The following is a 72,089-nucleotide window of genomic DNA, read 5'->3' on the forward strand; positions in this document are numbered from 1 at the left end:
GATTTTCCAGATAGTAAAATTTCTAACCAACCACTTCTTTGCTCAGACCATTCTGCAATCGTTTTCAATAGCGATGTTGTTTCTTTTAAAAAATCGAGACCCTATCAAATTGAAAATTGGTGTCTTCAATTTGCGGAAGTTTGTAAGCTAGTTGATGAGGTTTGGAGAATCAATATTCTAGGTTCACCCATGTTTTTGCTATCTCGGAAATTAGTTAGCCTTCGTCTAAAAATTAAATCTTGGTGTCTTAGAAATAAAAAATCTTGGGGTGTTAACTGGAGGGAGATGAATGACAAACTTTCAACTAGTGGCACAAATGTGGGAAATTTACATCAAGGGGAAGAGTACATTGGCAAAGTTGACAAAGCGTTCTCAGAAGCTTCTATCAAAGTACTTTTTTGGAAGCAAAGAATGAAGGAACGATGGATGACTGAAGGGGATTTACCAACCTCACTGCTTTATTCCAGAGTCAAGGTCAGACAGAAAAAGAATGAAATTTTAACTCTTAAAGATAAAAATGGGGTATGGGTCGAGGGTCAACAGCAAGTTCAGGGTTTAGTTGTTGATTCCCTTAAGGATGTTTTCAAAAGTGATCATGTTCTCCTGCAAAATGATGATATTGAAATGGTTATTAGGGAGTTAGATTTACCTCGGCTTTCAGCTTCACATGTTTCTATGCTGGAACATGCCTTTACTGATAAGGAAATCAAGGATGTCATGTTTGCTATGAATGATTCGAAATCTCCAGGTCCGGATGGGTTTACTGCTGGGTTCTTCAAAAAACACTGGGTCACGGTAGGGTTTTCGGTGTGTGATGCGGTTCGTAGTTTCTTGACCACAGGTTTCCTCCTTAAAGAGTGGAATCATTCCTTGTTGGTTATGATTCCAAAGCGGGATATTCCAGAGGATACTGGGCATCTAAGACCGATAAGCCTTTGTAATACGGTGTATAAGTGTGCTTCAAAATGTTTAGTTGCAAGGTTGAAATTGGTTCTGCCAAGCATCATTTCTCCTTCTCAGCATGCTTTTATTTCTGGTAGATTTATGACGGACAACATTATTCTGAGTCATGAGGTTATCGAAAAAATTAATGGTCACCGCAGAGGTGGAAGCTACCTTGCCTCATTAAAAATTGATATGAGCAAGGCCTATGATAGGGTGTATTGGGATTTTCTTCTTCGTATCCTTAGCGCGTATGGTTTTCCGCAGCATTGGATCAACCTGATCTACCAGTGTATTTCAACAGTTTCTTACAAAGTCTTAATCAATGGTCATACGTCAGAGCAGTTCAAGCCTAAGTGCGGAATTCGTCAAGGTGATCCCTTATCACCCTTTTTGTTTCTCTTCTGCATGGACATCTTGTCTCGAATGCTTCAATTAGGGAATGATTTAAAGCAATTTAAAGGTATCAGCCTTACTAGGGGAACTCCACAAATGACTCATCTTTTCTTTGCGGATGACGCCCTATTGTTCTTCTTGGCTACTAAGGATAGTTGTTCAGCAGTTTCCAAAATTCTCCATCGTTTTTGCGGGATTTCGGGGCAACAGCTTAATTTACAGAAATCCTTTTTCAAAGTTAGTCCCAATACCCCGTCAGCTGAACGACAACAATTTAAAGATATTCTGAGAATGGATCTGGTCCAAAGTTTTGGTACACATCTTGGGGTTCCAATAGACCTAACGGGGAAAAAACATTCTAATTTCCAATTTTTAGTGGACAAGGTTGCGGGGAAAATCTCAGCTTGGAATTCTTGTCCCCTGTCTCAATGCCAAAAATTAATCTTGATTAATTATGTTCTTATAGCCATGGCCTCTCATGTTTTTAGCTGTATGGAGGTTCCTGCGCCCATTTCTTCGAAATTGGATTCAATTATTACAAGATTTTTCTGGGCAGGTAAAGCAGGTAAGGGTATGCATTGGGTTAACAGAGGTATTCTGCATTTACCTAGGGGGCTTGGGGGCTTAGGAATTCGGAGTACGTCATGCTTAAACAAAGCTTTACTTATGAAATTAGTTTGGAGGTTAAATAGTAAACCCAATTCCATGTTGGCCGAATTTGTTGGAAAAAAGTTTATAAATCCACTAAGGACTGGAGTTCAGGCTTCTCTGGTAGGGCATAGGTTTTCTTGGGGTATGCGAGGAATAGGAAGATCTATCAACCTCATTCTCCGAGGATGCAACTGGAAAGTTGGTAATGGGAGAACAATTGTGGCAGGTAGAGATAGATGGTTGGATGGTGATACGCCTGTTTTTAGCTCTACAGTAACTTTGAGGCACGCTAAAGATTGGAAGGTTCATCATTTCATCCTTCTGTCGGGTACAGAGTGGAATCATGGGGAGATTAGGTCCTGTTTTGAATTCTCTGATGCTAGAAGAATAGTGGCTATGGAACTTCCTTTTAATGGGGCTGAGGATTTCCTTTATTGGAAGTATCATAAATCTGGTGTTTTGACAGTTAAAACCGCCTACGCCATGCTTGCAGCAGAAGATGCTAATGATCGGTGCATTGATTCAGGAAATGAATTTTTCAAAACTTTATGGTCTATGAACATTCTTCCTAAATGGAAATTGTTCCTATGGAGACTTCTTCATAACGGCATCGCTACTAAGGTTAATCTCGGGCAAAGAGGAATTCACCTCTCTATGATTTGTGATCTTTGTGATGCAGGGGATGAAGATATTCAACATCTTTTTCGTTTTTGTGACATTGCTCAGCGAGTTTGGAGGAATGGAGCTTTAGGCATCCATTCAGAAATCAATGAAACCATGTCCTTCAAAGAATGGTTTCTTTTTTATATCCGACTATTCCAACGTCTGGATGGTAAGAATAGCCCAAGATGTATTTACTTTATTAGTACTCTTTGGGGTTTGTGGCTTGCTAGGAACAATCGCATTTTTAGAAGTGAAGCTACTTCTACTTCCGTTGTTCTTGCTTTCATTAAGATTGGCTTGGATCAGCATGATATCTTGCAACATCAGCATATGCCTTTCCTAAGATTTCTGCACCCACCAGAGGTTTGTTCTGTGTTCCCGCCAGGTTTCTTTAGGGTCATTTTATCTGGTTTTGAAGATCAAGGACCTATTACCACAATTGTGATTGATGGCTCATGGCACAAGAGTACTAGGAATGCAGGTATGGGTTGGTTCCTTGAGGGTCAACATCTTCCGAGTAATAGAATTTTAGGAGGGGCCCAAGCGGGTGCTGCGGATTCTGCTTTTCATACCGAGGTTATGGCTTGTCTTCTTAGTTTACGTTGGGCGTCTCAGGCGGGTTTCGGTAGAGTTACAATTTTGTCAGATTCTCAACGACTGGTCCAACTGCTTAGATCGGATCTTGAGACAGACATTCAACTCATCTGGACCTTTGCTGAAATGAGGAGGATCGGTAAAACTTTTAATTGGTGTTGCATCAATAAGGTAGATCGAGACCGTATTCGACATGCTCATGACCTGGCAACAGCGGCTTCTACTTCTCTTTTGTCTTTTATTAATTTTCCTTCTTCTTCTTGTTGTATTTAGTTTGCTTCCTTAAGCTCATGTCAAAAAAAAAAAAGATAAGATAGAGGATTTCTACACAATTTGGTCAATCAAAAGTGATACACTGATAATGGATTAAGTTTTTATAAAAACATAGCAATATTAAACAGTTAGATAAAAAGGAGTAATCCCTACTACTGAGAATAGATCAAATCCGGCCTCCTAACACTAATCACTACTTAATTTACTATCAACATTTACAATTAAAATTATCAAGAAAACACAATTTGCAATATTCTAACATTAACTAGAAAAATAAAAACACTACCCAATATTCTAAAATCTTGGACGGTGGTCGTCCGTCTCCGGTTTACCGGCCGTACTATCTTCATCCATGACTCCATTCTACTCAGTAATTAATCTACAGAAAGATGAAACACTCCAAAGAAACAAGTGGGTTTTCAAGCGACTCCTGCGGGCCTTGCCACTCTTCATTCTCTCTCTTCAACCCAACCTCCTCCTCTTCATCCTCCACCTTCTTCCCATTCTCCGGCCCATGTACCATCCTGACCCGACCCGGAGACGGCCCTGTCCTCCTAGCAGACGGACTCCGACCCACATTGCCCCTCATTCCAGGGGACTGGGACCTCCGGGTCGAATTATCCCCAACAAATTCCCTCCTATGCCCACCAGCCGGGCTTGGATTCCTCTTCCGCGGCGGGGATGGTTCGGGCCGTCTCCTTGCCGGCGATCTCCCTTGATTCTTATATTGTTGCTGCTGGGATTGTTGTTGATACTGCTGATTGTAATTACTATTATGTGAATTATTATTATTGTTATTATTATGATTATAACCCTGAGATCTGTAAACCCTTTGCCGCACCTCGCCGCTGCTCGTAGGAGTAGCAACGGTCTCTTTGGGGGAGTACACTGTCTGCTGCTGATGATGGTGATGGAGGTGTTGATCGACTTCTTCCTTGACGGTAGTGGTGGAAATACTCTCGCTGATACTGCACATTTCCGACGCTTCCGAGATCTCGTCCGGCGTACATGGATCTGGATACTTCGGAGCCGCCACTTTCCGCTCCGGATACGCCTTCTTCGGCGTCAGAAGCATCACCTTTGACTTCATGAGTTCCTCTTCATCTTCACTGACAACAACCCGTCTCGGGCTTTCGGGCCTGAGCTTGGGTTTTGGGTTGGGGGTTTCGGAAAGGACTTCCTTGACCGCCTCCTCCTCCGCTATCGGCGGAGATTTGGAGACGCAAGGGAAATGATGGGTGGTGTTGGGTTGGAGGGAGGAGTGCTTTGGAAGTGTTTTGTTGTCGTGGGTACTCAGACAACAACCCATTTTCGCCGTCGTCTACGGCGGTGAGATCGGTTGTGAAGAATTTATATTTCAAGTATTGGGTTTAGGAAAATGAGGGAGTGAGATTGTGGGATTTCATTGTTGTTGAATCAATGGAAGTTGGGATTTGAGTGGAGAGTGTAATATAGAGAGGAAGGGGACAGAGAGGTGAGGGATGAACTGATGAAGTGGTTGAAAGGGAAGAGAAGAGTCAATGTAAGAAAAAGAGAGTTTTATTTATTTGGGAAATCTGTTAAGCAAATGGTATTTTTAGGCTTTTAAGAAAGTGTGGGAGAATGGCCAATATTTATCCCCCAAGGCCCACATTGTTTTTTGCCTAGTAAGTCGTAACCCAAATGTTAAAAATTATTTTCGGCAACGGAATCTGATTTTAGGATACCTCCATGTAAGTATGGTTGTTGGTCGGGCTGGCATGACGGCCCGACCCGCAAAAAAGCACGACTTGTTATAAGCATGATAAAAGCAAATCATGGGCGTTTGGGTCACATTTTTTGTGAAGTGTGACAAGATACGCCCGATTCGATCCATCACGACAAATCACATTAAAGTTAGTAAAATTAGTCTTATATACGACGGATCGACCCGTTACAAGAAGATTTGGCGTTGACCAGACTCGTAATGGCCCGAAGTCGGATCCGACCTGACCCACAACCATCTTTACCTATGCCTGAGAAGAACTGTCCTTTTACCGTAGTTATGTCAAAATCATTTTCCATAACCAACAACACGTGTAGTTGTAGGAGTAATTTTTTTCTTTTTTGAAAAAAAAAACGATTTTCAGTTTTACAAGATATGCTAAAATTGATATGGTAAATTGAACTGAAATCAGATGATCTGAACAAAGTTGAGTTGAAATTTATCTTGATTCAAACATAAATTAAAGAGCATAATCTATTTCAATAGCAAACTAGTAATTTAATAAAAGACTCAAAATTTGCCTCTTTGAGTTGGTTCGAGTAAGATAAAAAGATTACTCACTCGAAAGTGTTTCTCTGGACCATTCACGAATGAAAATCCCTTTCCTCAACTTCGCATACAAAACAATGACTTTTGCTAAAGTATCAAATTAAAGCTGGCAAGTTATAAAGAATATTATGAATAAATATTGCCAAATGTCAGACAAATCAGCATTCCAACGCACTAAAAACGTACCCCACAACAATATAGAGAAGTTTAAGGTAATTCTCCAAATGGAAAATTCGAGCTCCCTTAGTAACTATCTTGGATGCTCGATTATTGATAGTAGAGTGACAAATGAAAACTTTACTGGCATTCTCATCTACACTCAAAACCAATTAAACAAGTGGAAAGCTAATTATCTTCCCCAAGCCGGAAGGTAAATCTTAACCCAATCAAATTTAGCGTATAAAGAAAACTACAAAATGCCAAACTTCGCTCCCTCACATTCACTAAGTATGAAGCTAGACAAAGTTTCTAGACAATTCTTTTGAAATATGGATCCAACCTCAAAATCATCGAATTTGGTAAGTTGAGAAAGAATTTGAAAACCAAAGTGCTAAGGAGATTTAGGTTTTAGAAATGTGAAAGCCAACAATAAAGCCATGAACCTAAAGCTCCTATGAAATATTCTTTCTCTGGGTACAAATTGTTAAAAAGAAATATATTAAAAGTTCTTTATTGTTAGATTACATCTCATGCATCCTCAAATATTTCTTGTTTGTGGCGTACTCTAATGAAGCTAAGAGCCATCCTTAAAAAAGAATTCGGTGGAAAGTAGGAAATGAATCAAACATGGTCTTCCCAGAAGACCAGAAGATATATAATTGGGTTTTCCCCTCCCCATTAGAAATTTTTCTACTAGCCATCAATCCCACGAAAAATAAAAAGTTCAAGAACTCATAACCTTAGAGAACCAGTGGGATGAGCATATTAACACAAGTGGTTTCGCCCATTATAATATATGTCTAAAATAATGGCAACCCCTATTCTTAGGAATGACATTGAGGACAAAAAGTGATGGGGACCTGACCTAAGTGGTAACTTTTCGACCGAGACAGTTGTTTGCCTAGAAAAAGGTCTTTCTCTAGCACTAGAAAATAGAGTTCCGTTCAACTAGATTCGGAAACTAAATATAGCCTTGGAAATTAAAAAATTTCTTTGGAAATTAGGTAGTGATTCTCTCACCTTAAAAGAAGGACTCTTTAGAATCCATGTTTCGGTTCCTCTCCAATGCCAATTTTGTTCCCACCATACGAAAACTAGTGAGCATGTGTTCTTCTCTTGGCCATTTGGACAGGACATTGTCATGCATCTCAACCATTCACATGGTTAGTGTCTCATTTTCCCTTGATCCCACTGTCTCCTTCCTCAATAACTCAATTCAAAGTAAGGACTCCATGGAATGAGATTCCATAGCAAAAATACTACAATTTCGGGGTATATTTGGTATACTATAAATTACATAGTATTTATAAATGAAACAAGGCCTGCCACGGAAATTAGCTGCTTAATCATTAGTACAAAATGACGTGGCCTAGTGTCAAAGAGCAAGACTCACCTTCCTCTCTACCTAAAAAAAGTGTGGGTCATGCAAAAAAGTAAGTGGAGTGGATTCAGCCTCCTTTTGGTTTTTTCAAATTAAATTTTGATGGTGCCAATAGAGGAAGCTCCACTGCAATTTTTGGGCTTGTTATTCCTGATGACGAAGGAGCGTTGTTAGTGGCGGGACCAATACTCTTCACCCGGAGGATTCCATCCTGTTTGTCGAAATTTCGGCACTCCGAGAAAGAATCATGAGTGTTGCGGCGATGGGGTGCAAAAACCTTATCATCGAAGGGGATAACTTGGTGATGATCAATTCGATGAACCAAATTTGGCAGGTGCTGTAGGAAATTAATGGGCTCGTTTAGGATGCTAGTCCAGATTTATCGAATTTGAAAATATTTTCGTTCGTTCATTGTTATCGAGAAGCCAATCAAGCGACGAATTTCTTGGAGGGGAAAATAAAGCTTTTGTCCTAATATGTGGTTATGGTTTTCTTCTTTTGATAATTACCTCCCCTCATCATCCGAAAGGATGAGTTAGGTTTTCCCTCTCAAAGGGGTTAACCTTGTTTATTTTCCTTATATATCAAACAACACTAGTAATATTATTTAGCCCACTGAATTAATCTCTCTAGTGTTGAAATTTGAGGCTGTGGGTTATGAGTCTTGTTTAAACCATATCTTACTATAACCTTCTAACGGGGTGTTTGGTTGGGCATATTGGAATGGAGTTAGAACCCATTCCATCCACTTTATTGTTTGGTTGAAGCTTTTTGGTATGAGATCTCATACTTGAGAGGTTCTAACTCCTCCCCGTCCCCATGGAATCTCATTTCCACCTCTCTCCCCAAGTTTTTTAATCCATTCCACTCAAGTTACAAACCTTAACTCACAAAAGAGAGATGAGAGAGCTTCCGAAATTGACGGCTCCCGACTGCCGACTGACCACCACATTTGAATCCGACGACACACACCTCCGATTCCGGCGATTTATCACCTATAACCATCATTTATCACCTATAATTTATTTTGGAGAGCAGAGATGTCGGGAGCTTGACTGAAATTGGAGTCTTTTTTTCATACTCCCGACAACACTACTTAGATCTGGTGCATAACAACGATATATAGTGTTGTTTGCCAAATAATCCAACGGTTGCTATAATGATGTTTGGCAAATGAATCATATTTGTCGGCTACTCCGTATCTGTTTGGAAAACAAGGATTACTTCTTTTTTTCATTTTTATTAAATAAATTGTTTTAAATTTGATTTTTAGTTTTTTTTATATAGGAAAATTTATGTTAATTGTTAATGAGGAGCAAAAAAATGAAATTATAGTACACAAGTATTACTTTTGAAAAAAGTTCTTTTAATAAAAAACTAAAATAGATACATAAAATAAAATTCATTCCAAGAGTGAACCAAATACTAGAAATAGGATATAGAACTCATTCCCATGTTGAACCAAACAAATCCATATTAGTAAGGGGTTTCTTATCCATATCATCATGATATGAGAACCCATTCCAATCCATTCTAATTTGTTGAACCAGACGACCCCTAAATGTACGCGGAGGAAATGTAATTAAGAAGAACACCATATGTCACTATATTATTAACATCATATGTTTCTAAATTTTCAACACATTATTTTTTTTACCTGGCCTCAAATGTATATTTTATACCATTTGAATCTCAAATTATGAAATGGTGAAAATTATAAAAAATTTATATGATTTAAAAATACACATTGTGACAAATTTAACACATCCCACATGATAATGTATTTTTTCTTACATCAAGTCACAAAATCGGTCGAATTTGCCCCATGAATAGTAAGTGAGTAAAACTTCACAAACAGTGGTTGTTTGTTATCACTGCTTTGCCGAACTCTAGTATTTACTGTTAAAAATAATGCAAAGAGTTAGTTTTTAAACTCCACCATTTTGTGAAAATGAGTTTGTCCCACATTGGTAGAAATGCAAAAGGGTGGCTTTGAAGCCTACTTGTTAGTTTCACGGAGTTCCACAAGAGGGAGGGGGGGGGGTGAATTGATCTTTTACAATTTTATTAATTATAAGAAATAAGAAACACAAAATTGTAAATAGTGCAAGCAAGGTTTAGCGTGGAAAACTCTCTAGGCCCAATAGAGAGGAAAAAACCACGGCCCTGTAGGGACTTAAACACTTTCACTAATTAGGAAAAAACAACTCAGTTTTACAATCCTAATCTACTCGGGTCACAATCTGTAAATCTACTCTGATTTCAGATGACTAGGAACAACCCCTTATTGTTCCCTTTCCCAAAGAAACAGTCCCTCAACTGCTTTAACTCACAAATCTCTCACGAGATCTTCACTCTTGCTTTAGTAAGCCTGACTCAGGCTTATCATACATCAATTCATTCAACTCTTTCAATAAACTGAAGTAAATAACAACTACAATAAACGCAGAATATAAGACCAACCAACCAATACTGCTCAATATGGGAACAAGAACAAACTCTAAGTATAAAGACTTTAAAGGCGATACTTGAAAGCTTCCGATTTAATGCTAATGAGTCTGATGAAACTTTATGAGATGAACTTGAGGTTTATTTATAGTGATTCTAAGATTTTAACCTAGAAACCCTAGAATCTAATTCTACGCAAAAGATAGAATTTTCCTGAGATATGATTAACACGCGTTTTAAGAAAAATATCTTCTACAATCATAAGAGTTGTAGAGCGACTTAAATTCATAAGAATATAACCTCAAGTATGACTGTTTATTCAGATTAATACGAACTACTTATTTAAAAGAAAACTGAATAACTTTTAGCTCAAGACACTGATTATACTTAGTGGCTAATTTCTGACTTGACTTTACGAAGACTCTATTCCCAAACTAAGCAGTATATTAGTGTACATTAGTCTTATACCTTTTACGTTTACCATTTACTTCCTAAGCCTTCTTATATACTTGATCATTGATTCAAACCCCACGAGCTCCTTGACTTGCTTTCTTCGAGTCTGCTTCTCTTAATCTTTCAATCTGCTTTTCGTTATGTGAATAATGTTGGTTCATAGTAACATGTTCCCAGTGGCGGACCCAGGATCCCGAGTCAGGGGTGGCACAAAAGCTATACGAATAATTGTTATTCCGTATATAAAATACATTATAATAAATTTTTGTATAAAATAAAACAAGTGGGTAACTCACAGGATTTTTTTTATGGTGTTAAATTCGTATAGTTGATTCTAGACATCACAAAGTTCAAATAGATTGAGAACCTTTTTGTAAATAATGTATTACTAAAAATGAAACTTTTTCAAAAATAATGTAAAAAAATGAAGTAACTATTGTGATAGAATATCCCGTAGTAGTTAAAGGAAAGTATTTATTCTTATCGAAGTGGATTTTTTGAAGAAAAAAAATATAGTCCAAAAAATATAGTTGCTACTCCGTAGTATATAAAAAGACAATATAATAATTTTTTGTATAAAACTAAAATAGTGTTAGGTTATGATACATATGACATTACATAGATCATGCGGAAACAACCATTAACCTAGGACAACATATTATTTACACATAATCATATAGCATAATTTAGATGCATACTCTTTGTTGCGTGCCCTCCCTAGCTGCGCCCGAACCGAACAAGAACAAGTCTTTAGGACTCCAAGTGTCGTCCCTCCGTAGATAGTCCACAGCACGTCCGGATCCGCCTTAAGATTGACCAACTAGAATCGCCCTTAAGGTACTAGAAAATTTCGGCACTTTATGAGCAAGATGTCTATTTTAATTTTCTCTCAAAAAACTCACTTTTGAATACTTTGAAACTTGTTATAAATTGTGAGCCCTAGCCTCATATTTATAGGGGTATGGAAAGGGAATCGAAATCCTATTCAGATACAAATTAATTAAACCTAGAATCCTACAAGAACTCTAATTTAATTAATTTATCAAATAGAATTAGGAATTTAATCATTAACCGAACTCTGCATGTTTTAGGAAACGTGCACGAACACAAACACTTGCACACACACGCACGGCAGCCACGATGGGCCCCCATGCGTGCGCGCGAGCAGTAGCCCACGCAGCGCCCGCGCGCGCTGCGCGCTGCGCGTGCTGTGCGCGCTGTGCGCGCTGCGCAGCCTGCTGGGCCTGGCCTTGCGCTGGGCCTGGCGTGGCTGTTTGTGCGGCGCGCTTGGCTTGCTGGGCGATGGCCTGGCTTCGTGCTGGGCCTCGTCCGGCAGGCCTCGTCCGATGCTTATTCGTACGATGCGCTTCCGATTAAATTTTCCGATTCCGGAATTCATTTCCGATACGAACAATATTTAATATTTCCGATTCCGGAATTAATTTCCGTTTCGAACAAATATTTAATATTTCCGTTTCCGGAATTATTTTCCGATTCCGGTAATATTTCCGATTCTGACAATATTTCCGTTTCCGGCAATATTTCCGATTCTGGCAATATTTCCATTTCCGATAATATTTTCCGATACGTACCATGTTTCCGTTTCCGGCAACATCTACGACTTGGATAATATTTATTTTTCCGATACGATCCATATTTCCGTTTCCGGCAATATCATCGTTTCCGGAGTATTCATTTCTTGCCTGTGACGATCTTAGCTCCCACTGAAACCAAGATCCGTCGGTTCCGAATATTCATAGATGGAGTATTTAATGCCATTAAATACTTGATCCGTTTACGTACTATTTGTGTGATCCTACGGGTTCAGTCAAGAGTAAGCTGTGGATTAATATCATTAATTCCACTTGAACTGAAGCGGCCTCTAGCTAGGCATTCAGCTCACTTGATCTCACTGAATTATTAACTTGTTAATTAATACTGAACCGCATTTATTAGACTTAACATAGAATGCATACTTGGACCAAGGGCATTATTTCCTTCAGTCTCCCACTTGTCCTTAGGGACAAGTGTGCATTTCCTAATTCCTTTGTCGCTCGATGCTTGCTCTTGAACATAAGGTAAGAGTTGTCATCCTTATTATGTCCAGAGGTGTTCCTCGGTTTCAGAGTTCAACTGATCAAATAAACAGATAATCATAGCCTATGATTCATCCGAGCACGGCCATGCATTTCACAGTTTCTAGCTCTCCGAGTGGCCTTGTACAACTTTTAAGCATCTCATCCCGATTTATGGGAGGACAATCCCAATCTTGCGATCTTGAGATTAGACTTCGTTTGATAGGTGATTACCTGAGCGTTGCCTTTATAGCCTCCTTTTACGGTGCGACGGTTGGTCAACGTCAAAGCAACCAGTTCTCAAACAAGTAATCTCAAATCACTCAGGTATTGAGGATTTAGTGTCTAATAATTTAATGAAATTTACTTATGACAGACTTTCATCTCTTACAGTAAAGTTTCATAGGTCTTGTCCGATACTAGTCTTCCCAAAGTAAGTATCTATGCAAATGATTATGACATTTCCATGTCCACATAGTTCAAGAAACAGAACTACTAGTCATCTTGCATTCTAATCGTCTAACGTTTTCTATGCGTCCAATTTTATAGAAAACTCCGATTAGGGACCATTTTCAACTTTTGACATTCAAGTTCACTTGATAGACATTTCTTAGTCACAGGACTGGTCCTGACAGTCTATCTTGAATATATCGTCAAATTGAAGGGACTCATCATTTAATAAACCACAAATTAAATGGAAAAATGAATTCATTTCATTTATTGTGAATGATTAACCAATAATGTTTTACAAAGATTTAAACTCTAAAACTTTAAAACATTAAATAGAGACATCAAAGCCATTCTCCAATATGCTTGATTCCCATAGCTGCAGTGTGCGAGTTGTGCTTCGCCTGCGGCAGAGGTTTAATTAATGGATCTGATATGTTGTCATCAGTTCCAATTTTGCTTATCTCGACTTCTTTTCTTTCAACGAACTCCCGTAGAAGGTGAAATCTACGAAGTACACGCTTGACTCTCTGGTGGTGTCTAGGCTCTTTTGCCTGTGCAATAGCTCCGTTATTATCACAATACAGGGCTATTGGTCCTTTAATGGAGGGGACTACACCAAGTTCTCCTATGAACTTCCTTAGCCATATAGCTTCCTTTGCTGCTTCATGTGCAGCAATGTACTCCGCTTCAGTTGTAGAATCCGCAATGGTGCTTAGCTTAGCACTTTTCCAGCTTACTGCTCCTCCGTTGAGGCAGAAGACAAACCCAGACTGTGATCTAAAATCATCTTTGTCGGTTTGGAAACTTGCGTCCGTATAGCCTTTAACAATTAATTCATCATCTCCACCATAGACCAGGAAGTCATCTTTGTGCCTTTTCAGGTACTTCAGAATATTCTTGGCAGCAGTCCAATGCGCCTCTCCTGGGTCTGACTGGTATCTGCTCGTAGCACTGAGTGCGTACGCAACATCCGGGCGTGTACATATCATAGCATACATTATTGAACCAATTAATGATGCATATGGAATCCCATTCATTCGTCTACGCTCATCAAGTGTTTTTGGGCACTGAGTCTTGCTTAGAGTCATTCCATGAGACATGGGTAGTTAGCCTCGCTTGGAGTCCGCCATCTTGAACCTATCAAGCACCTTATTGATATAAGTTCTTTGACTAAGTCCAATCATCTTTTTAGATCTATCTCTGTAAATCTTGATGCCCAATATGTACTGTGCTTCTCCTAGATCCTTCATCGAAAAACATTTCCCAAGCCAAATCTTGACAGAGTTCAACATAGGAATGTCATTTCCGATAAGCAATATGTCGTCGACATATAATACTAGGAAAGCAATTTTGCTCCCACTGACCTTCTTGTATACACAAGATTCGTCTGCGTTCTTGATGAAACCAAAGTCACTGATTGCTTCATCAAAACGTATATTCCAGCTCCTGGATGCCTGCTTCAATCCGTAGATTGACTTCTTTAGCTTGCATACCTTTTTAGCATTCTTTGGATCCTCAAAACCTTCAGGCTGTGTCATAAACACAGTTTCTGTTAAAACGCCGTTTAAGAAAGCAGTTTTGACATCCATCTGCCATATTTCGTAATCGTAATATGCAGCGATTGCTAACATTATTCGAATAGACTTTAGCATTGCAACTGGTGAAAAGGTTTCATCGTAATCCACACCGTGGACTTGCCTGTAACCTTTTGCGACCAATCTAGCTTTGAAAACTTCAAGTTTCCCATCCTTGTCCTTTTTCAGTTTGAAAACCCATTTGCTTCCAATGGCTTGGTAGCCATCTGGCAAATCGACCAAATCCCATACTTGGTTTTCAGACATGGAGTCTAATTCAGATTGCATGGCTTCTTGCCACTGCTTGGAGCTAGGGCTCGTCATAGCTTGCTTGTAAGTCGCAGGTTCATCACTTTCAAGTAATAGAACGTCATAGCTCTCGTTCGTCAAAATACCTAAGTACCTTTCCGGTTGAGATCTATATCTTTGCGATCTACGCGGGGTAACATTTCTAGATCGACCATGATTCTCACCAGATTCTTCTAAAGATCTCTGAGTTTCATCCTGAATGTCATCTTGAGCATTCTCTAGAGTTTGTTGTTCGACTCGAATTTCTTCGAGGTCTACTTTTCTCCCACTTGTCATTTTGGAAATGTGATCCTTCTACAAAAAGACACCATCTCGAGCAACAAACACTTTGTTATCAGATGTATTGTAGAAGTAATACCCCTTTGTTTCCTTTGGATAGCCCACAAGGATACATTTGTCAGATTTTGGATGAAGTTTGTCTGAAATTAATCGTTTGACGTATACTTCACATCCCCAAATCTTAAGAAAAGACACATTTGGAGGCTTTCCAAACCATAATTCGTATGGAGTCTTTTCGACAGCTTTAGACGGAGCTCTATTTATAGTGAGTGCAGCTGTATTTAGTGCATGTCCCCAAAATTCTAATGGAAGTTCGGCCTGACCCATCATTGACCTGACCATGTCTAGCAAGGTTCTGTTCCTCCGTTCTGACACACCGTTCCATTGTGGTGTTCCAGGAGGAGTCAATTATGATAGAATTCCACATTCTTTCAGATGGTCATCAAATTCATAGCTCAGATATTCACTGCCTCTATCAGACCGCAGTGCCTTAATCTTCTTGCCTAATTGATTCTCTACTTCACTCTGAAATTCCTTGAATTTGTCAAAGGATTCAGACTTATGCTTCATTAGGTAGACATAACCATACCTACTGAAGTCATCAGTGAAAGTGATAAAGTAGCTGAAACCACCTCTAGCATTTGTACTCATTGGTCCACATACATCTGTATGGATTAAACCCAATAGTTCATTTGCTCTTTCTCCAACTTTAGAGAAAGGTTGCTTTGTCATTTTGCCAAGTAAACATGATTCGCATTTACCATAATCCTCTAAGTCAAATGGTTCTAGAATTCCTTCCCTTTGAAGTCTTTCTAAGCGTTTCAAGTTTATATGGCCTAATCGACAATGCCACAGATAGGTGAGATCTGAATCATCCTTTTTGGCCTTTTTGGTATTTATGTTATATACTTGTTTGTCGTGATCTAATAAATAAAGTCCATTGACTAATCTAGCAGATCCATAAAACATCTCTTTAAAATAAAACGAACAACTATTGTCTTTTATTAAAAAGGAAAATCCCTTAGCATCTAAGCAAGAAACTGAAATGATGTTTTTAGTAAGACTTGGAACATGGAAACATTCTTCCAGTTCCAAAACTAGCCCGGAGGGCAACGACAAATAGTAAGTTCCTACGGCTAATGCAGCAATCCGTGCTCCATTTCCCACTCGTAGGTCGACTTCACCCTTGCTTAACTTTCTATTTCTTCTTAGTCCCTGTGGATTGGAACATAAGTGTGAGCCACAACCTGTATCTAATACCCAAGAAGTTGAATTAGCAAGTATACAGTCTATAACGAAAATACCTGAAGATGGAACGACTGTTCCGTTCTTCTGATCTTCCTTTAGCTTCAAGCAATCTCTCTTCCAATGCCCCTTCTTCTTGCAGTAGAAGCATTCGGATTCAGAAGTGGGTTGACTGACCTTCCTCTTTGCAGAATTGGCGCCAGTTTGCTTAGTTGGGCTGGCCTTGTTGCCATCTTTCTTAGCATTCCTCTTCTTTCCAGATTTCTTGAACTTGCCCCCACGCACCATAAGCACATCCTGCTTATCACTTTTGAGCGTCTTTTCAGCGGTCTTCAGCATACCGTGAAGCTCAGTGAGCGTTTTGTCCAGACTATTCATACTGTAGTTCAGTTTGAACTGATCATACCCGCTATGAAGAGAATGGAGGATGGTGTCTATAGCCATTTCCTAAGAAAATTGCTGATCCAGCCGACTCATATTCTCAATGAGTCCAATCATTTTGAGAACATGTGGACTTACGGGCTCGCCTTTCTTAAGCTTGGTCTCAAGAATTTGCCTATGAGTCTCGAATCTTTCGACTCGAGCCAGATCTTGGAACATGTTCTTCAACTCACTGATGATTGTGAAAGCATCTGAGTTGATGAACGTTTTCTGCAGATCCGCACTCATGGTGGCGAGCATTAGACATTTCACATCCTTGTTGGCATCAATCCAACGATTGAGGGCTGCCTGAGTGACCCCGTCGCCTGCAGCTTCGGGCATCGCCTCATCCAGGACATACTCCTTTTCTTCCTGCATTAGAACTATTTGCAAGTTCCTTTGCCAGTCAAGGAAGTTTTTCCCGTTCAACTTCTCCTTTTCGAGAATTGATCGAATGTTGAATGAATTGTTGTTTGCCATATTAAAAACTACAATTGAAAAGAATAAACAAATAAATAACCATTCACAGTTTCTCTTAATAAACTTAAACTCTAGCATACATGCATAATTCAATGTTTATTAAGCATTTTATTCAAGTTATGTGTTCCGGCAGGTGTGAATAAAATGATTCCAAGATCCTAAAATCATTGAAGAACTAAGCACAGTTTGTCGACTTAATCCTAGAACATCTTAGGTAAGCAAAAGCCTTTTGCTAATAGTCTAGAAACTATTCTTGGTTGATAGGTACGTCTAAGAACTTTATTAGGTAAACCTATCGATTTTGCCACGACATAAAAGGACTCCTTACTTATATCGTTGAGTTTCACCAAAACTAACATGTACTCACAATTATTTGTGTACCTTGCCCCTTTAGGACCAATAAGTAACACCTCGCTGAGCGAAAACTATTACTAGATTGATGTAAAGGATATCCAAGCAAGTGTATATTTTGGCATGGCACCTTTTAACTCAATTTTTAAGTTTGGAACTTAAGGCTCTTACTATGTTGGTTAGATTTTAAGTGAACTAAAATCCTTAATCATGCAACATAATCAAGCTTTTGATCTCATGCATTTTAAGACATATTTAAAAGCAATAAATAACTTAAAACATGCATAAGATATTTGTGATCTAGTATGGCCCGACTTCATCTTGAAGCTTTAACTTCAAAGTCCGTCTTGAAAATCTCCGTGGGAGGCACCATTTTCTTCCAATAGGATAAGCTATAACTAATTACAACTATTTGATGGTACGCAGACCATATTTGAATTGAAAAATAACTTTGGTACTTCAGACCAATTACATTCAAATTAATGGTACGCAGACCATATTTTCTATCCTATTTGGGCCATACTAGTCACTTCATAACCTGCAAAACAGTACATATACAATATATACCATTCACCCATTCATTATCATGAATGGCCCACATAGCTGGTTAGTAAAACACATTATGCATCACGTAAACATTTGCAGCAATTAATCAAGGGCACCAATAATCTACCAATTATTCAGTCCTTATTAATTCTAATCAAGTTGTTTTAACCTTAAGGATTTGTAGACCTAATCAAGAGTTTATGACTAAAATACGCTCCCACTTAAACCAATAAATACATATGATTTACTAATTTTAAACATAAAAATGTATTTCTAGTCTAACCGGAAACATACAAATTTAATTAAAATTTAAAGCTCATATAAATTTATAATTGAATCCAAAAAGTTTAATTTAATTTCAGTCGTATTTAAATTAATTCATGATTTTAATTTTAGTAAAATAATTAGAATAAATAAAATTTATTATAATTACAATATTCAAAATTAAAATCCAAGAAAATAATTTAAATTATTATTTTTAAAATTAATTAAAATTACGTGAACTGGAATTTTCAAATTAAACATTCAAAACGATCTTTAATCGTAACGCAAAGACCCTACGCGTTGCACGCCTATGGGCCGCACGCACACAGCCATTGCTGGCCATGTGCGCGCAGCCCATGCGCTCGTCGCATAGCTGCTGCATCCCCATCGCAAGCCTCCGCACGCATTGGTGCTCGCTGCGCGCGCCAGCGCTCATCGCACGCGAGCTATCGCTCGCAGTGCGCGCGCGCCAGCGCTCATCGCACGCGAGCTATCGCTCGCAGTGCGCGCGCGACATCGCTCGCTGGGCGCGCGAGCCATCGCTCGCTGGGCGCGCGACATCGCTCGCTGTGCGCGCGAGCAATGCTGGCTGTGCGCGCGAGTCCTCGCTCGTTGTGCGCGCGAGCAATGCTGGGCGCAGCGCTCGTGGCACGCGAGCTTGCGCTCGCTGCGCGCGAGGCTGCGCACTCTTGTGCGAGGCAGCGCGCGTTGTGGCGCAGCTCGCTTGCTGCCCACACGCGACTGCCTTGGCTCGCCCTTCGCCCATGCCCATTCGTCCATTGCTCGTGGCACACGACACAAGGCAGGGCTGCTGCCTTTTGCTCGTGTACTACGCCCTTGCTCATTGCATTCGTGCCGCACGGGCGACGAGCTCCCTTGCTCGTCGTCGCATGCCCGCATTATACAACACCCCTTAAGGGTAACACGAAGCGTCCATTGCTTCGTGCGTGCAAGTTTTATGAACGAATCGCATAAAAATTTAAAATTTATATTTAAAATTAATGACAAATTAATAAATAATATTAATTTCATAATTTTAGGGCGAAAAATCGAAAATTTATTATCCAATTGATTTCCGATTGTTATGGATTCAAGTCTAGGTCATAAAAATTTAAAATTTATCATAAATTTACAATTTTTATGGTGGTTTTTAATCATAGGTTTCTAATTAAATTACAATTAATTATGAAAATCAAATTAATTCTAAATTATTCTAATTTTCAACAAATTAATCATAATTACAAATTAGATTGCATAATTAACAAGACTAGGCATTCAAACTTGTTAAACATATGCAGTAGGTCAATCAAAAATTCAAGATTTATCAACAAGAATCGCAAATATTTAATTTAACATCTTAAATTTACGAAATTTTGCATTCGAAAAACTAAAACCTTCGAAAAGTCATAGTTAGGCTTCGAATTTGAGAATTCTGGGTTCGGCAGAAAAATACTAATTTTGTCAAAATTTTAGAATGCCTTTTACATGAGGAATTGACACAAAAATCACTCAATTCGGATGAGTAACGAAGAAACTGCCGAAAAACTGCGTACGTATAATTAAATAAACGCAATTTGCAATTAATTAACAATTACGAAAATTAATCACCCCTTTTAATTCTTGCAAATTTGTAATATTTAACCATGTTCATGCAATTTAGATTATGAAAATAATAAGGGGCTCGTGATACCACTGTTAGGTTATGATACATATGACATTACATAGATCATGCGGAAACAACCATTAACCCAGGACAACATATTATTTACACATAATCATATAGCATAGTTTAGATGCATACTCTTTGTTGCGTGCCCTCCCTAGCTGCGCCCGAACCGAACAAGAACAAGTCTTTAGGACTCCAAGTGTCGTCCCTCCGTAGATAGTCCACAGCACGTCCGGATCCGCCTTAAGATTGACCAACTAGAATCGCCCTTAAGGTACTAGAAAATTTCGGCACTTTATGACCAAGATGTGTGTTTTAATTTTCTCTCAAAAAACTCACTTTTGAATACTTTAAAACTTGTTATAAATTGTGAGCCCTAGCCTCATATTTATAGGGGTATGGAAAGGGAATCGAAATCCTATTCAGATACAAATTAATTAAACCTAGAATCCTACAAGAACTCTAATTTAATTAATTTATCAAATAGAATTAGGAATTTAATCATTAACCGAACTCTGCATGTTTTAGGAAACGTGCACGAACACAAACACTTGCACACACACGCACGGCAGCCACGATGGGCCCCCATGCGTGCGCGCGAGCAGTAGCCCACGCAGCGCCCGCGCGCGCTGCGCGCTGCGCGTGCTGTGCGCGCTGTGCGCGCTGCGCAGCCTGGCCTTGCGCTGGGCCTGGCGTGGCTGTTTGTGCGGCGCGCTTGGCTTGCTGGGCGATGGCCTGGCTTCGTGCTGGGCCTCGTCCGGCAGGCCTCGTCCGATGCTTATTCGTACGATGCGCTTCCGATTAAATTTTCCGATTCCGGAATTCATTTCCGATACGAACAATATTTAATATTTCCGATTCCGGAATTAATTTCCGTTTCGAACAAATATTTAATATTTCCGTTTCCGGAATTATTTTCCGATTCCGGTAATATTTCCGATTCTGACAATATTTCCGTTTCCGGCAATATTTCTGATTCTGGCAATATTTCCATTTCCGATAATATTTTCCGATACGTACCATGTTTCCGTTTCCGGCAACATCTACGACTTGGATAATATTTATTTTTCCGATACGATCCATATTTCCGTTTCCGGCAATATCATCGTTTCCGGAGTATTCATTTCTTGCCTGTGACGATCTTAGCTCCCACTGAAACCAAGATCCGTCGGTTCCGAATATTCATAGATGGAGTATTTAATGCCATTAAATACTTGATCCGTTTACGTACTATTTGTGTGACCCTACGGGTTCAGTCAAGAGTAAGCTGTGGATTAATATCATTAATTCCACTTGAACTGAAGCGGCCTCTAGCTAGGCATTCAGCTCACTTGATCTCACTGAATTATTAACTTGTTAATTAATACTGAACCGCATTTATTAGACTTAACATAGAATGCATACTTGGACCAAGGGCATTATTTCCTTCAAAAAGTGGGTACACTTAGATTGTTTTATGATGTTAAATTCGTATAAGTTGGTTCTAGATAACACAAAGTTCAAATTGATTGAGAACTTTTTTTTTTTTTTTTTGTAAATGTATCACTAAAAACCTATAAAATTATGTACAAAAAAGAAGATGATTAATGTGATAGAATACTCCGTAGTAGGTAAAGGAAATTATTTATTGTTATTGAAGTAGACTTTTTGTAGAAGAAAAAAAATATAGCCTAATTAAAGAGGTGAAAGAAAGAAAAAGTGCTTTAATGTTAAAAAAATTACAATTGATGTTTATTGATAGTAGAAAATCATTGACCAATAGGAAAAAAGAAAACTAGTTGAAAAGAACCCAAAAAATGACAAATAAGTTAAGAAGGAAAAAATATGCAAAGATGGCCCAACATGGGTATCGAACCCGGCACATAGGGGCACTGAAGCATAATTCAACATTCTTTGCTGACCACTTTGACAAATTACGATATTGATCTTTTTTAGGCAAATTTAATATATATGCGGTATTCAAGGTTGTCACATATCAATTTTCATTTTTTTTTTCTCGGGGGTGGCACGTGCCCCCCTGGCCCTTAGCTGGGTCCGCCAATGCATGTTCCTGACATCACTTAGACAACATTTGTGAGTATAGATAAGCTTGTCATCATCAAAACTCTGGGACTAACACTACTATTTAATGTTAAGGTGGTTGTCCCACATTGAGGAAAAAAGTATGTTTTCTTTAGTTTAAATAAAGTAGTAAGCTTTATTATGTTTGAAGTGGACTAGAAGGAGGCATTCCCACGCGCGCCGCCGCCAGCCGGTTCGGTTCGTGGCACGTGCGCGGTGTGGTGGGGCCACCTTTTTGGGCCAAGTTGTAACGGATAGTCCAACATTTATGAGACATATCAGTTACAAAGTCCACTTCGTAACTGTCGCTTGATTTACGAAAACGGCTCTTTGATTCTCGTTTCCGTTTTGATTGCAAAATTAAACTTCAGATTTTCAGTTACAAACGTTTTGAATTATGGAATTGATTTCTGATTTCGGTTACAAATGATGCTGCCTTTATAAACCGATTTTGGTAGCTCATTTGAATATACTGAAAATATTCTCATTCTTATTCTCCTCTCTGTTTTCCAAACCTTGTTATTTTGAGCAAATTATGAGTTCCAAAGTTCGTTTTATTTGAGTGCACATTAAAACGAATTGTTGTGATACATCTTGGGGGGCAACGCCTATTTCGATTGCACCGTTGTCGGGGCGAATTTTGCTTCTAAGAGTGTTCTATAATACGTCACATCTTTATATACATCAAATATTCGGCCCACATTTTCTTATCATTTTCGGATTTTACAGTCTTATTTCTTACATTTACTTCGTAGAAGATTACTTCATCCATTCTCTTTTAGTTTCAATTTTTCTATTAGGATGTTTTCTTACTTGTAATCTTTCTATTTTTGACAAATTTACCTATTTGACTTTACAAAACTAACATTTTCCCCTAAATATATTCGAAGTACGAACAATATTTTTGAAGTACGAACTATGTAATTAAGAACAATGAGTACTACTACGTACGTAAATGTAATGTGCTAATATCTGAATCTGATTCCATCTTAAACAGATACAAATTGGATAAATACAAATAAATATGAATAAATCCGTATATAAAATGCAGATTTCTACATTGGGTCTTGGATTCAATTTGGTCAGATAACAGAAACAAGACTATGAGATTGTTTTGTATAATGTCTGTTTTTAATTTGGTCAGATAATAGAAACAAGGCTATGAAACTGTTTTAGGAGTATTATTAATTTATTATAAATAGTTTTATAATGTCTGATAGATCTGCAATTATGTTTCCTTATCATGATTTTTGGAGGAACATCAGAATTCATCACAAACAATGGTCATCATCCCATGTTCTTCCGAATCTATCAACTTATGTAATGCAAATGTTTTAATTTTATGCATATGCATGTGGTATTGTGGACCATTTAATTAAAAAGTATGGAGGGCAACTAATTATTTACCAACAAAAGACAAAGTTCATGTAGTTTGATTCTCTGCTCTAGCTAAGGGTCATATACAACTTATCATGCTAGAAAATGACTCGTCCGTAAGCTTTGGATGGAGTAACTTTGATGCAAGATTCTTCTTCTTCTAGGACAAAATGTGTAAACTCCTTGAAACTTCTAATTTTAACTTTACCTTTTTGACACAACCAAAGTTACAACTCCATCGATAATCATGGTATATACTAGCTATATAGTGACAAGTAGACCTAGTAAACGGTTCGTTTGGATCGATTTAGGATCTGATCAATTCGGATCGGGTCCTTTCGGGCCGCTCCTCCTTTGGGTCGGGTCCATTCGGGTATCAGGTATAGTTCGGTTTATGCATGATCGGATCGGATTTTGTTCGGATAAATTTTGTTTCAGGTCATATCGGGTTAGTTAGGTTTTTTTTTCTGGATAAGATAGTGTTTTTTGGGTTAGATCAGGTCACGGTGTAGTAAATTGACATATATTTGGAGGCGGGTAATTCATATCAATTCGGTTCAGGTCGATTCGGTTCAGTTACTTGGTCAGGGTCAATCCGGCTATCAGATTATACCGGGTAAATTCAATTTCAGGTAAGTTTCGGTTTCGGTTAGGATAATTTCGGTTTATTTTCGAATCGTCGTTTCGTGTAAAAACCAGGTATCAGATTCGATTAATCATAGGTTGAAGTAATCGAATCCGCGTAAGTTTTTCCGGGTCTACTCACAAGGTATAACTCGTACAAGAAATAGTCAAAGAGACGATAATGCACAAGGTACGTACAACCGGTATGCTCTCGATCTTGGTTCGTTTACTGACCTCTATTTCGGCTACCCCAATGGGCCGGGGGCCCGGGAGAGGTGAAAATGAATGGAAGAAAATCTTCATGCTAAACTTATTAAAATGATTGGCTAATTGACAGAGAGGAAGACTAGTCAAACAATAATACTCCGTATTAATCACAGAAAGAGATCATTCTTCTTCTTCTTCAACCAACCACTTTAATGGTGGTTGATGCTGTCCTCTTATCATTCTTCGTTTCGTTTTGTTCATGCCTTGATGAGTTCATGGTCCTGCATTTTATATCCTTTTCAGTATAACTTATTGCTACTCCACTTATTACTTATTAGCATTTGGAGTACATATTATGCATGCCTACTGTTAAACTAAGGAGGATAATATTGATGGATGATAATATAATTTAATGGCTTAATCATAACTTGGTTACATCTGGTTTCTATAGGAAACTATAACATAACTCTATTAGGTTTAGGACTCTATTAGATTTCTAAACTAACACAACTCTAGTTTCCTAAACATACTAGAACCCTAGATATACCATAACTCTATAACACCTACCTACGAGTCAAGGTTCTTGGTCTAGTGACAAAAACTAAGTTCCTGCGTATTATGTTACATGTACGAATCTAACATCTTCTACTTGTACAAATAAATTGATAATTACACCCAATGTATAAATATTTATTTTTAGACGGATATAAAGCTAACCTAAAATGCTTAAAAGATGCTTCTATATAATGTAAAAATTATTTAATTTTTAGTGATATGATAAATTTTTTAACAAAAACCATCCTATAAAAAGCACTCATAACATGTAATATGTAAAGGTAATCATGTAATCCTTTAAAAAGTTTATCCATAAAAATTACTTCATAATATAAAAAAAAGTTAATTATAACCTATTAAAAGTTATCAAAATTTGGGTAAAAGTACGTTACCCCAATTTATTGTACATCAGGTACGCACAAGACCTATTGTTTGTTTGTAGTATGCTATTGTGGCTTATTCAAAAAAAAAAAAAAACGCATTAAATTAACCATTAAAATCTTTAATTATTTGTTATAAATAAAAATTATAAAAAGTACTCCGTGTATATTTTGAAGGATAAATTATTTTTTACCACCTAAAAAATCGAAAATTTATTTTTTACCACCTAGTAAAGATTCAAAACTTGTTTTTTACCGCCTGAAAAATGGAAAAATATATGAAAATGTTATGTAGGGAACCACAATAATGGTAATATTTCTTATATGTTCTATTCTTCCACGATTTCATGTATTTAACTCTATTATCTTCCTCAACTTCCTTATGTTCCATGAATTTACATAAATTTTCAGCACCATTAATTCACAAATTGACAAAATTTAATGGAAGTAAAGAGATAAGGGTGAAAGAGTTAAACAAAATCACACAAGGAGTGTAAAAAATTCGAGGGAAGATTTAAGTTTAACATAATTTCCTTATGTTAAATTTGTTTTAATGAAAAAAAAATCATCTATTTTCTAGAAAAAATCATTTCAAACCAGGATGAAATGGATAAAGCAAGGCTTTTAGCAGTTTACTTTAAAAGAAGATTTTTGAAAGAAAGCAAAGGAATTAACCTAATGCCCATTGGGCGAAAGAAGGAAATAGTTTATATTCTCTTCTCAAAAAGGCGACCAAAAAAGAAGCTCGCGAATCAACGCAAGGTCAAATCAACATCGAGTTTGGTTCGAGTCTTGATCGATCGAGTGCAAACTCAATTGCATCATTATTGGAAATTTAGGAATTTTGGCCGGTCTCTTTCATCCCCCCTTATTCCCGCTGCAGTTGATATGATGGAGAAGTTAAATTATCTAAACATTACATACGCCGTATGACTTTTGTTTATAAAATTACAATATTCATACAAAATATCACGCGCGTATCGTGTGCTCCAACACCATTAAGACATCAAGTCATCACTCTCAGACTTATATATGGTCCTATTATTGTTGAAATACTTCTCTAAAATAAGTTTGTGAAAGAGAAAGGGTACTTACTTTTTTGAGGGCTTTCATCAAATAACCTTTTGTACGGTTGTATCTTGTAAATATTTTTTTTTATTATTTTTACTCCAAGTGCTCATAAGATAGAGTACATGGGTAAATAAATAACCTAACTTAACAAATGATACAATTCGTTGTACCTACAAAAATTGTCTACTTTCTTTGGTTTTCTCTTCACCTTAAATAAAAGAGAGGTTAAGTTCATATAAGTTTAAATTAGGTCCAATTATGTTAATGTGCTTGTAATTTGCACATTTTTAGGAGCCAATTAGATATCTTTTATATACATATTAGCATACTTTAGTTGCATATAGTTGCATTTATAGCTACTCCTACTCTATTGTCTTTCTTTGCTTGTTTTCTACGGAGATCTCCTCTCTCCTTATTTTCAGGTCAAGCTAAAGCGATGCACGGAGTATGAATGTCCCACTAATCCAAAAAGGAGAATGACCACACCAATGGGGTTCGACTACAAGTTTCGCGGCATCCTTGTTATCCGGCCTCATCATTATCATCAAAGGCTCTAACGAAAGAAGAAAAGTATGGGTGAAAAGCTTCCACAAAGTCGAGTATTCAGGCTTGAAGGATGCATGCCATTTATGCACGAGAGAAGAGTAGAAGAGAAGTGAAGCAGCTAGGGGCATGGTCCTTGCACGGACCGTGCAACCCTTGCATCGGATCGAAGCATTAAATCATGGATAGCAACTGTGCACGGACGATGCACGATACCGCACAAGTCGTGCAACACCTAATGCATGACCCGTTGCACGGGTCGTGCACATTTGACACAGACAGGGCAGCGCTGCTACTCCACCCCCAACGTATTATTTTACACGAACCCTTGCATGAGTTGTGCTACTCTGACAAAGACCGTGCTAAGCATGACGACTACCCCACTTCTTTGGCACACGTTCCCCCTAGTATAAATAGAATGTCACCCTAAAACCCACATGTGTGGAGTGTGTTTTTAGTTAATTTTCAGTCATTTTTTTTTCTTATAGGTTGGACACTCTCACCACTTTAGTGCTTACTACTTTAACTCTTTAATTTGCTTTAATTTGTCTTTTGAATTCTGCACTTCATGAGCAAGATCTCCTCTTTCAATTCAACTAATTTTAGTTGTTTATTTTCTTAATCTCTTTATTGCTTTCATCTATTGGTTTCTTGCAATTTTTTGAGTTTTTAGTGCATGACTTGTGCTTGATTTTCTTTACCCAATTTGGTATGTTCTTGGTGTTCATCCTCAAGTTCATCTTTTAGGTTGAGTTTCTATCCGAAATAGAAAGTCATGTTTTATTTATTTATGATTTGCTTAGATCTTCTAGGTTTAATTTCTATTACGTGTGAGTAATTCTCTTAGTAGAATTAAGACATGATTTCGTTCTTTCTAATTTTGTATGTAACTTTGTTGTTTGTTGGGCTTTGCAAGTTGTTGTGTGATTATATCCTTGCTTGAGATGGGTGATTGAGCATGCTAGATGAACTTAGGTTGATCTTGCTTGTTTGTTGCCTTGTTCCAAACCCCAAGGAAAAGTTGCGATTGTTCCCCTAGATAGGCATTGAGCATGAAGCCAGACATCAGAAACGCTCCCTTTGACACTGGAAAACACCCATTTTTCATGTTGACCGTAGGAGCATGATTATAGTGGGTGTTGAGCCTCATTTCTATTTACCTGTTTGTCATCGTAACCATCGAGAGCCTGGGTAGGAAATCGAAAACACAACTCTAGACTCTTGAACCACATTGTGACCATCGGGTGAGAATGGTTTGTAGTAGTGCCCAATGCCCCCTTAACTAACTTGTAATTCGCCAATTGTTCACGTTTGAGTAGAGTAAGAAAGACCTTGATTTCCCATAGCTATACTAGGTGGAATCCCTATTCCCTAGTTCTATCCTTAAAATAGTTTACCCCATTGTGCAAACAACCCAACCATTGATTGTGTTTGAAGTGAAGAGTGCTAGTGATTACATGTGCCTTGCTGGTGTAGAAAACGTTTGATCCTCAAGAGTTCAACCTCTCACTTACCCCTTATCCACTATGCATGTTGTAGTGTCATAGGATTAGGTCAAGTGAACTAAATTGTATCACTTGATGATTGGTCTTTGGTATTTAACGACTGCCTTTGGGTGCATCACATGTCAATAAGGTCCAATAAATTTATTCTATTACAATCAGGTCAAAGAAGTTTCAACCAGGTTCAATAAACTTGAATAAGTTGAGTTCAAATAAATACAATAAAGAAGTTCAGGTCTAATACGGGGAGAATGCACCAAACAAATATCTGATTAAATTTCATATAATACCTACGGAGCATTTACTATACCTTTGTAAACTTGTTTTTCCAAATTTTTGCATAACCACACACATTCTAGGATAATTATACGCCTAATAGGTAAAAAAAAAAAATCCAATATGTTTTCTTATCGTGCAAATGGAGCCAGAAGGATTTTACCCTGTATAAATAAGGGAGGGGAGATTCGAATAGATAACCTATAGTACATAAGCCCTCAATATTTACTATTAAGCCAAGCCGAGATATCATTAGGGTAAAGATCCAACATGTGAGTTGTCGACAATTAAGTTTATGAAAGGATTGTCATCCAGGTTTATGAAAAATAATTGTTGGAAAATCTAGACCCACTTACATGTGAGGAAGCATAGAGATGCTATATTTTGTCCAATCATATAATCATAATACCATATGATTTCATGTCATAAAAACTTCAAATAATTAAAACACTTAAACTATGGTCACAAAAGATGCCAACAATTAATAGAACTATAGAAGTAATGTTGATGTAGAAATGGAAATAAGCGTAGAGTGTCTTGGACCTCTTGGTAATGTGCCCTACTAACTTTGGGGATCACCCATCTTCGTACGATATACAGTAAGACCTTACTAATGTACGCCTAATGTTAAGTTATACGTAGTAATGATGACCAAATTAATGTGTAAATGAAGAAACAATTTCACAAATAGAAGTAACAAACTTACAGATTTCAGAATACTTCAAGCCTTTCAGAATGAACCAATTTTCTCAATTCAAGAGGTAAGCAGTTACTATATATATACTATGCTTCGGGCTTTGTACAATTATAAAGCTGAAACACTTAAGAGGTGGGAGGATCATAAACTGTTGATGATTTCAGTCATTTAACCCTAATCAAGTTGAAGCTCAATACCCATGGGAACTTCACCAGCAATTCTGCAACACGAGTTTCAACGTAAATCATTACTGATAATAACAACTGATTAGTTTTCAGGGAATGTAATGACATGCAGCAGATTAATTAGACTTTGCACGAATTGGACAAAATAATGCATTACAATTGATACAAATAAAACCAGATTATATGCAGTTTCTTACTACTCCATTTGTTATTACGGGTGAGAAAAAAAACTGTAATGAACACCTAAGAATAACATGCAGATGTACGTGGTTCACTAACAATATGTTAGCTACATCCACACAGATAAAGGGAGGATCAACTTATTATGCTTAGAGAGTTGAGAATAGAGAGTACAATTGAGATCTCAGTGATGGGTTCTGCATACCACTAACTGCAGGCCCATGGGTTCAAGGCATATCAACTTAATTGCTAGAGCTCATACACCATTACAACAAATATTTCAGCTGTATTAATTTTTTTTTTCACCTGTGATTAGCATCAGTGAGACACATAAAACCCACCTTTTAGGAAGGGTTGCGAACTGCCCCCACATCATATGCTTAAGTAAGGGATTAGGAGAACACAAATACATACATCATGCAACTAAACACAGAAGTTTATCAGCAAACTAATGATCAGTAAATCATGTCGCCTTTTCACCAGAAGTAATAGCATCAGAGCGACAGAAAACCCGACTTCTAGGAAGTGTTGCCTACTGCACCGGATGTGCTGAGGTGAGAGATTTAGAACACGAATACAAAGAAAAAACAACTAAACATAGAAGTTCAACAGTATCTCGCCTCTTCATCAAAAGCAATAGCATCAGTCGGAGAAACAGGTCAATCAGGCTACACTTCAAATTATGAGCATTGTTCACAAGTTTGCAAGTTTTTTCTCCTTGATCAAGCCCAAGAAACTTATCCCTTTCAAGTGTAAAAATGTCAATACCAACTCCAGAAGCATCTTCTGGTATGATAAAGTTGGCTTTAGATAGTGTAGCAGTGCAGGAGTAGCGACCATCCTTCAGTTGTTTTAAATACATGAAAAAGAATGTCACTTTTTGTATCTAACAGGAGTCAGTGAGTCACTTTGATATATATCTCTATTCTATAAGGGAACTCCTGAGGTCATTATCATACATAACATGTGGTTGTCCCCCTATAAAATAGTCTAAAACACCTCTACTACTTGCAAACCATATCAACATAATTGTAAAATAGAATGAAAAGACATAAAGGGAAATCAGTTAGTCAAATACTTAATTACAGACGGCAAAAAATCAAAAATAAAAAAGGAAAATCACAATCAAATACTTAATCACAATTTACAACTAAATATACTCCTTATTAAAAACCCACCAAAAATGGTACACCCAATATTTGAGATTTATGCAATTGTTTCAACATAGATGTGAGAAGGCCAAAAGAAACAAGGGATAGGGTTGGTGCATTTGTTAAATAATACGAAGTATTAAAGTGTGCGTGGCTTTGGAGAGAGAGAAAGAGTAAAGATTCCATAATTTTGTTTAGGCTTTGATTAGTTCAATGGAAATTGACTGAAGTCAACTTACTTCGTATATAAACTTATCTAAACTTACTTGAACTTAAAATGACGGCATGTGAGTCCAATATTTCAACGATAACTAAAAGCATCTTTATCTCTAGACACTCCACCACGTTTCTCCTCCTATATTTGACGTCATGCCGGTTCAAGATTTAGATGCTTTTAGTAGAGATGGTGCATAAGATGGATTTTGTAAACAATTTTTCTTGCCTATTAAATATGGTAATTAAATGTAATCACAATTTTTAGTTTTATACTCTCGCATGCATCGCGTGTATATAAGACTAGTACGTAAATATTAGAAGGGCAAAAACGAACTTGAGAATTCCAATTAATCAGTTTTCATATCAGCATTTGCTTAAAAGAAATAAAATTCTAAAGCATCAGAATCAATGCCCCCTTTTTGTTGCCAAAATAGCTGCTAAAACTACAGGCTTTCCTCAATGCATAGCTAAATGTAGTAAGTACGAGTGGCAACATCATCTAACCCATCAATCCAATAGTGTAAGCGCTTGTTTGGTTGACATGAGAATTTAATTCTCATAGGAAGTTGTAATTCAAGTGAAATTACTTCCCTTGTTAAATTCATTGGAATTTCCTTAACCTGAATTCCCATGAATTTTGATTGACCGTGGGGCTAGGTAATTTATTTCCTCGTTTTATAGGAATTCCAACTTCCTCCATTTATTTATTGTTTATGTCAACCAAACGACTACTCTATCTATAAATTTCCATGAATTCCAACTTCCTCCATTTTTATGTCAACCAAACAACTACCCTATCTATAAATTCCCTTGAGTTCCAACTTCCTCCATTTTTTATTTTTTATGTCAACCAAACAACTACCCTATCTATAAATTCCCTTGAATTTCCACTTCCCCATTTTTAGTTGTCGACCAAACAAACCCTAAATAACTACAAATGCAAGTGAAACTTAAAGAATAGAAACTCAGATTCCATACTTACATAAGTCTAAGGGTTTCTGTTCAAGTAAAAAATCTGCATTCATCTAAGCACAGATCCACGTTAAAGGGCAGCAAGAAAAAAAGGCTGTACATCATTCAAATCATCAGTTACAGCCACAAGTTATAGCAGATTACTGATTACATGCAAGAAAGGGGAAGTTTCTTCAGTCTTAAACCTTTTTTTATAAAATACAAGTATGCATTTGATAGAAAATGTCTGTTATATTCGTATTACGAATGGCCCATGAATGATCTTCTCAGTTCCCTAGTCAAATTCAAAAGCAATACAAATCTTAAACCCGTTTAAAATTGATTGTTGATGAACTATGCAAGTAAAATACCTTATGCCACTGACAAATCTTCTCTTTTCGAGTATGAATTGGAATTTGGGGGCGATGCCACTGCAGCCAAGCATTCAAGTTCGTGGATCATCCCTTGTCTAAATTACAAAAATAAGAGAATAGAACAACAGTCATATCAACTACACAAGACTTATCCAAAAATAAAATTACCCCTTTCTTCAATGTAAAAGAAAAGGAAACTATGTTGAATGGAAGATAGGGGTAATTTCATTGAGGGGTTTGAATGTTTCTTTACCGTGAGTTAGTAGACCTGAAGAAAGGCTTATTAGTCATTCTTCACCGAATAGCTAGAATAGGGATGTGACAAATTTTGGGCCAGTCTTCCCCATCTGGTTGTCGACATCTATCCTTGAGCTCCTTGCAGGAGTATCGCATTTCAAGTGAAGTAAGGGAGGTCAAACTGCGCATTGCTTCTGGCAATGATTTCAGTTTGGCACAGTGGTCAACCTGAAGTAATTGCAGGGATGTTAGGGAGCCAATGCTTTCCGGAAGAGCCTTCAAATTGATGCACCAATCAATTCGGAGGGACTTTAGGAAGGCAACACACTCACCAAGGGCCTCCAACTTTGTGCAGCTATATATAAAGAGGGATTGAAGTGAGGTCAAGTACTGAAACCCCTTTGGCAGACCTCTTACCAGCTTTGGAAGACTGTCCAATTTCAAAGAGGAGAGGAAGTGAAGAGATTTCCATGGCATCCCTTCCTCCTCCTCCTCCTCCTCATTTTCCAAATCTAGGTTCGCGAATTTTTTTATCGTGAGGGATTGCAGGTTGGTGAGATGTTCTATTCCTCCTCCTGACAGACTCTTCAACTCTGAGCTATTCTCAATTAAGAGGGATTGAAGGGAAGAGGCACACCTTAGAAACCCTTCCTTGACTAAATTTAAAGTTTCCCTACGCCAGAAAATGGATAATTGGATCTCAACGACTTCCTGCACAAATTTCCTAAACAGGGAAGTGAAAAGTATGTCATCATCCATGTGCAACATCTTCAAATTGCATAACATTGACATGTTGGAGGGTGACGAAGAGGAATAAGAGCCTCCCGTATAAAATGTGAATTGACTAGAGATGTGAATAAGAGATAATTGTTTCACATTGGGACATGGAGGAAAGTATGTCATGCGAGCGCAATTTTTAATATTTAATTCACGGAGACGAGGAAATGATGGGAGTATGTGTTCTATGTGGCTATTGCAATCAACCAAACTCCTCTTTTCTTCTTCTTCTTCTTTTATCTCTATCGATGTTGAATCTCTTCCTGCTTCCTTCTTCACCCATTTTAAATCACTCCACCATCCCTTTAACCCACACATTCCTAATAGCTCCAACTTCTCAAGGGACGGGAAGAATACCCTTGTAACTAGCAAAGATGGTGCACCGATCTCAATGTACTCCACATTACGCATCCAGTGAAGTTTGAGATATTTGAGATGACGAAGTTGACTCAGTGATGACGGGAGATGTTTCAACGAACCAAAATCTGACAACTCGATATTCACGAGCCCTGGAAAAGAAGTTGCCATTGATGACATCCGACTTGGTAACTCGGTGCCTCTATGTCCCGTCATCACAATCTTGCTAAAATCATGGTTGTCAGGGAACAGCTTGTCCAATAATGTCTCATGTCCTTCAAAAAGACCCATAAATTCACACCTTATTTCTAAAGTCTTTAGATCTACAGTCCTTAGTATGCTGGCTTCTGGAATTGCATTCGGCATATGTTTTGTGCTCACATATTGTATAATTCTGAGATCACCTCTGAGGTTAATAAGAGCTTCCAAGTCTTCGAGCTTGCCTTTTTTAACTTGTGTAAGATAATCATCCCCACGCACCACAAACATTGTAAGCTTTTGAAGACATGTTAACTTATCCATCCCTGTTGGCATATGAGTCAAGCTCACACATCCGTCTATATCCAACATCCTAAGATTTACTAGTTTGCTCGTGTCCTCTGGCAACTCCTTTAGATTCGTACATCCAACTAAATTCAATATCTGTAAATTATGAAGCTGGGTGATCGAATTAGGGAGCATCTCCAACTCATTGTTGTCAGAGAGACTAAGGTACCTTAGATGCAACAGTTTACCTAGTGTATTTGGTAAAGTTCTAAAGCTAATATTTTGCAAGTCCAGTACCCTTAAACGTTTACACTTTGAAATTATTTCAGCCAGCTTCCCCGGTGCGACCCAATCATACTCTTTCAAGTTGACAATTGTACGTAATGTTTCACTTGAATCTAACCAGTTATTGAAACATTCATCATCAACGCTAGATAAATGACGAATTTTCTTCTGGGAAGGGTTTAAGCTTGTAGCCAACATCAATGACTCCTTTCCTGCTACTTTCCGAGCTAGATCATGTATGAGATCATGCATTTTAAATGAATGAACTTTACCAGATTTATCCCGTGTAATGTCTTGGAAAAAACATCTATTCAATAAAACTGAAATATATTTTTCACCCACATCTTCCATGCTCTGACCTCTAACACTTGGAACAAGGTAGCCTTGTGCTAACCACAAACTAATTAATGTCTCTTTTTTAATAAAATAGTCATTAGGGAAGAGTGAGCAAAGGCTAAAACAACTCTTTAACTCATTGGGAGTAAGATGATAATAGCTAAACATCAATGTCGGCATTATGCCATCCTCACCGAGACTCATTTTAGCCAACAAGTCAATTCTTTTAAACAGCAGAAACTGGCTTATATCCTGACCATACAACAAACTGCCCACAACCTTTATGGTGAGAGGAACATTGGCACATTTTTGTGTAATCTCTTTGCCTATGGTGATAAGATCATCACCATCTTGCTCTTTCCCATGTTCGAACGCCATACTCTTAAACAAATCCCAAGATGCATTTTCTGATAGACCTTGTAACTTATGAATGTGATTGTCTCCTATAACATCTGCAACCCCCATAGAGCGGCTAGTTACCAATACTCTACTACCCTTTCCACCTAAAGCCAAGAACTTGGTCAACTCAACCCATTCCTCACGTTTCTCACTCCATACATCGTCTAGAACAAGCAAATACCTTTTTCCTTCTATTATTTTCTTAACTTTTTCTTCCAGCAAAACTATGTTAGGTTCATTGTACCCAAGGATCTTCCAAAGGACTTCTTTCAAGCCAAATTCTTCAGAGACACAAACCCACAACCTCAATTCAAATTCACTCCGGATCCTATCATTATCATACATGAGTTTGGCGAGAGCAGTTTTCCCCAACCCTCCCATTCCCACAATAGTGACAAAAAACACATGTTTCTGAATGATTACCAACTGAAGGGTTTGATTCTGATAATAACATTTCCATAATGGCTTTCTTGTCTGCCTCTCTCCCAATGATACTCTCTTCATCCACATAAAAACAGGTTTTTTCTCTCTTAATAGGTCTATACACATCACTAAACCCAAATTCATCATGATCTCTGGAAATGCCATCCAGCTTCTTCCTAATCTTTTTAATTACTCCAGAGGTGTTAGCAACAAAAAGGACATTGTTGTCACTAGAGAAGAAACTGTGTACCTTCTTACTGAAGGGCATGTCATTCTTCAACTGAGATTGGGTGACGAATTCATCGAACAAATCATCAGCATCATAGACAGCATCTTTGAGCCTTTCAACCCAATCTCGGTCTTCAGAGGTGAGTTCTTGGTGATTATGCTCCGCGTTGAGGAGGATGGCCTTGATTGTTTGGACAGTTTCCTGAAGCTGCTCAAGTTCGGATTCATACCCAAATATGGAGCATAGCTTTCTCACTTCAGTTGACTTTAACGCTGCAAACAGCGTCTGTGCAACGTTGAGTACCATTCCGGTGGCCATTTGTGATTAACTTCCTAGGGGAACAAAAGCAGATCAGAATATCAGATCAGAGTAGGGAGGAATGAATTTGGGTTTGAATTTTGGCTTTTCCCTCTTAAGTACTTCTTTTATAATGATCTCTAAGTAATTAACTTAAATTTAAAATACCAAAATAAACTAGTAGTTGGTTGCACTTGCACAACTCATATTCCTAACAAATATACTCCGTAGTAGAAATGATCCCAAACAGAGTGCTGGGTGTGCTCCTGCACTCAACCAATTGAAGTAGAATACACCAATTGGAGGTGTGTTAAGGTATGTGCATGCATGTTCTCTGCTCCAGTGCCAATACAGGACTACTTCCGCATCGCTTAATATAGGCATCATATTGACTTTTAAGCCGCTAATCATTGACACGTAACTTTGATCACTAATATATTTAATTTTTTCGTTAGTAAAAATTATGAAAATTTAATATTTTGAAAATATACATTGACAATAATCTTTGTACTTCCTTTTTTATCTATTAATTACAACGTTTTGACTTTTACAATATTCACGTAGTCTCATTTGACAATTACATATAAACTATCTGGCATAGGTGATTACATAAACTATAACATAGTCCAGAATCTTGCTAGATTCATCTCGATTTATATTATCAAAAAAATAAAACTTTTTATAACTTTTACTTATGCACAGTCACATAAACTATAACCTAGTCTGCACAGTCACATACTCCCTCCGTCCCGGAATACTCGACCCGGTTTGACCGGCACAGAGTTTAAGGGACTTGAATTGACTTATTTAATTTAATAGGTAGTAATTGATAGTGGGGTATTATTTTAATGTAGTTAGTGGAAAATGTGTAAAGGGGTGGGGTTGGGGGAGAGTATGGGTTGAATTTTTAATTATTTTTTGTATGGAGTAGGGGGTAGGTGGAATAGGGGTGGAGTGAGAAATAATATAATATTGTTAGAATATTTCCATTTTTAGAAACAGGTCAAGTATTAAGGGACGACCCGATAAGGAAAACAGGTCAAGTATTCCGGGACGGAGGGAGTAAACTATAACATAGTCACAAAATCTTGTTAGATTTATCTCGATTTATATTATCATAACATCAACTTTTTATAACTTTTAGGAAATTTTGTGAAACACTACCTTAATGTTTGGACGTTTTGTGAATTACTACCTTATAAAAACTTTTTTATATTTTACTACCTTATAAGTTTAATATGTTTTAGTAACACTACCTTGTAACAGAAAACGTTAAATCTCTCCGTTTGTGGGGCCCACCTCAACGACTTTATTTCATTTTTCTTTCCTCTTTTTCAATCTCTGTTCTCTACTTATCTTTCTTAATTTTGTCCTCTAATTTCTCAATCTTTGTTCTCTTTCTCATCTGAATTCAATTCTTTTTTTTTCTTCTTCTTTTCAGTGGCCTCTGCTGAAATAGACAGTATAATGCAGGGTAATATAGTTGTATGATATGAAATTATGAATCTGAGATATATGATGCAAGTGTTGTACGTACTGATCGAAAGAGAAAAGTCAGTTACTACTTTTCAGTTTTCAGCAAAGGACTAGCATACGTATATTTTGCAGGACAATTATAAGAAAACACAACCAGGAAATGGAGGAGTTCTTTGCCGGGTTTGAACATCACCAGCAGAAACAATTCCTTGACAAACAATTGTTCTAGCTTTTAACCTGCTGTATACTGGGTGCATCTCTTCTGCAGCCATGTTCTAAGAAACTTACATTAGTCGAATTTGTTATGGCTAATTACATGCGAATTATATATGAGGCAGCATTTGCTCTTGTTTCAATTTATATTATACTAAAATGAACAGAGAAATGGCATTCCCCCAATCTCCTACAACAAGACATGAAAAACCTTCTTTCATGAAACTAAATCTTGTACTGTAATTGACTTCAATTATGCTAGTATTACAATTTTAAGTAATGATTCAAAAGTAGATAGACAAAATTCATCAAAAATAATACAAAGTACTGTATTTTGGTACTAAAAGGAAGCGAAGAAAGAGCCAGAACAGAGTAGAGACAGATTTGTCTTGAGGAAAAGGTTCTGACTCAAATTTTGACAACATTTTTTAAATTGAATTAATGCAACTAACCTTAAGTAATGCAAACCCAACATGGGTCATACTAAAAGGCTGGAATCATGCTTATTACAGCAAAGTTGGATCTCAGACATGCAAATCAAGTCATTCTTGACATATAATATAACAATGTTGGCACAGAATGCTCCATCCGGTAGTAATACTTGTATTGATAGTGTAATAAGAATTAATTAATAATGTCGCGACTAAAATTCGGACAGACTCGATACAACTATGAAGAAGATACAGAAAAACAATGGGGAATGAGGAAAGAAGAAGAAGAAGAAGAAGAAGAAAGAAGGAGAATTGAATTCGGATGAGAAAGAGAAAAGAGATTGAGAAATTAGAGGACAAAGATTGAGAAAGATAAGTAGAAAACAGAGATTGAGAAGGAGGAAAGAGAAATGGAATAAAATCGTTGAGTTGGGCCCACAAACGGAGAGATTTAACGTTTTCTGTTACAAGGTAGTGTTACTAAAACATATCAAACTTATAAGGTAGGAAAATATAAAAAAGTTTTTATAAGGTAGTAATTCACAAAACGTCCAAATATTAAGGTAGTGTTTCACAAAATTTCCTAACTTTTACTTGTGCAAAGTCACGTAAACTAGAAGAACGGAGGAAGTATTAGTATAAGCTAAGCTGAGGTGATAATGATTTCTACTAGAACACTAAAACAAGGGGAAGGGACAACATGTAAATATAATAGGTAATTTGGTATAAGCTTCGAACATGAGTCATGACACTTACCTTACATTAGTTATCTGAGTCATTTTCACAAACAGTTGGTGTGCACAAACATCAAGCATGGACATGTCATCATCCGATCTGTAGCTTCAACTTTGATTATGATTACAATCTTTTGAGATATTCAAATTTCTTTTTTGAGGGAGATATTCAAATTTCTATTTCATCTATTGATTGGTTGTATAAGCTTGTTATGACTTCTTGGGAGTTTCCAGAAATGTGTATTTTCACGAAGCAGTTTTTTTTTGGAGTTCTCCGGATATACTAACGTTGTTTCAGTAATTTAAGGGCCGAGGAACAGAGGAAGTCTTTGTCACAAGTGACTTGTGTCCATATTGTACACAAGTGAGTACCAATACTGAATTTGGAGTACCAATACAGAATATGTTAGTATCAATACAAATTATGTGAATACCAATAATAACACATACTTCCTCCGTCTTTTAATACTCGCAACGTTTGGACTTTTGCCACTATTCATATAATCTACTTTGACTATTCTTAGTGCTTTTTATATAAGATAAAATATAGTCATGTGGGATCCTGTTAGATTCGTCTCAATGTGTATTTTCAAAATATCAAATTTTTATAATTTTTGCATAAAGAGAATTTAAAATATAAATGATCAAAGTTGTGCATTGGCATGCGTGAAACTAACAAATGTTGCGAGTATTAAAAGACGGAGGAAGTATGACTTATGTTGGTGGTATTTCTAAGCAATTTTGCATTTTGGTACTGACATATTATGTGTTGGTACTCAAGATGATTGTATTTGGATCACTTGTGTCCATGTGGACACAAGTCACTTGAGGTTTAGAAACCCTCCGAGGAACAAGGCATAAGGGTTTAAAGGGGTGCAGCCGTGCAGAAGGGTGAAATATTTGCCCAGTAAATGTAAAAATTGTGATAAAATCAAATTTTCTTTTATAAGAATATTAATACATTGAAAGAAAAAAAATTATGGAAGAAATACTCGTAACGTTTGAATTTTTTACTATTAACATATTTTACTTAGGTAAGATAGTCCGTTCCCCTAGGATCTTATTAGATTCATCTCCGTGTATATTTTTAAAATATCAACTTCTTATAATTTTGCTTAAAGAGAATTAAAGATACTAATTATCAAAGTTGTGCATTGATATGCATGCGTAAAAATGACCAACGTTGCGAGTAAACACAAACAGAGAAAATACGAATTTTGTTATTTTAATGTGTCCCCGTCTTACGTTAGAAAAACCGCATATTACATTGATATATTCTTGACAAATGTACACAAGGGGAAAGAAAGAGTCGAGGCAAACAATTTATTGAAGAGACCTGAAAAGAAGGGAGAAAAAAGAGTCCCGTGTATGACTTATGAGGTTAGATCTTTGGGATAATATTCATCAGGGTACAATAATAATAATCACATTGGTTAATATACAAAGACAAATGCAAAGTGCAAAAATTTAATTGTCATTGAATCATGGTATAGTTCAACCTCCAAAGATTCAGGAACTTGATGCAGCAGAAGATGAGCTTGCTCTATCTCTATCTATCATTGATTTGATGTAGAACTCACCAGCTTTGTATGAAGATCGCACCATCGGACCAGAAGCCACGTAGCGAAATCCCTGCATGAAAATCAAAGCGTTAAAACCCGAAAAGATGGTAAACTTGAAAGGTTAAACAATTGAAAAATGAATGAAAATTATACCATTTCCATTCCAAGAACTCTGTACTTCTCAAAAGCCTCTGGAGTTATATATTCGGACACTTGCATGTGGCGCTTTGTAGGTCTCATGTACTGACCGAATGTCATAACGTCAACACCAGCGGCTCTCACCTTTTCCATAGTACTCACCACCTGGTCAGGTGTTTCACCACAACCTAACATTATGGAAGTCTTGGTTAGGGTACCAGAAGGGGCGTATTCTTTAGCCAACTTTAGAACATCTATAGATTGCTTAAAGTTAGCACGCCGATCTCTGACAACACTCTGAAGTTCTTCAACTGTTTCAATATTGTGAGCAAACACATCTAACCCAGATACAGAAACTTTCTCAACACATGCAGGGTCTCCACGGAAATCCGGAACTGCAGAAGTTGCAAAAGTTAAAAAGGTGAGTATCGAGAAAACATAGATACATAATAAAGATTTATACTGAGGAGTTTTCAAAAGATTTATAAGCCTAATATCAAAAGGATGTGCAAGTCTTTTTTCAAGTATTCTGAAGACTGTAAAGGTTGTGACAGAAAGAAGGACAAAGAGTGATGTACATGAGGCCAGATCAATCAAGCAAGTACCACAGTTTTTCATTAGCTACTGTCATTTTTCTACAACTACTTCTAGGTCCTCCTATACAATTTCCACCATCAATGAAAAAAACGTTGAAAGATGTTATTTTAGAATAGCAACTACTTTTGCAAACCAAGGAAACTATTAAGGAACTTTAATATTTGCCAGTTTGATAGTTTAATCTCAGGGACACATTATGAATACTCCAAGTTTTCCAACGAACAAATCGCAGCATGACACTCATAGAGTACAAGAAAGCACGATCGATATTCAAGATGTACAACACTCCAGACTCCAGTCCCTTGATTTCTTGTTGTGCATGTTACAGGCTAAAATTGTTATCAGAAGATATGTTCACTAATCAGCAGCAATACCCATGTAGAAAGATTATTTATATAAATTTAAACAGCAGATAGAAGTTTTTGTTACCAAGAGCCTCTATCAGCATGGTTGGCTTTAAAGTCTTCAATTTCTGCACAGTTTCAGCAAAGTGACCACTACCCTGATCAGGTAAATCATCTCGGTCAACACTTGTAATTACTACATAATCAAGACCCCAGGATGCAATAGCCTCAGCAACATTGGTTGGTTCATTTGGATCTGGTGGGGGAGGAGTTCTGGATGTCTTTACATTACAGAACCTGAGAATCAACATATTTTAATCTTAAAAGAATATTGGGAAATATCACCAACAAAATAACCAGGAGTACACAAGCAAATCGTTCCACAAGATAAAACTACAAAAGCTAACATGAATTTTCCCCATGTGAAACAAACACAATCCCATTGCCTGTAATGGAAAACAACCATCACCTTCAATCAAATGATAAATCACTACTTAGGGTTGAAAACCATCAAAATACACAAGGCTTGAAGCCTTGAACCCATCAAAATATGCAATCATGTAACAAACAACTGCAAGCTCCAGCAAATAATTAAAGTGTATTTATATAAAGCAATTTGTGATAGAACTTCTCTCATCACATACACATGATACTACGCCTTTAAGTTACGTCAGTTCTATAATGTTAGACTCCGCAAACAGTACATAACGCTTTGTAAACCAAGTATTTTTTCATATATTAAGCTCTCCAGCTGCTATATTAAGAGTTGAATCTAGATGCAATTTGAACCTCTGCAATACAAGATTAGTGCCCTCTATAAATGATTGTCACTCTTCTTCTGCCCCTACTAATCTGCAAACTGCAGAAGAATATTTTTGCTGTTATACATGAACTGAAACTAATGCACATAGGGTGCAACAGCACAGTTTTCGAGTAGCAATTACATAGCTGCTGCTTTTCAGTAGCTTATAGATCTTCCAATCCATCCTCCAGTAAGCATCCCACTAAAATTTCAGGAAATTTTCCCTGTGTTCACTTTCGTAGTAAAGCTTTCTTAATGACATTTCATGAACAATCGATCATTCCCATGAATATTCTAGAGCTCTACACAATAGACCTTGATTTTGATAAATAAGAAATAATCATCACCATCTTACCAGGTATCACGCATGGTACACGGTACATAGCAAGAAAATCTTACCACTAAACCATCTTGTTATCCCTTCAATAAGTACAACACAGTAGTCTCAACAAAATGTATTAATCCACAATACATGCGTCAAAACGTTAGCATCTTGGTTCCATTACATGCTTTGAGCACACCACTTCCCAACTAACAACTGAAAAGCTCTTACTAGTTACTCTAGTGGGAAAAAATGGAACTCTTCACTAGCATATTTGAAATCTGCAGTGAGAATGTGAGATATCCCCATGTACAAAAAACCCCAAGATAACAATTTCCAATCACCAAAAACCAAGCATAACCTTAGTTTTAGAAGGCATGAGGCGCACCAACGCGCAAAAGTCAGGCACAAATTTTTTTTTGGGTTTTTTTTCCTGTAAAAGATCAAAACAGTATTACTTGATAGAAAGTTGGGGGGGGGGGGGGAGAATTTTAGTCACTGACCCTTTATTTGAGATTCTCAGAAGTGGGTCACTCCTTACGTAAAACAGTTACCTTTAGAATAAAATACTTGTCATAGAGACAAGAAAAAAGATAAATAATTTGGGGTTGTCTCTCTCCTCATAATAGTAAATTCTTACTGTTGGGGAGCCCTTAAAGTCATGTGGTTTAGGCTTTTGTTATTTTACTTATTACATGTCAGCAGTTGGAGCCTTATACCAGCACGACCTGCGCCTTCCTCCTAAGCAGGCTTTTAAAACTAAGGATGCAACGACTTCGTGATAATCTTCCTGGAGCTTCTCAGGGTTGTGGAGCCAAGAGTGGTTGATTTGAAAATTTCTAATTGGAAAATCTTTCTTATATGATTGTCTGAAAGACTTCCCCTCCCCCCAAATACAGTTCCTTCTACCAAAGACAAGTAGAATATTCATCCCTTTATGAACTCCATATATATTTTTGTACCTCAGAAAACAATGGATAGAAAATGTGATGCTATTGAATAATATAATGCGACTCCTGAGGGATAAGTAGCTGAATGCATCATTTTACATAATGACATACTTCCTCCGTTTCAATATTATTGCACCATATAGGCTTTGCACATAAAATGATGTGGTAGATAAAAGGAAGAGAGAGAAAGGCAAAAATACAAATTGCCTATGTGATACAAGCATTAAATTAATCGACAAGTCTTAAGATGCTAGGGTATATTGGTTAATTGTAGTGTGAAAACAACTATTTTGTTTCCTAACATGGAAATGGTTCAATATTTGTGAAACTTCTTTTAAAGGTAAATGGTGCTATAATATTGGAACGGAGGAAGTATGAAATTATTTTACTTATCAGTTATCCCCAGCTTTTAGCTACATCCATTAATATAACCTGCTGGTGAAGCTTTTTAGTTCTTTTTTTTAAAGAACTTGTTGGCTAAAATTTTATTAGCCTATCTTTTTTTCAAGAAAGTTCTTCACGTGGTTCTTGCTTCTTAGTATTACTCATTACTTAAATTTCTTCTTGTAGGGGATAACAAAGGAGGGAAACTTAGAGCAAGGGAAAGAAAGAGAGCAATGGCGCTGCTGGCAGTTTGTGGCGTTCATGGTGGTGGTTTTTGGCAATGGTGAACGTTGATGCTGCTACTGCTGCTGTTAGTGACGTGGGAATAAAACCAAAAAAAGTTTCACCTTGTGGGTAAGAACACAAGGTGAAACATAGATTGTAAGAACACTCTGTTGAAACAATTACCCACCTAAAGCTTTCATACATCACTAACATGAGAGTAATGTTTTTAGGATTTGTCATCTCCTTACCAACCAGTCACAACCATTAGGATCTTAAGGCTCTATATACTTTTGTTTCCACCTCAAGGTCAATCCTTACCAAATACGTGGCCTTCCCTCCCTGCAATGGGAAACATTATTTCACCAATCTTCTAGATGTCACTGAGGATTTTAATGCGAATAGAACTTATAATGACTACTTGGGTAACCTCTGATATAGTATCTGACTTTGGGAAAAACCTGTCCCAAAGGTTTATAGAGGCTGCAGAAAATACGAGTTACATTATTGAATACTAAAGCAGATTATATCGTTTAAAAAACAAGAGTTGTACAACTAAAACAACTTAGAACACTAAATACTACACTGTAAAAACTAGATCAAGTGTTACCTAATTCCCTAATCACCCCACGAACCACGAACCACAAACCAAAAAAAGCGAATTATAACATGAAAATGGTGCAATTTTGGTCTAATTTATTAAATTAGGTAGCGAATTGCGAACCCGTACGGAATCTCATACTTGGCTTCATATATGTTCCACATTCCTAAGGGTTGTTATCTATTCCAGTTATGTTAACCTGAACTTGATAGACAGAAATTGAAGGAAGAAGAAAGGTATTTTGGTTGATATATCCAATTACAGCGAATAGAGGATAGTTATCAAACTTCGGAGTGGCCTTATTCACTCCCAATAGCTAAACAAAGGTAATGTAACACTTCAATTTTCTGGTTACCTCTCTGTTTGCCTAATCTTCCTTTTATATAGTGGACTATCTTACTCCTCAAGCTACCTTTAACCAACTAGATATACAATAACTAAACTACCCCCTGGCCCCTCCTATAGTCCTACTTCGTATTGGCTAGTTCATTATAGCTAGCTGTTCAAACTTAATGCTTTGTCTACTACTAGATATTACCTTGTTAATTTGTTATCAGAACCACTCCGCTCCATCCGCACGATACTCCTTTTTATTAATCAAAATATTGCTACTCCCATCTGCTGTCTCTCTATCTACACCCCAATACCCATACCAAAACTGCGCAGCAAATTTAACAGCCATACTTGATACTTGGAGGTTCCTAGCTATTTCTCTACAGCAGCGCTCAAGCAACCTCTCACTGTCAACCTCAAGCCATTCTGGAAATTCTCAGCCATTACTAAATTTAACCCAAACTTAAGATGCAAACAAACATAAGACAAAGTGATGCTCCATAGCCTCACACAGACCAGATCACGCCTCTCCCTAAAAGGCCCTAGGTAAAAAAAAAAAAAAAAACTCTCTTATCCATCTGAAGAGGCCATTTTGCAATCCTCTCTTAAAGAGCTTGCCGCATTATAAAGCAAGTTGAAGGGGTGTAAAGATCCTAAAATAAAGGAGCCTCCAGGGAACACTCATTACATGTCCATTTATAGTCTGATATGATACCTTGATACTGAACTTTATTTTCTGCATATTTAACAATCTCCTGAAGTTGAAGATATTCTTCTTACTCAGTAATATGCCAAATTTGTCTTATATTAACGATGAAGCTTTCTTTTCCGCACATACATGGATGATACCCAGAAAGTGGATTTCTTTCCTCTTATTGGCAGGGTTGGAGAGAGAACCTACAAAAAAGCCTCAATCACTAGTGGACTTAACATCCAAGAGAAAAGGATGATGAGCCAACCTAAGGACTAAGACTTGGACCCCAACCCCACTACCTCACCCACATACTTGAAGAAGTGGCCATTATAATTCAAATCATTGTCTAGTGAAAACATCCTCAACTAGACTCTGCCTGGTTGGACAGGAACTGCATGACTCTGGTATGGGAAATATCTTAACGAAAATATGGAAACTCCATCAGACCCCGACAGACCAGCACATTAATAATCACAGATTCACAATACAAACAAAGAATTCAAACTTCTTAGAAGATTCGAATAACCAGGAATTCAAATAAGCAGCTCAGCACTTAACACCACCTCAATTCTGATCAACACAACCACATAATTCCCACTGATGTCTGATGTATCAAGTACGAATTTCGAAAGATCTCCAAAACTTAAAACACAATATTCGCGATTTCATCTCCAACCATGTGGATTCTTCTACCTCTAAAGTCTAACCCCAGCTAGCACAATAAATTTGACATGTCCACTTCTAGTTTTCACTAATGATGCCTAGGATTGCCTACCAGCAAATCTGCTATATTCGTGAAACTTCAATCTTTCCTTACTATTTAAACATCCAACACCCCAACCAATCCCAATTCCCAAACAGAAATGTCAACTTAATCCAATATACAACAAGTCATTTTCCACATTAATTTGTAAATTCAAAACTTGAATAAATCAAATTTATGATTATACATGCAAATTTACCAAATGGTCTCCCAATTCTACACAGAAATCCATATAAATGATAATTTGCAGGAAATTGACAAATCTTAGATTCTAATTGAATTGAAAAATAATTAGTAGATACCTGCAACCGCGAGTACACGTATCACCCAAGATCATAATAGTAGCAGTAGCAGTGCCAGTTTCACCACCAGACCAACATTCCCCTAAATTTGGGCAACGAGCTTCTTCACAAACAGTATGCAATTTCAATTCCCTCAATTTCTTCTTAATCTTCGTATACTTCTCGCCTCCAGGAATCGATTCCTTCATCCAATTAGGTTTCGGAAGAGGGTTCTTCTTTGTTCCAACTTCGACGGAGTACTCTTCATTTCGCTGCAATTGGATGAACTCGCCTAGGTTAGGGGATTCGTCGGCTAGGCGTCGCCGGAGAGAATCTAGGGTTTGCGATTGAGGTTGTGGAGGAGAGAGAGTGGATTTGGGGCGGAGTTGGAGGAGGGATACGATGGATGGTGGGTTGTTGCGGTGGTGGAGATGGCGGAGGAGGGGAGTTAGCCGAGGATGCATTTTCCTTTCTTGCTCCTCTCCCTCTACTGTCGTTTTAGTTCTCCGCCTTTAAAATTCCTTTTTTACTTTTTTTGTTAATATCTACCAGATCTGTACTTATTTGAGGTTAAAGTCATTTTATCCCGTTTAGTCTATGTTGTGTTCGACTTATTTTAGACAAAATAAGTTTAGATAAGTTCAATTCAAGAAAAATAAGTTTTTTTAAAGATATTTTAACACACAAAATAAGTTTATTTCAGTCAAAGTAAGTTTTTTTCGGATAAAATAAGTTCAGTAAGTTAAGATAAGTTCAGATAATATAAGTTCAAACAAAATAAGTCGAATAGAACGTAGCCTTAGTTCACATTATTTCAGATCAGATCAGAAAAAATAAGTTCAACTCAGAAAATCTGATTAGATAACAATTATTATTATTATTATTATTATTATTATTATTATTATTATTATTAAAAAAAATAATAATAATAATAATAATAATAATAATAATAATAATAATAATAATAAGCTACAAAGATCAAGTGAACTACAAGAAGTTGGAGGGGAGCCGAGATACAATCTGGGCCCCCACTCCTCTAGCTATGGCGAACCCGATCCTGCTGAAAATGTGGGCAGCTGCCCGTGCCCCAATGTCCTGAGCCCTGGAGTACGTCTGGACCCGCTTCAGCAAAGAAACAGCCCCTTTCTCTAATTCCCCAAAGGAAGAGAAGGAAAAAGGTAAGAAACCGTAACCCAAAGCCCTACAACGCGCCGCATACTTATCCTGCTTCCGCTGCGCTGCAACCGCCACAACCCGACCCGGAACGAAGCCTGACAACCCAGATTGCGTCATAGGGGAAGACCCAGTCAAGTCAACACACACATCAAGACAGCCGTCCCATGAATAAAGCAATATATCTGCAGGACGAAGAGCTCCATCATTCTCACTAGTCAGCCCGACATCAACCTCCTTGCGAGCAGAAATCCCCGACCGATAGCAAATATCCAAAAGGGTATCACGATCAACATTATGACGATGTTTGATACCCACAATCCCAGCACAAGACACGGCATGATCCCCATAAATGTCCCCATCGAAAACCCGAGAGCAAGCAGAACACGGCGCCGAATCAGAGAACAACGGAATGCCCAACCGATAGCAAAGAACCGAACGATAAGTCTTACCCTTCATAGTCTGGCCTAAACCCGAGATGGGGACAACACGCAACCAAGCTGAGGAGTGATCCCCCTGCTGTGATTTCCATAGGGCAACAAGACGTGAAGATAAGGAGTAGGCGGATTCCGCATCAGCAGTAACCTTCGTGAAATATATGTCTGCCAATTTCTTCATGAGTGTGGGGGCAGCGATCTCACTAGGGCTACTCATAAGGTCGGTCTCCACGGTCCTATTGAAAAGACCAAGAGCATCATCAAAGGCCGGTCCCGGACCATCAACACCTGAAAGCCGAAGTAGCGAATCTTGCCAACCAGAAGACTGCAAACGGGATGCAAGAAAAGCATAATGCCGAACATCACCAGCTGAATAAACACCCAATCCTCCATAGGAATAAGGCAAGGTGGCAAGACGCCATTGCCAGTCACCGAACCCAGGTCCCGAAGCAGTCACGATACTCTCCAAAGAAGCCCGAAGAGCCACATCAAAAGATAATTGGGCCGCTTCGAAAAGATGAGGCGGACAAGTGCGCATAGCAAAGTAGAGTTTAGAAACTCCAGTACACGCACGAAGAAGCAACAACTCACACTGGGGATCATTAAGCTTAGCTACAGCATCCATCAACACAACAGTCTTCGACACACGCCGCGAAACCAACTCCTTACAAAAAGAGGAATCCGTACTGACTGGACCACCAAGCAACTTAACACCAAGCGCAGGACGAGCAATATCCGCAGGAAAGACACCATCCAGACGACTGCGTGGGTCCTCTGAAGGCCAGAAAACCTCCGTCTTTTCAACATTAACATGGAGACCTAAATGAGGACCCTCCTCCAAAATCAACTCCAAGACCTATCCAACCACCAAAGTGTCACCAACGATAGTGCCATCATCCAAGTACCAAGCCTGAAGAGATAGATCAAAAGAGTCTCTGATTTGACACACCAATGGATGTAGAACCAGAGAAAAAAGCAAAGGGCCGAGAGGATCCCCTTGCTGCACACCTTGACAAGACCACAAGGTATGCTCCCCATAATACAGTCGCGCTGGAGAAGAGTAGCAGAATTCAACCCAACGCGAAAGAGCAGGACAATGTAGCCGAACCTCCCGCAACAAAGCCGATCGATCAACTAAATTGAACGCATTCTGAAAATCCACCAATAACATAGAGACTGCCGCAACGTGCCGCATACTTATCCTGCTTCCGCTGCGCTGCAATCGCCACAACCCGACCCGGAACGAAGCCTGACAACCGAGATTGCGTCATAGGGGAAGACCCAGTCAAGTCAACACACACATCTAGACCGCCATCCCATGAATAAAGCAATATATCTGCAGGACGAAGAGCTCCATCACTCACACTAGTCAGCCCAACATCAACCTCCTTGCGAGCAGAAATCCCCGATCGATAGCAAATATCCAAAAGGGTATCACGAACAACATTATGTCGATGTTTGATACCCACAATCCCAGCACAAGACACGGCATGATCCCCATAAATGTCCCCATCGAACACCCGAGAGCAAGCAGAACACGTCGTCGAAACAGAGAACAACGGAATACCCAACCGATAGCAAAGAACCGAACGATAAGTCTTACCGTTCATAGTCTGGCCTAAACCCGAGATGGGGACTGCCCGCAACCAAGCTGAGGAGTGATCCCCCTGCTGTGATTTCCATTGGGCAACAAGACGTGAAGATAAGGAGTAGGCGGATTCCGCATCAGCAGTAACCTTCGTGAAATATATGTCTGCCAATTTCTTCATGAGTCTGGGGGCAGCGATCTCACTAGGGCTACTCATAAGGTCGGTCTCCACGGTCCTATTGAAAAGACCAAGAGCATCATCAAAGGCCGGTCCCGGACCATCAACACCTGAAAGCCGAAGAAGCGAATCTTGCAAACCAGAAGACTGCAAACGGGATGCAAGAAAAGCATAATGCCGAACATCACCAGCTGAATAAACACCCAATCCTCCATAGGAATAAGGCAAGGTGGCAAGACGCCATTGCCAGTCACTGAACCCAGGTCCCGAAGCAGTCACGATACGCTCTAAAGAAGCCCGAAGAGCCACATCAAAAGATAATTGGGCCGCTTCGAAAAGACGAGGCGGACAAGTGCGCATAGCAAAGTAGAGTTTAGAAACTCCAGTACACGCACGAAGAAGCAACAACTCACACTGGGGATCATTAAGCTTAGCTACAGCATCCATCAACACAACAGTCTTCGACACACGCTGCGAAACCAACTCCTTACAAAAAGAGGAATCCGTACTGACTGGACCACCAAGAAACTTAACACCAAGCGGAAGACGAGCAATATCCGTAGGAAAGACCCCCTCTAGACGACTGCGTGGGTCCTCCGAAGGCCAGAAAACCTTTGTCTTCTCAACATTAACATGGAGACCTAAATGAGGACCCTCCTCCAAAATCAACTCCAAGACCTTTCCAACCACCAAAGTGTCACCAACGATAATGCCATCGTCCAAGTACCAAGCCTGAAGAGATAGATCAAAAGAGTCTCTGATTTGACACACCAATGGATGTAGAACCAGAGAAAAAAGCAAAGGGCCGAGAGGATCCCCATAATACAGCCGCGCTGGAGAAGAGTAGCAGAATTCAACCCAACGCGAAAGAGCAGGACAATGTAGCCGAACCTCACGCAACAAAGCCGAACGATCAACTAAATTGAACGCATTCTGAAAATCCACCAATAACATAGAGAGGCCAACATCAGCCCCACGAGCCTCAACCAAACGATTGACATCATGGAGAATGGCCTCACCACCTGCTGGAACCCCAACTCCAAATTGAAGCCCTCCTAAGTAGTTTCCTAAACGCAGACCAATCAAAGCAGCCCCGACCTTAGAAACGAGGCGCCTTCAAATAGTGCCCACAGCAATAGGCCGAATACCACCACCAGGCTTAACAAGTGGCGTAAGAGGAGCACTAGCAATATATCCTCCAAGCTCACCAGGAAACTTTCCAACAAGAAAGAGATTAACTACCTGAGTAATAGCATCCACCAACTCATCAGAAACAGCTACAACAGCACCACCCAAGCAATCCAACAGGTGTTGAGCACGCAAGCCATCTCTACCGCACGAAGTACCACGCGGAAAGCCCCTAATCTGCTCCAACACAACAGCGGGGGAAGCAGTAAGGTGATGATCAACAGGGATATCCGGTAAGGTAGGGACCGGAAAGGAAGGGTGTTTTGCTTGCAAATCTGCAAGAGTAGCATCACTGTAAGGGGCAAGACCTGAGGATGAAAGAACTCTAACAGCAGCAGTATAGTGACAGTCAGAAATCTTTCTCTTGCATTGCTTAATATTACGCTCCGCCAAATCATGGTCTTCGTCAACATCCAATGGAGACACGCTAGCCAATGTGTCTATGACAAGTTGCTCAGAACCACCAGGCTCACCCCAAGAACGAATAGCAGAGGTGATACTCTCTTCCTGTCGTCGCCGCCTAACACCGGAGGAACACTCACGATTACTTCGCGGAGAAAAAATCCTGAGGACACAAAGAGGTAACACGAGCAACTGAACCCAACAAGCGATGTCATCTGGTCTGCAAATCACCTTATCAAGCGCCCCTTTTAGAACTCGCGAAAAACCCAAACGGCATTTGGGAGGGATGGATTTCACAGAACGCAACCGCTTAGACAATAAAGTGTCTAGTAGAGCAACATCAAAAGAAAAATGATGTTCTCGAGGCGCATCAGAAGAAGACATCTCGGAAGTAGGAGCTTGTGGTTTTTGAATACCGTAGAGAATAAAATGAATAATACCATCCCCACAATTAGGTGGGTCCACAAAAACAGGACTAGAACCACTGCCATGTCGACACCTAGTAGGATGAGTATGTGTCTTGAAACAATCTCCACATAGCCAAATTCCCATACGAAGAAAGGTCACCTCAGCCGTAGAAAAAACCTGCAAATTGGTAGTAAGGGAATGACGGGTTACATCCCGCACACCAGTGCAACAATGACGATCCCGTAAATGAGTGATCAGAGGGCTCCTCACCAAACCACGCCCACCTCCATCCTGGCACCCGCTAAGACCCACAAAAGGGCAATGAAACTTCTCCACGGAAGCCGGCATATCAAAGCACTTCAACCGTGGAAAGGTACACTTGCCGACGAAATATCACACACTTGCCGACGAAATATCACACACCTCAACAAGACCAACACTACACAAAGCCAGCAATACCACACGAACTCGCATCACCATCAACCCACCAACAACCCGCAACAACACTGCACCCACAAAGCTTGCAACACACACGAACAACTACACACACTGCCTAAAAACCTGAAACGCCACAGAAACTGCCTGAAACGGACAACTACATACACTGCCGGAATCGAACACTGGCGCAATAATCACACCAAACACCAACACCGACGAAGCTGAACTTGTACACCCACAAACCACCAAAACTGAACCACCAAAGCTGAACTACCAAAGCTGAACTTGTACACCCACAAACCACCAAACTGAAACACCAAACTGAACTCACGAAACACCAACCCGACCTCACACAACGTTCCAGAACAACCCACAAAAACAACGAATCACCAAACTGAAACACCAAACTGAACTCACGAAACACCAACCTGAACTCACGAATTGAAACTGAACCCAAGAATGGCCAGAAAACGAACTCACGTACCTGACCGACACACCAAAGAGAACCCCGAATTGAAACTGAACATCCAAATTGCAGGAAGCTGATCGAATCACCAAACTGAACCCGAATCACCAAGCCGTGTAACCGTAGCGTCGAACCAGAGCTTCAACGGAACCGCAACGTCGAACCAAACCCCAACGGAACCGCACAGAACACCCACTTGCCGACGAACACACCTGCCGGAAAAAAAAAACGAACACCAGCCTGAAAACAAACTCCAGCCGTCGAACCGAAGAAAACCGCCGTCAAAACTGCACCACAAAACTGCAAACTGCACCACAAAACTGTTGAAAACCACCGTAGAAACGCTAACACCGTCGTCGGATTATGCCGGAGACAACCACTGGCCGGTGGCTGGCCGAGACGCGTTGGCCGGTGATTCTTGGCCGTTGCTGACGCCGCCTAACCTAATCGCCAAAATCGAGAGGATTCTTGGCCGTTTTATTATTATTATTATTATTATTATTATTATTTTTTTTTATTATTATTATTATTATTATTATTATTATTATTATTATTATTATTATAAAGGAGCGATTACAAAAAGTTGGATGGGAGCCTAGCCACTAATTGGGCTCCGACACCCTTATTCAAAGCAAAACACAAACGATAAAAAAGGAAAGAACGAATGTTAGCAGTATCCGTGTTACTCTGAGCAACCCGTGCGACCCTAGCCATAAACTCGAGGGCATCACTCCCCAGTTCTCCAAGAGTGGAGAAGGCAAAACCGATAAAACCATATCTGTTGCCTATGCACTTCGCTTCATACTTCTTCTTCTTCCTGGAAACAACATTACCGACATCAACCCCAGGAGCAAAAGCATCAACTCCTGGCCCGGCGAAAGGAGAGATACCCGTGACATCTAAGCATACATTTTTCCCTTTGTCCCAAGAGTAGACAAGAAGGTATGTAGGTCGGAGATCTTTCCCTTCCTCTGACAGAAACCCCAAAGGCACCTCCTTCTGCACAACAACCCTAGCCTGCGAACAAATATCCCCTAACACATCTCGAACCAAGTTATGGCGGAATTTCAGGCCAACATCATTACCACAATGCACTGCGTGATCCCCGAAACGATCTATGATTTGGGAAGAGCAGCAAGGACAAGTAAAGTCAGGAGGGAACATAGGAATTGCGAGGCTATAACATAAAACACACCTGAATTTTCTAGGGTGCATCGTCTGCCCTAACCCCTCAATTGGGAGTGCTCTCAAGAAGTCTAAGGAGTGTGCCGCTGTGAGGGGGTCGAAAAAGCACGAGGGTAATGCGTGACCTCGTCCCTCGTGGGCGTGACGTTTCTTTTTGTCAAATCAAGTGTAATTGGATTTCCTGTGAGTTTACACCCAATTGACTAGTAATATAGGAGTCGCCATTCAGTTTTTAACGACAATGAGAAAAACTGACAAAACCCGGTTATCGTGACATAAAGGGAGTGCAATTATGTTTGACCACGACGGCCATAGGTTCCCTTGTGATCCCTGGTGTGGGGATCTCTCAACGTACACCCGCAAGGTAGAGATTGAGGGTTCGAGGGACTGTAACTACCGAGAGGAGTACTCGCTCTTCGATAACTCCAGAGGCAGGATATCCTTACTAGCTCAGCATAAATAATTGAAGGGACATGCGTTAACTATTAAACTAATCTGAATTGATTTTAACAATGTGCAACACATAATACTAGACCGATCGTGATTATCTTGTTTAGATTGATTTAAGGGACCTAGTATGATAGTTCAATTTCCCAAGATATTATCTTTATTAGGCGTGATAGAACAATCAGATTAATAGTTTAACAGTTTTATAAAAGGGCGAGGAAATCGATTAAATCATGCGAAGGGACACATTACGACGCACCCTTGAGAGGTGCGTCACGGTTCTCAGAAAACTAACCACTTTGGCTTTGCTATTTCTCCTTTTATTTAACGAATCTCAAGTTTCCGGGCTTAATTCTTCAGCTACAAGGGACAGGATACGTTCCGTTCGATTTTTGGATCGATTGCGACAGAATGCGGGATCAATTTTGCAGCGTGAGGCTTAGGCTTAGGGGTTGGAGTCAATACTCAGAATATGAATTGTGTGTTGTGTGTCCTTTTCACGTCGAATTTGGGGATGTATTTATAGGGAAGAGTTCGTGGAAAGACAGAATTTTAGAGCTCTAATCCAAGAAGAATTAGGAGAGAAACGTTATCCAGGTAATTTCAGCGCCCAGGGCTGGGCGCCGAAGATTTCGGCGCCCAGAGCCAGGCGTTGAAAATAGGGTTTGGGCCGTATTTCCTTGTCAGATTTGGACTCGTGGAATACGGAGTCTTTGAGACTTATCCGAGTCTTTTAGCGCGTATTAACTTTATGACGGAAAACTTCTGGGCCCGTTACGAACTCTAGGCTCGTTAGGATTTTAATTAATACGTAACTCTTTATTTTCGAATTATACTAGGAATAAGATTCCTCTTGCAAATTCTATCTCTTTTAGGATTTATGTTGGAGTGCAACACCTAATTCTGACAGATTTCTATCTTTTATGTCTTGCCACTTTTAGCAACTACCCGTTACGACAGTTACTATTTTTAGCAGGTTTCTATAAATAGCAGGTTCGGGTGAAATGAAAAGGGTGATCGAGATTCGTTATTTTATAGGAGATGCGTTGCCAAGTGGAGATTTATGTTCTCATCATCGAACCTTCCCTTTCGGGAATGGGGACAAAAGTAGGTGTCTACAGTTAGCCCCCACTTTGACTGAGTCTCGGGATGAGACGATGGTCAAAGTATTGGACGGAGTGCGTCACACAAGCCATAGTGTATGTGACCTGTTTTGCGAGGGTCTCACGAGCCCCCGAGTGATAACATTTGTCTTAAGGGTCATCACTTGAAGTGTCGACATATCCCTCACGTGTCATTGGGATTTGTCAACTGGTAGTATAGAAACTCCCTCACTTTGTCATTGGAAGTATCTGAAGATGCGTAGAAACTCCCTCACTTTGTCATTGGAAGTAGCTACAGATGTTTTCGAAATCAAAGCTATAAAGTGTAATTGGGCCTGCCCAAGCCCAATCACGAGGTAAAATGTTTTTAAAGATTCTCATTTTCAGGTTTAGCTAAACGAGAAAAACCCCTTGTTTTTATGGGACGTAAAACGAAGGAAAATCCAGCACATCGTTGTTTTTTGGAAAAACGGAAAACCAATCCTTTAATTTTTGGAAAAAAAGAAAACCGAAAAAAGTTATCGCTGCAGCGACTAAGGACCTGCGCGGTTAGTGGCGCAGACCCCGCCGGCTAAAGATGGCGAGCCTGTCCGCTGAGGGTGGAAGCCCCGTCCGATAGAAGTGGACGAATCTGTTATGAAATCTGCTTGCGGTTTTTTGAAAATAAGGACTTACGCGGTTTGTGACGTAGACCCCGCCGGCTGAAGATGGCGAGCCTGTACGCTAAGGGTGGACACCCCGTCCGATAGGAGTGGACGAATCTATTTTGAAATTTGTTTGTATTTTTTGAAAATAAGGACCTACGCGGTTTGTGACGTAGACCCCGCCGGCTGAAGATGGCGAGCCTGTTTTTTTTGTTTTTGAAGATTTTTCGAAAACTGAGGACCTGCGCGGCTAGTGACGCAGACCCCGCCCGCTGAAGGTGGGCGAGCCCTGTCCGCTGAGGATGGACGTCCCTGAATTCGTTTTTTCAATTTGGAACTCGCGTGGTTCGTGACGCGATCTTACCCGCCGAAGACGGGCAAGTTCCTATTTCCTTTGTTCATGTGACTTCTTTTGAGAATTTCCTTTTATTCATTCTTGTAGGGGCGAATTCTTTCGAGGGATGCTCGGATTTAGTTACAACCTGAATGTGGGTTGACAACGTGTTCAGACGGACCATTGTCTTCTGGTCATCTTCTTTCATGGTTTTGAGCTAGTCTCTACGGCTCAATTTTGCCACCACTTGGTTTTTTATCAGAGGACCATGTACAAGTATCAACGGCGACCTTTATTCTGAGGTCGAAATTCGTTTTTCTCTTTGAGATTATCCAAACACGGGACTGTGTATAGCGTAGTCCAGGGATATGATTTTAACTTCGCATACTCTTCATTGGAGTATATATTTTCTTTTGAGCCCCCAAGCGTTCGGGCTTGACGGTCATTTCTTGCTGAGAGAGGTACGTATTTTATAACGTCCTTTAATCATGTTTGGGATCGTGCTCGTATGTGCGAGCGACCTTTATAGTGGTATGCTATTTTGACGAAGTCGTGGAGTGCGACTTCATTTTCCTGGCGATAGAGTTTATTTTTTAATAATATCAGGTTTAGCTTGGCTCGGATTAATCCTTTGACAAACAAACATTTTTTATTTGAGAAACCAACGACTTAATAATATTTTTTGGTGTTTCGAAGAATGACCTTGATATTTATTTTGCTTATATTTGTTTTGAAAAGTGTACACATATATATTCCTTGAGACGAGTCTAAGTTTCGACAAGTTTTATTCATTTTCACTATTTGGGTGCTAATGGTGCTTTTGGGCTTGATCTTGGTTTCAATAGGGCCTCGTGTCTACCAACACGGTTTTAAGTCCTTTCCTGTTCCGCGTTTTGCGAGATCCGGGCCTTAGGTTGCATTTTCGGCGCCCAAGGCTAGGCGTTAATCATTTCGGCGCCTAGCCGTGAGCGCTGAAAGCTTTATCTTGGCAATTTTTTGGTTTTCGGATTTCTTAACGCGTTTCCGAATGGGATCAGGATGTCACTTGATGTCTTCAGGTATATATAGGGGTTAGATACGTCCTTCTTTTCCATCACTCTCAATCTTCCCTTCTCTCGTAATTACTTAGCTTTAATTCTTCCTTGCTTTTGTCATGTCGATTCCTCCCTTCTCCCTCCAACGAGCTGTTAGGCGTTGGCTAAGAGCCCTTACTCCTACAGAAAAGGCTTTGTTGAAAGAATACTACTTAGAGGCACTTTTAGGCTTACAACAAATTAATATTGATTATAACTTTCTGTGTGCAGCCCTGAGCTTTTGGGATTCTGATCACCATGTTTTTGTCTTTCGGGGCAATGAAATATGTCCTTTGCCAGATGAATTTGCTGCGATCCTTGGTTATCTTACTAATGCTACTCCTGCCACCCATGGCACCATTGAAGAGGGTAAAACAACCATAGGGGCTTTCCTAGGACTAGACGCTAACATGCTTGCTGAGATTGTTGTGGGTGACGAGGTTAATTTGGCAAAGCTTGTAAAACATCACTTTAGACCTAGTAAAAATATGATCGAACAGAAATTGAATATTCGAGCCCTTGTATTTTGTTTGTTGAATCATTATTTGCTGTCGAATAACAATGGCGAGTTCGGTGACATAAGGTTGATCCCCTTGATTAGCCAGATGGAAAGTTGTTATTCTATTATGCCGTTGGTTGTTGCCGAGACTTTGTTGAGTGCGGATGAGCTGAAGAAGAATGCCAAATCTGAATATTTTAAGGGGAGCCCCCTATTGCTGCAGGTAATCGATCTTTCTTTTGCGCACACATATTTTTTATATTTTTCGTTCGTCCTGCCTGGAGCTGATTTTCAGCGCCCAGGGATGGGCGTTAGAATTTTTGGCGCCTGGTCCTGGGCGTTGAAACTGCGCCCCAGGTTTCATTTGTTTAATTTTTTTTCTTCTGATCGTACCCGTTCTTTCTGCAAATTTGGCTCATGGAACGACTTAGGCTTTTAGAAACTCCTGCCGATCCTAAACATTATCGTCCTATAGCCTTGGGTAATCGAAAGTATTTGCACCGAGGTCAGGACGAGGCCGAGTGGGCCTCCTTTTTCACTCATGGTATTTGTTCTATTAAGTGGGTGGTACCGTGGTGGGGTTTGACTACTATGACGGGAGGTTGTGATGTGTCAGTTTATGTATCTTTGTTGGGGCTATCTCGGCCCATCTATATCTTTCCTTACCGAGTCATGCGTCAATACGGCTTAAGGCAGACTATCCCATTTTCTGATACAGTACCACCTAAAGTAGCGGCCTTTTCACAAGCACGGGTTCAAGCATGGGCTAAGTATTATGATGGTCTCCCGCGTTGGGCCGTGGCTACAAATGGCTTTGTGGGTCTTTCCGAAAACTACAAGTTGTGGATGAGTTCCGATGATAAAGCTGTGAGGACCGAGGCTCGAAATGGTGAGCCGGCTGAGCTTTTAATACCTCGTATTCGGGTTAGGTATGAGGGCCGTGATTCTGCCAATCCTCGAACCCATGGTATTAAGACTGTGAAAGCTCGTCCTGATCGAAAGCGAAAGGAAGTTCCTCCCCGTTCCAGTTCTAGGCCTAAGAAGATACCTAACATGAAGGGGCCTTCCGTTGCTAAAAGAAATGCAAGCTTTCGCGGAGATCGTCGCCGGAACAATGTATGGGTGAGGAAAGCTCAGCCGCTAGTTGAACCAGTGGCTAATCCAGTTGATGTTGATAATCCTTCCCCCACCATTGTTTGTGCCCTTGAGGCTGAGCGGGCTGTAACTGTTCAAACTGATAATGTTTCTGAGGCCTTGGCATCTTTGGAAGTTAGTGTCCAGGAGCCGGTTCTTATGGAGATTGATATAGGGGCAGCGCAGAAACCTGTGGAGGTGGACCCCGCGAATATTGCGCTCTACAAGACTTTATTTGATGATTCAGAAGAACTAGAGTAGTGTAGTTCTTGCTAGGGTGTAGGTGCCCTTTATTTATTTCAGTTGTGTTTGTTTTTCATTCCTTAACACTTTTGTTTTCCTTCTTATCATTTTTTTTAATAAAGGCGTGTTTTATTCTTATTTTCATTTTTTGCTTCTCCTCTTTTTCATTTTTTTATACATTTGCTCATGTCTAACACTTTTGCACAACGTGTATATTTTTTACTTGATTGGACCGAATCCACAAATAGGATTGCCTACGTATCTTTGTTAAATAATTTTAACTTAGAATCAGGTCGCGCGTAGTTCTAGCTAGAATAAATTCTAGGATGCCGAATTTTAATAGATATGCTCTGAGGTGGAAACATATTATTTGATCGGTGAAATGATTGAAGTTTCATCATTATTTTAATCTGCTGTTTTTTGCCGTAAGCCGTGTATCTGCACATAAAAATGAAATTCCATGTGTTTTTTTGTTTTTTTGTATGGCTATTTTTCGGTACGTATATATGAGTACGTGCTGTACCCCCCAAGTGTTCGTTATTTTTCCGTTATGTGCGGATAAAATGACGAGCACTTATGGGCAAAATTTGGCAGGCAGAGAGTTTCAACGCCCAGGCTGGGGCGTCAAAGATTTCGGCGCCCAGCCCTGGGCGTTGAAAATGATTTCTGGGCGGTCTTTTTTTGACGCTTTGCTTCATATGTTCTTGCATTTATATATATATATATATATATATATATATATATATATATATATATATATATATATATATATATATATATATTTACTCGTATTGGAATCAATTTTGACGCTATTTCGGAGGCTTTTTTGACTGTTAGCGTGAGACGCATTTTTGTCCGGATTAATGTTTTCTATTCATGACTGGAAACGGTTTTGAGAATGGGGTTAGTGTGCGGAAGATATGAAGATCTTTGTGTAGGCTTTTGAGTGGGCCGAGGTGCGCGTTGACGTGGGGGGCGGTGTTTATTATTTTATGAATTTTTTTTTGAGCAACATTTGCATTGTTTGATTTTCTTTTTTGATTTCTTTTGGGTTGTATGGGTTAGACCTTATGTTTTGGCAATATGATAGTGTGGTTCACTTTGCGGGTTTTAGGGCATTGATTTCGATGTCACGATTCCAAGACCGAGTGGGCCTTGCTTATTGGGCCTAGAGTGGGCCGCTTCTTTGTTTTTGTATTTGCAAGTACGTTTGGTGCTTATTTAGTGTTAGAGTAAAAGTTTTTAGGAGAAATCTTACGCCTTTATTAATTTGGAAAGTAAGGAAAACACACTGAAATAAAATTTGCCTATATTCTAAGGGGTCTTAGGACCATCTAAAGCCTTTATTTTTTTTTCTATCAATCTAAAGAACTACTAGGCGTTTTTTTTTTACTAAGGTGCTCTCTATGGCTCAAGCCTTGGGTTTAGTCTCATAAAACTTTGGTCCTTCGCCGGTACTCATCTTGAATTTTATTCCCTTTGTGTTGACCCACTGACATGTCTTCACCCATCCATTCTCGGCCTCTTCTAGTGTTGATGCAGGAGAGATTAACCGGGTTGGATCGAAACCTTCATCTTGTAAAGCTAGGGTAGTCATCACAGTCTCGTCCTCCATAGGCCTCGATTCGTTAAACAATGTCCATAGAGCCTGGTTGTCCAATATTTCAGCTGTTTTGGTCTTGGTGAGGTGAGGTGCCTCATCCATGGTATGGCAGTCATGGAAAATTTCAAATCCGGGTTTTAGCAAGCCATCCTGAACGAAGGGTTCAGGGAAATCACAGCATGGGTGTTCTTCTCCTTCCCGAACAAACATTCCATTAAGAGTTCTTTGATACGGGGGAAGGAAGGTGGTTTGTTTGGCCTTAGCTGAGTTAAGGCGTAGCCTAGACAAGCGGTCAGCAATATCTTCCTCCGTTGGTTCATAGCCTAGGCCAAAGGGAGTAGATTTGTTGGGTAGAGGATGGAACGTGCATTCCTTCTTCCTTATGCCCAATGGGGTTCCTGGGAAATAACCTTGAGCTAACAACATTTTAGGGATGACTCGGGATGCGCGTGGGTCTAGGAATGCTGAATCATAGTCCTCGATGAACTGGATGGCTTCATCCATTTGAAAACCGTAAAGGTCGTCTGCAGTTTCGGCTGTTCCAACCATAGTACAACTGATGTCGAGAGGAGGGGCGCAAATTTCCAGAAGCCACACCTCCTAAGTCATGGAGCCAAGGTCGCCCCAAGAGGAGGTTGAAAGTGGGTTGATATCGATTATTTGAAACTCCGTGGTGCGTGCCACAGGCCCGGTTTGTATTATAAGGTTGATTTTTCCCAACACAGGCCTTCGAGAGTTATCATAAGCTCGTACTCCTTGCGTGGAGGTTTGGAAGTCATCGTTTCCTATCCCCAAGCAATGGGCGGTTCGCAATGGGCAAACGTTAACTGCCAAATCGTTATCTGCGAGCGCTAGGGGGATGTTTTTTCCTTTGCATCCAACCACTAGATAGAGAGCCTTATTGTGGGCGCCTCCTTCTTTAGGTAAGTCTTTGTCAGTAAAAACTATTGCTTTTTCCTCAACATCTCTCGTGACGTGGCTAACCAACGAGTCAGGTGTGATGTCCGTAGGGACTGAGATGAGGTCAAGTGAGCGAATAAGTTTTTCACCATGTTCCTTTGAAGTGCACATGAGATCCCAGATGGTAATCTCGGCTTTTGTTCTTTTTAGTTGCTTCAAGAGAGGATTTTCGATGACTTCTGCGACGGTGGTGTGCCGCAAGTTTTCGAGAGTCTGTCTGACTGGGATATCGTCCATGGGAGGTGGGCGAATATCCGGTTGGTATATCCTTCCGGATTGGGTGAGATTGTCGACTTCGGGCTCCTGAGGGGTGGTGTCAATGAGAGCGTACCCGGGCCAAGTTTCGGTAAAGAGGTCCTGGTCCGATACTTGAGATAGGTAGACATCTTCAGCATCATCATCCCACACACCGCACACTTCTCTCTCGATTCGATCCATAGGGACCACAGCGAGTGGTACACCTTGAGGTGTAATGTACACCGTAGGGTCGAAGTTCTTATTTTCTGGTTGGTCGAGAGAGATGTGACAAGAGCCTAGTGGGCTCTTGTTGTTGTTGGGTTTGCCAACGTTAGGGAGAGGTATTACTTCATCCTCTATCATGTCCTGGATTGTGTTTTTTAGATTCCAGCAGTTTTCAGTGTCATGCCCATTTCCTTGATGGAATTTGCAGTAAGTACCTTCGACCCAATATTTACTTTTGACAGGAGGGTCACGGGTGGGGCCTATAGGCCTCAACTTTCCTTGATTAGTTAGTCTTTCGAGGGCTTGTACCAAAGTCGACTCGAGTGGGGCAAACTTTCGATCTCGGACCCATCTTCCAGGGCTTCTTCGGGCGGGGGTCTCCTCTACGGCATGGACTTCTTGGGCTTGAGATGTGTGGCCCCTGTTGTAGGTGTTACTTTTGTATGCGGGCTTGCTTTGTATTGTTTTTGCAAGATCATCCTCGATCATTATTCCAACATCATAAACTCTTTTGAAAGTATCAAGGCCTAGGTACCTAAGGTGTTGTCTGTAAGCCGGGTCCAGGTTGCCAATGAATTTTTGGACCAATTCTGTTTCGGGAGGCCTATTGATTAGTTGGGCCGCTTGGTCCCTCCATCTAGCAAAGTAGGTCGTGAAACCTTCATTTTTCTTTTGGAAGAGGACTTCCAGCTCGCGCATGGTGACTTGAAAATCCCTGTTCGACGAGTATTGCTTGATGAAGATATTGACAAAGTCCTCCCAAGTGGGGAAGAGCTTAGGGTCCTGGTGGTAGTACCATTTGAGCGGCACAGGTTCCAAGGACAAAGGAAAGGCAGGTAAATACATGGACTTGTCCACGCCTTTCAAGTTCATGGCATTCACGAAGCTCAAGAGATGATCACGGGGATTGTCCGTGGCTTTGAATTTCGGTAAGTCAGATGAACTAAACTTTTCTGGTAGTTTGCCAGGAAAAGGTTCAGGATCGAGGGAGAAGTACTTGCTCCCCATGGTTTGCTGTAGAACCATTTTTCCAATCCTCTTCTCGTTTTCGAGGTCATTTTTGGCTTGCGCAGCCGCTAAGGCTTCGTTTTCCATTTTCAGTTGGCCCATGAGTTGGGTCATTTGGACCATCCGGTCTCGCAATTCTTCGATGGACATGTTTAAGAGTGCGAATCGAGGTTGGGGAAGCGGAGATCCTTGAAAGGGGGAATGACGGACGGAGCTTGGAGTTACTTAACCTTGCGTTGGTGATGTAGCTTCGAGACGCACTAACCTTTGATTTTCAGATCGGCACCAAGTGGCAGGACCAGACTTATGCATAAGATAAGCTAAAGTTTAGGCCCCAAAGTTTTAAGTGTTACTTAGTCTAGACTTTTGACTCTCTCTATTGGTTTTTTTTTATTCTCTCCTTTGTTGGTACACTTTTTGGTTTTTTCCTTGGTCATTCTTTGGATTTTCGAAACACTTGCCCGTGTGACATTCATATTTATTAGCATGCTCGGTTTTGGTGCCGAACATTGTCGTCGTAGGAGGCCTAACAACGACATGAAGAGTTATTTATTACTATTTTTTAGTCGCTTTTAGAATCAAGTGCCTTTTCATACGCCCTCGCAGCAATTTTTTTTACGAAAAGTTTTTTTTGCTACGTATTTTTTATGCGCGGGCGCCGAGGCTGCTGTGCCTGACCAAAAGGCCAGACAGCAACTTCAGCGCCCAGCGAAGGGCGTGAGAAATATTGGCGCCCAGCCAGGGGCGTTGAAAATGCGTCCCTGGCTGGTCCTCGTCTTTCGTTTGCGTATATCTTTTCGTTTATGCGACTTTGATTTTGCGTGCTTGCCTAATAACGTCCTTTACGCGTTGTGCAGCGTTTGTGGGATTCGTTACGGGCCATCCCGAGCGTCGCTTATTTTTGTGGCGATCGTTCGGGTTTGCGGAGCACGTATTTTTGTATAACTCTTTGGCCAATTGGTTCATGAATGTTTGGGCAATTTTTTTAAGGTCGTTGGTTTTCTAGCATTATTTGTCACACACAATCACATAATTCGCTACACATAACTAACATTACATCATGAGGAAGAATAATAATATGTCATGTAGTTTATGATAGGCTTCTATGGGTAGTATTTGCGCCGGCTTGGTACCGCTTCTATCGCAGATCCAACACATGCCCCGGTCGAGGTAGTGCCTTCAACAGACGAATTTCGCCCAGGAGGCCAATCACGATGTAAGCCAAGGGGGCATGCACCAACGAGAGGGACCTAATGGGCGAGCGATTGGGTTTGGGACGGGTGTACTACTAGCGAAAGTGCCGAGTGGACAACATTCGAAGCGTATGCACCCCCCGATTGGCGATGGGTATCCTTAGTCCCAACTCCCGAGATGAAAAATCCAAGGGAGCCAAGATTCGTTATGCGGTTCTGTCCGTTCACATTAATATGCTGATTTTTTAGGTCGTCCCAACTTGATGGGGAAATAAACGCGGGGTAGGATCGTTTCACCCTTTGGCTATTTTGATTACCTACGAGCACGAGTATTTCCTTCACTATCCCCAGTGGAGTCGCCACTGTGAGGGGGTCGAAAAAGCACGAGGCTAATGCGTGACCTCGTCCCTTGTGGGCGTGACGTTTCTTTTTGTCAAATCATGTGTAATTGGATTTCCTGTGAGTTTACACCCAATTGACTAGTAATATAGGAGTCGCCATTCAGTTTTTAACGATAATGAGAAAAACTGACAAAACCCGGTTATCGTGACATAAAGGGAGTGCAATTATGTTTGACCACGACGGCCATAGGTTCCCTTGTGATCCCTGGTGTGGGGATCTCTCAACGTACACCCGCAAGGTAGAGATTGAGGGTTCGGGGGACTGTAACTACCGAGAGGAGTACTCGCTCTTCGATAACTCCAGAGGCATGATATCCTTACTAGCTCAGCATAAATAATTGAAGGGACATGCGTTAACTATTAAACTAATCTGAATTGATTTTAACAATATGCAACACATAATACTAGACCGATCGTGATTATCTTGTTTAGATTGATTTAAGGGACCTAGCATGATAGTTCAATTTCCCAAGATATTATCTTTATTAGGCGTGATAGAACAATCAGATTAATAGTTTAACAGTTTTATAAATGGGCGAGGAAAGCGATTAAATCATGCGAAGGGACATATTACGACGCACCCTTGAGAGGTGCGTCACGGTTCTCAGAAAACTAACCACTTTGGCTTTGCTATTTCTCCTTTTATTTAACGAATCTCAAGGCTTAATTCTTCAGCTACAAGGGACAGGATACGTTCCGTTCGATTTTTGGATCGATTGCGACAGAACGCGGGATCAATTTCGCAGCGTGAGGCTTAGGCTTAGGGGTTGGAGTCAATACTCAGAATATGAATTGTGTGTTGTGTGTCCTTTTCACGTCGAATTTGGGGCTGTATTTATAGGGAAGAGTTCGTGGAAAGATAGAATTTTAGAGCTCTAATCCAAGAAGAATTAGGAGAGAATACGTTATCCAGGTAATTTCAGCGCCCAGGGCTGGGCGCCGAAGATTTCGGCGCCCAGAGCCAGGCGTTGAAAATAGGGTCTGGGCCGTATTTCCTTGTCAGATTTGGACTCGTGGAATACGAAGTCTTTGAGACTTATCCGAGTCTTGTAGCGCGTATTAAATTTATGACGGAATGCGTCTGGGCCCGTTACGAACTCTAGGATCGTTAGGATTTTAATTAATACGTAACTCTTTATTTTCGAATTATACTAGGAATAGGATTCCTCTTGCAAATTCTATCTCTTTTAGGATTTATGTTGGAGTGCAACACCTAATTCTGACAGGTTTCTATCTTTTATGTCTTGCCACTTTTAGCAACTACCTGTTACGGCAGTTACTATTTTTAACATGTTTCTATAAATAGCAGGTTCGGGTGAAATGAAAAAGGGTGATCGAGATTCGTTATTTTATAGGAGATGCGTTGCCAAGTGGAGATTTATGTTCTCATCATCGAACCTTCCCTTTCGGGAATGGGGACAAAAGTAGGTATCTACAGCCGCTCAGTTGCTAATGAGTATAGCCTTTTCCCTAGGACTCGGGTTGTGCTGTGCCATCATCTTCTTCTCTACCATATCAAAGTACACTGTAGCCAACTTTTTCATAAACGAGGGGGCTGGTACCACACGGCAGAGATCGAGAGGATCAAAATGACACAAATCTCGAAAGCTATTTAAAGCTAAATCACAAGCAAGGCCCAAACCAGAGTCTCCACCATGCCCGAGCAGTCTGTTCTGGAGACCAAGAGACTGGAGACGCGAGGCAACAAAAGCATATACAGAAGAATCCTGCGCTGTGTAGACCCCGAAACCACCAAACCGAAAAGGAAGAGTGGCACAACGCCACTGCCAATCTCCAAAGCCAGCACCACCATCCACAATAATATCTTGAAGAACCTTCCTTAAGGCGAGAACAAAGGAAATAGGAGCAGACCCGAGCATATGCGGCGGACAAGTCCGTAAAGAGAAGTACAAACGACTAACCCCCACACAACTCCGCAGAAGAAGCAACTCCGATTGAGGATCATTAAGCCCAGCCACGGCCTCCATCAAACCCACAGTCCTAGCGACCCTGTCCTCTATCAAGCGGCTGCAAAAGACAGCATCCAAGCTAACTGGCCCACCCAGAAGCTTGACTCCATCCCTGGGGCGGGCAATACTAGGAGGGAAAAGTATGGAATCATAGCTCCTCGGATCCGGAGTAGGCCAAAAGATTTTCGTTTTCTCAACATTTAAATGCAACCCCATTGCCGAACCCTCAGTAGTGATCACCTGCAAAGCCGAAGAAACCAAAGCAGTGTCCCCAATAATGGTACCATCGTCGAGGTACCAAGCCATGAAATCAAGATTGCATTTTTCGTGGATCAAATGGACAAGTGGATGCAAGGTGAGCGCAAACAACAAAGGCCTCAAAGGATCACCCTGCTGAACCCCCTGGGAAGATAACAAGATAGAACCCTCATAATACAACCTAGCAGGCCGTGCATAACAGAATTCAACCCAAGGAGCGAGCGAAGGACACTGGCGTCGGACTTCTCTAAGCATAGTACTGCGGTCTATCATGTTAAAGGCATTGCTAAAATCAACCAGAAGCATAGACATGCCGCTCACATCCCCCTTGGCCTCGACCAACCTGTTGACAGCGTGGAGAATAGCCTCACTCCTGTTAGCCATACCTACGCCGAACTGGAAATCCTCAAGATAACTGCCAACCTCCTTCCCGACCACGACAGCAACAACCTTGGAGACAAGTCTCCGCCAGACTGTCCCAACAGCAATGGGCCGAATACCTCCCCCAGGCTTAAGTAAAGGCGTAAGTGGAGCGCTAGCAATAAACTCGCCCAAAGAAGCGGGACACTTACCAGCGAGTAACAGATTAACCACCGCCGTAATAGAGGTAGCTAAATCATCAGCCACTGCAACGGCAGCCTTCCCAAGCGCATCAACAATATGCTGGGCCCGCAAACCATCACGCCCACATGAGGTCCCCTTGGGGAAACTACGAACCCTACTCAAAACAACTTCTTTAGAGGCCAAAACTACCTTGACATCAGTACTACAGGGAGGCAGGATAGGACACGCGCATCTGGGTGCTTCTTCTCTAACTCCCGCAGAGTCTCCTCATTACCAGGTGCAACCCCCGACGAAGTCAAGACCCTAACAGCAGCAGTGAAATGACCATCACTGACCTTCCTCATACATTGCCTCCTATTCAACGCAGCAGAACTAACCTTCTTCCTCCCCCCTCCTCTTCCTCCTCCAACATAGGCGAACGACGAACCCCCTCCTTAAGAAGCTCTTTTACCAGAACCTTAGGACCGCCCGGCTCTCTCCATAGCAGAAGAGCCCTCGAAATACCATCAACTTGACAACAACCCTTCCTCCCCGGCTTCTTGTCATCACGAGACCGGATAACCCTAAGTGTGCACAACGGAAAAATGAGCAAAAGGATCCAAGAAACCAGGTCGAGAGGGGAAGCTACCACCTTATCAAGAGCAGCTTTGAGACACCGGGAAAAGCCGAGTCGATTAGCTCTGGGGATACTTTTAACAGTACGACACTTGCCCGCAAGAACCTCATGCAGCAGAACAGTATCAAAAAAGGAAGGAGAAGTGGCCATCATGCAGCCAGCAGAAACATCGGCCAACTCGGCTAACAACACAAAACTAGGAGGTTCGGGGATACCCAAGATCGCCACCTCCTCAAAAGAAGGAGCACATACCACCAAACCATCAGCATGCTTACAATTTTTACTAAAGGTGTGAGTGCAAAAACACTCACCACAGAGCCAAATGCCAGCCTGATGAAGCGCAGAGTCCAAAGCTAACAAAGTTAAATATTTTACAAATAGTTAGTGGGAAGCCGAGATACAAATGCTAATAATAATAAGCCGAGATATTATTATTATTATTATTATTATTATTATTATTATTATTATTATTTTTATTGTTATTATTATTATTATTATTATTATTATTATTATTGTTATTATTATTATTATTATATCAAATGCTAACAAAGTCAATCAAAGTACAAAAAGTTAGTGGGAAGCCGAGATACAATCTGGGCCCCACTTCTCTAGTTATAGCCAAACCTATCCTGGTGAAAATATGAGCAGCAGCACGAGCCCCAATGTCTTGAGTCCTAGAGAACTTCTGAACTCGCTTCAGCAGCGCAACAACATCCTTATCCAACTCCCCCAATGAAGAGAAAGAAAAGGGAGGAAATCCATAACCAATTGTCCGGCAACGTTCTTCGTACTTGACCAGCTTCCGAATAGCCGCATCAGTCACAACCCGGCCGGGGAAAAATCCAGACAACCCAGACTGTGTCAAAGGAGAAGATCCCGTCAAGTCAACACACACATCACATCTCCGATCCCAAGAGTAGAACTATAGAAACACGTCTGCAGGTCGGAGAGCTCCATCGTTCCCTCCAGATAGACCAGTATCAACCTCCTTCCGCGCCGAAATCCCAGATCGATAACAAACATCAACAAGGGTATCCCCAACCATATTATGCTAATGTTTAATGCCCACAATGCCAGCACATGACACCGCATGATCACCAAAGATATCTCCCGTAAAGACCTTGGAGCAAGCAGAACATGGCGCCGTAATAGAGAACTAAGGAACCCCCAAACGGTAACACAACACACATCGATAAGCCTTAGCATTCATGGTCTGTCCCAAACCCGATATGGGGACCGCACGAAGCCAAGCAGAGGTGTGATCTCCCTGCTGTGGTTTCCACAATGCCGACTGTGGAGGAGATAAAGAGAAGGTGGATTCTGCAGATGCAGTAACCTTTGTGAAATATATATCTGCCAATTTCTTCATGAGTTTAGGGGCAGCGACCTCACTAGGGTTACTCATAATGTCATACTCCACCGTTCTATTAAACAGACTCAACGCATCTTCAAATGCTCGACCAGGACCAACAATGCCAGCATGCCGTAGAAGCTTTGTCTGCAAACCAAAAGACTACAATCGAGAAGCAAGAAAAGCATAATGACGAACATCACATGCGAAATAAACACCAAGCCCTCCAACAGAAAAAGGTAAGGTGGCAAGTCGCCACTGCCAATTGCCAAGGCCAGGCCCCGAAGCAGTAACAATACCCTCCAAGGAAGAACGAAGAGCCTCATCGAATATGCGCTGAGCCGCCTCCAAAATACCAGGAGGACAAGTACGCAAAGCAAAGTAGAGTTTAGAAACTCTGGTACATGCCCTGAGTAACAACAACTCACACTGAGGATCATCAAGCTGAGAAACCTTATCCATAAGCCCAAAGGTCTTGGCCACCCTCTCCATCACAAGCTCACCACTGAAAACTGGATTGGAACTAGCGGGACCACCAAGCAACTTGACACCATGCAAAGGACGAGCAATATCAGCAGGGAAAGACTCCCAAAAGCCGCTTCGAGGGTCCTCTATAGGCCAGAAAACCTCAGTCTTCTCCACGTTAAGATATAACCTGAGACAAGGCCCCTCCTCCATAATCAACTGCAGAACCTTCCCCACCACAAAGGTGTCACCAATAATAGTCCCGTCATCCAAATACCATGCCTGTAGACATACATCAAAAGCGTCTCTGATTTTACAAACTATGGGTTGTAAAACCAAAGCAAAAAGCAGAGGACCAAGGGGATCACCCTGCTGCACCCCCTGAGACGACCATAAGATGTGCTCCCCATTATACAATCTGGCTGGAGTAGAGTAGCAGAATTCAACCCATCGCGAAATGCCCGGACAACGAAGACGAACTTCACGTAACATGGCCGCTCGATCAACTTAATTGAAGGCATTTTGGAACCACCAACAACATTGAAAGACCCACATCAGAATCCCGATCTTCAATCAACCGATTCACAGCATGAATAATTGCCTCACCACCCGCAAGTACCCCGACACCAAATTGAAGACCATCAAAATAACTTCCCAAAGACGGACCAACCATAACAACACCAACCTTTGAAACCATACGTCGCCAAACAGTACCCACAACAATAGGACGAATACCACCACTGGGCTTGACAAGAGGTGTGAGAGGAGCACTAGCAATATACTCTCCCAAATCCATAGGACATTTTCCAGCAAAAAAGAGATTAACCACCCCAGAAATGGAGTCAACTAACTCATCTGAAACAGCCATAGCAGCACCACTCAAGCAATCCATAAGGTGTTGAGCACGCAAACCGTCCCTCCCACAAGATGTGCCACGTGGAAAACTCCTAATCCGGTCATTATTATTATTATTATTATTATTATTATTATTATTATTATTATTATTATTATTATTATTATTATTATTATTATTATTATTATTATTTATTATTATTATTATTATTATTATTATAGTTATTATTGTTTATTGTTATTGTTATATTTATTATTATTTTGGATTATTGTTATTGTTATTCCTATTAATTATTATAATAACAATTGTGTCAATATTATTGTTTTTATTGTTGTTGTTGATTGTGATTGTGTAATCGCGGTCTATTGTTTAAGGCAAATAAAACAATGATAAAATATTCATATTCACATAACCAATTTGTCTAGAACAGAAACGGTCTATCCATATCATGTAAAAATCAAATTCTATCTACTTTTTCAGATTGTACAAATCAGAACTGGTATATCCATA

At 39.9% G+C, this 72,089-nt stretch overlaps 4 protein-coding genes across 4 annotated transcripts; all 4 read right to left on the minus strand.

Moving 5' to 3' along the window:
- Positions 1-3,898: 3,898 nt before the first annotated feature.
- Positions 3,899-4,828, minus strand: LOC110787099 (uncharacterized). The gene has a single exon (XM_021991673.1). The coding sequence runs from the start codon at positions 4,826-4,828 to the stop codon at positions 3,899-3,901; it is 930 nt and encodes a 309-aa protein (XP_021847365.1).
- Positions 4,829-29,164: 24,336 nt separating this feature from the next.
- LOC110787506 (disease resistance protein RGA2) lies at positions 29,165-39,273 on the minus strand. Its single transcript, XM_056833221.1, has 4 exons — positions 38,965-39,273; positions 32,516-36,123; positions 32,260-32,357; positions 29,165-29,425 (listed from the first exon to the last, which is right to left on the minus strand). The coding sequence occupies exon 2, from the start codon at positions 35,725-35,727 to the stop codon at positions 32,557-32,559; it is 3,171 nt and encodes a 1,056-aa protein (XP_056689199.1). The 5' UTR covers positions 35,728-36,123; positions 38,965-39,273; the 3' UTR covers positions 29,165-29,425; positions 32,260-32,357; positions 32,516-32,556.
- A 967-nt stretch (positions 39,274-40,240) lies between these two features.
- LOC110787532 (lipoyl synthase 2, mitochondrial) lies at positions 40,241-47,467 on the minus strand. Its single transcript, XM_021992168.2, has 4 exons — positions 46,957-47,467; positions 41,669-41,880; positions 40,658-41,037; positions 40,241-40,574 (listed from the first exon to the last, which is right to left on the minus strand). Exons 1-4 carry the CDS (start codon positions 47,397-47,399, stop codon positions 40,452-40,454), a joined length of 1,158 nt encoding a protein of 385 aa, XP_021847860.1. The 5' UTR covers positions 47,400-47,467; the 3' UTR covers positions 40,241-40,451.
- A 19,477-nt stretch (positions 47,468-66,944) lies between these two features.
- Positions 66,945-68,638, minus strand: LOC130463139 (uncharacterized). The gene is made up of 2 exons (XM_056832185.1): positions 68,484-68,638; positions 66,945-68,439 (listed from the first exon to the last, which is right to left on the minus strand). Exons 1-2 carry the CDS (start codon positions 68,636-68,638, stop codon positions 66,945-66,947), a joined length of 1,650 nt encoding a protein of 549 aa, XP_056688163.1.
- Between the last annotated feature and the right edge of the window lie 3,451 nt (positions 68,639-72,089).

The sequence above is a fragment of the Spinacia oleracea genome, chromosome 6 (assembly GCF_020520425.1).
Source record: "Spinacia oleracea cultivar Varoflay chromosome 6, BTI_SOV_V1, whole genome shotgun sequence".
Classification (NCBI taxonomy): Eukaryota; Viridiplantae; Streptophyta; class Magnoliopsida; order Caryophyllales; family Amaranthaceae; genus Spinacia; species Spinacia oleracea.

What these genes read in the sequence shown, in the direction of transcription:
- LOC110787099 (XM_021991673.1), bottom strand. Translation starts at nt 4,828, where the DNA reads ATGGGTTGTTGTCTGAGTACCCACGACAACAAAACACTTCCAAAGCAC.
- LOC110787506 (XM_056833221.1), bottom strand. Translation starts at nt 35,727, where the DNA reads ATGGCATTTCCAGAGATCATGATGAATTTGGGTTTAGTGATGTGTATA.
- LOC110787532 (XM_021992168.2), bottom strand. Translation starts at nt 47,399, where the DNA reads ATGCATCCTCGGCTAACTCCCCTCCTCCGCCATCTCCACCACCGCAAC. An exon ending in CATGCTGATAGAGGCTCTTG is followed by an intron (nt 41,038 to 41,668) that starts GTAACAAAAACT and finishes CAACTTCTGCAG; the next exon opens with TTCCGGATTTCCGTGGAGAC. An exon ending in GAGTTCTTGGAATGGAAATG is followed by an intron (nt 40,575 to 40,657) that starts GTATAATTTTCA and finishes ATTTTCATGCAG; the next exon opens with GGATTTCGCTACGTGGCTTC.
- LOC130463139 (XM_056832185.1), bottom strand. Translation starts at nt 68,638, where the DNA reads ATGAGGAAGGTCAGTGATGGTCATTTCACTGCTGCTGTTAGGGTCTTG. An exon ending in CCTGTAGTACTGATGTCAAG is followed by an intron (nt 68,440 to 68,483) that starts GTAGTTTTGGCC and finishes TAGGGTTCGTAG; the next exon opens with TTTCCCCAAGGGGACCTCAT.